Source organism: Engystomops pustulosus, chromosome 4, assembly GCF_040894005.1.
Source record: "Engystomops pustulosus chromosome 4, aEngPut4.maternal, whole genome shotgun sequence".
NCBI classification, from domain to species: Eukaryota; Metazoa; Chordata; class Amphibia; order Anura; family Leptodactylidae; genus Engystomops; species Engystomops pustulosus.
In genome coordinates, this window is record NC_092414.1 from 89470954 (window position 1) to 89543042 (window position 72089).

A 72089-nucleotide genomic window follows, 5' to 3' on the forward strand; every position below is an offset into this window, starting at 1 on the left:
CATATCTTTTTAAATCCCTGTGCCAAGTGGTTTTGCTGATAAATCAGATAACATTATAATGAAGCTCTATGATAATGAAGCTCTATGATAATGAAGCTTCTATGGCTGGTTCAGTGCTTCTCCTAGCATGTGAGTCATGTCTTGACTAACCTCCATTTGTATTTACAAGCTCCGTGTCTGTGTTTATCTAGGCAGCCAGCCTGATCCAGCTTTCCAAAAGTCCTGAATGTTATAATTGTTTTTTCAGTAAAACCCCCCAGCTCAGGTATTACCCAAGATATGATCCTGCATCATTGTAGCTACAACATTCACAAGGTATGTTTGCTTCATAAAGCATCAAATCAAATAGTAGGTTTCCTTTAAGAAACTTGTCTTTGTGGGAATACCCCTTTAACGGGAAGATGATATATATATATATATATATATATATATATATATATATATATATTATTAAGTTCAACTTCCAGCGGAAAAATGACCCTGAACATTCAGCATAAATACAATGCAATTGTTCAATCCAAAGCATATTCATGTGATAAAATTGCACAAGCAAAGTCTAGATCTAAATCCGAATGGGAGTCTGCGGCTTAACTTGACAGTTGCTGTTCACTAATGTTCTCCAACCAGTCTTGACTGAGCTAGAGTCATTCTGCAAACAAAAAGGAGTACAAATTCCAACCTCTATATGTGCAAAGCTGCTAGACTGACGGTCTGTCCAACTGACTGTCATTGGCTGTAATGTTTAAAAATAAAAAATGTTCATGGGTTTGAATACTTTAGCACAGCAATGCTTTTACATCCACAATCATGGATGCCGATTTTCTCCTTAAAAAAATGTAAAAACAATTGTGTTCATTAAAAAAAATCCAGCTCTATATAGATAGACTACAGATCACTCATTTCTGTTCCATAAAGTTATATAGAAGCAGGATGTCCTGCCGAAACAGGAATTCTGTGGTTTTGCTTCTACTGTGAAACAAGCAAATGAACTATTTGTTTCTACAAAACAGGTCAAACATCCTGCAATAGAACAGTGTGCTCTATTACTCAAGAAGAGAAATACAGCCTACACAATGTGTTACTGTGCTCAGCCCACACCCTAACATCTCCATTTCTCACTCATATAAAAATCTATTTACCATAGTACTGTCCGAGCAGTACTGAATCAAACTCACTTATCTGATGCCTCAATTATACGGGAGCACACATAATATACTTGAATTGTACCATATGGAAATTCCTACAACTGCCAAATGCACCGTGTTCTCATTGCTTTCTATTTCAGATGCGGGCTTGATATGACCTCTAGGTAGTGTGGCACAATGCTTTACCATTGGAAGCTTTAAATAGCTACAGAAATTGTGTACGAGCTCTGAGGCCGCATCCACAAGAACATAGCACGTGCCTGTGCGCTATTCCTTAATTCAGTAGGTAGCACACAGACAGACACTTCTATGGGCTCACACATGGTTATGTGGGGTTGGGATTATTTAGGACTTGCCTCTGGCAGACAACCACTGGGGAAAAAAAAAATAATTGGTGAACCACCAGTAATTGTGATTGTTTCCCTCTTTACGCCACCTCAATGGCAAATGGTGGGAAAGCTGCAGCATCATTTCGGGATCGGCAAAAGAAAAAGAGAAAGAAGTACGGTGTTTATTTATTATAGAAGTTGAATTCAAGGAAATCTACCATCAAAATCTATTATGATAAACCATGGACATTTACTCATAGATCCAGACACTAACTGTGGTAATCTTCTTAAATTTGTTATCCAGGGCATCCTTTCTTCTAAGATCAACTTATATAATTATGCCAATGAGCTATAAGGGCTGTGTGGGAGTTACCAGAGCCTCTCCTTGCTGCTGCTTCACAGGCTGTAACAGTGTGCAAGCGGCACAGCCCCTCCCACTGTGTGAGATTACACTAGGCAGAGGGAAGGGGTAAGTCCTAAGGCAAGCAAGTCAAGGGTAATAGCCTATGAAGCTGCAACATGCAGATGCCCAGGTAACGCCTGTTGATTTTAAAATGTTTAACGATGATTGTAGAAAGGAGGCGGCCAAAGATAACAAATATAACATTACCACAGTAACCGTGCCTGAATCTAAGTTCGTGTCCCTGGTTTATCCATCCTTGACTTTGATGATCGATTTCCTTTAACCCCTTCGTAACCGATGGTCATTAATGCCGGAATGGTCCATTTTTGACGTTCCACTATGTGCTTCTTTGAATGACTATATTTCTGGAAAAGCTTTAGATATCATAACAATTTTTACTTTCATTTCCCCATGACATGTGAGACTAACTTTATAGGATAGTTTTATTAATTACATTTCTTAATAAAATTTGCCAATAATTGACTACAAATGTGAAAAAATAAGCGGTCATTTGTCCAAGCTTTTTTTTGATAAGTAGTAACTTTTACCAAAATATGTTTGAGAGGGTGCATATACTTCTGCAAAGTGAAAATCTTTCCTGCAGCTTCTGATGTATTTTGCCGTCAGCTGACAGGCTAGAGGAGGGCACAGTTCAAACACCTATATCTCCTGAACCTTTGAACCAGAAACACAATTCTTGTGTCATATGAATTATGTATTATTTATATGAATTATGGATTGTGCATGGATACTTAACAGAATCAGAGATATCCACTCTTAAAGTTACAATCAGGAATAGAAAGCTGTACATAAAGATAATTTTTAGTACAGCTTTAAGGCTGGATATCTCTGGTTCTATTAAGCATCAATACACAACCCATATAACTTGTGTTTCTAGGTGCCAGGGTTCAGGAGATATGGCCGTTTGAAGTTGGTCACTGTCATGACGTTTATAAACGTCCTTTCTTCATGGGGCATGTACAAATAGGACGTATATAGACGTTTGGTAGTGGAGAAGGGGTTACAGTTGGATAAAATAGTAATCCAGTATATTTTTTTTAACACACTGTCCCTGTCAATGTGAAGAAGTGCCATTTATCATGTACAAACTGGCTCGCAACATGATTCACTTCTATGTAAATTAAATGGGAAATTATCTACATTCATGTTGACATTAGATCACTGTTAATGGCAATGTAAACAATGGTAGGTTACACAAAGCTTAGTGCTAAAATCAGAAAGGTGAAATTGAATGTTAAAAATTTTACTGCGCTTTGAGAGGCTTCTGCAATGTTCCCTATGATCACCATCGCTTATAAAAGAAATGAGGTACAAAATAAAGGCTGATCATTTTAACCAATGCTGGTGAAATAAGAATAAATTGCACATTAAATCCAAATGCATTTTATTTTGGTAAATAAGAGACTCTTTGCTTATAACAGACACTACAGCTTTAGACATGGGTAGTGGCTAGTAAGTTACCGATGTGTACATGCCACAGGCCTTTCCGTTACAGGCTTAGAAGACAAATTTGCATACAAAATGATTACAGTATTTTGTTTCTGTCTGTGTATAAGCAGGAGTTCAGTTGTCAATTTGCAAGAGGAAAAAAAAACAAACAGGATCTGTAAGCAAAGGGAAAAAATGAGTTATAGGACAGGTCGCCACTGTGGCAAAGCAAACAGAAGTCACATAAAACTCTAGGAAGATATAGAGGATCTCATCTGCTGACCAGGTCTTTGCTGCCTGAACAAAATAAGCAGAAAGAAAATGATGAGATAATTAACCTTTAATGCACAATGTGAACAAAAACACCTGCAAGTCAACTCAAGAAATTCATTTAATGGTTTACGCTTTCATGGCTAATTATGATGTTTCCGTGAAGCGCTGCACTTTTCATACCGCTAGGACACAACTTCCAGAACAAAGAACTAAATTGACTTCCACAAATTGTTCAGGTCTGATTTTGTACAGCCAGTTGTGACACTTGAGGGCCCTATACAAGATGTCCTCTTATTGGCACATAATAGGGAGACTGCACAGCGTTTATGCAGTGATGCCGGGGGTTAACAAGTGCGGTTAGTAAGAAGCACTAAAGTGGCAGATGCTCAGGGATGAGAGCCCTTGCATGGCAATGCAAATATACCCAACTGATTCTTCTACGTTATATAAAATCGCACCACTTTATTTAAGGCTTTTAAGTTTACATTTGGCCAGCATAAAGCAGTTGTAGCATTAGGTTGGTCAATTGAATTACTGTGGTTTCCCTGCTGGATATATACACAATTTTTACACCCAAACGTTAATGCATACAAAGCAACAAGGCATTGATAAATAAACCAGCAAAAAAAAGGAAAGTACTTCAACGCAGGCCTTGTGACTGGTAACACAGGATTAAAAATTACGTCCCACATTCACATCCACTGGACTCTTCCACCATTTAACAACGCAACCAAAACAATACATATGGGAAACAACCACTGACAGGAGAAAGGTACTAAATCTGTATTATTTGGTATTGCAAATACACATATGCATAAGCAAGCAGGGGGAAAGACAAGGGCTCACAGTGAGAATCTACAGAAGCCTGGAAATGATTTACAAAATATTGATAAATCATTTAAAAAAAAAAAAAAAAAAACTCTTAAAATATACACTTCTCGTAGTAGACCCCCACTGTATACACATCTATAAACATTTGTCCCTATGTAAACCGAGTGCAGGAATGGAAACAGAAAGGAACTTATCAATATCCCTCCAAGAAGATATTGAAGGCAGAATGTGCAACCAAGACAGACTATGAGAAATAAATTTATTGTAATGACTCCTTTGCCTCCAGAAGGGTGCAATACAAGTCTCCACAGGATTCCCTAAAAATGAATGTAGGAAAGAAGAAGAAAGGCAAAAACCAGAGTTGTGAGAAGCACTTTGTACAATACAATAGATGTTGCTTTTGTATTTCTTTAAAGGAAGGGGAAAAAAAATAGTGACAAGAAGCTACAAATACCAAAGATGCAAGGTCATCGGGAGTAGTCTATAGAGGAGCTCTTTGGACTTTCTCGTTTAGTAAGCTAAAATAGTGGTGCTTTTCATTGTACACTCCGATAGAAAGAAAGGGCTTGTGAAAGAATACAGTACACGTTTTTTGGACGCGTGAAAACATTGCTGTGTGAACAATGTCTCTGTTAGCAGTAATACTGGACGTGGGCTCTGCTGTCCCCACGTGAAAAACTTCTCAAAGCAGGCATCTTTCTTGTGACTTTGGGAGGGGATCTGATGGTGCACAATCTCAGCTTGCAAGTTGCATCCATATTGTAAAGGGTACCACCACAGGAAAGTCCATTGGAGTTGTTGACAGGATAATTTGAGTTGGAATGCTGGCACTGTTGTTAGACAACAGTTCTTCAGACCTGCAGTAAAGGAACAGAAGAGTATTACTCCGTGAGCAGATAGAGATCTTGGTACTCTCTGAGTCTATGCAACTTAAAACATGTCGTCACATTTTCACAAATACAGCTAGTGACAGGTTCCCATAAAGCCCTATTAACGAACGGACATCCTTCTTTAGCTACAAATCCTTTCCCTCACATCCCCATAAATCAACTCTATCTTATATGGTCTGGCATCAGAGGCGGTATGTCCTGCTCGGCCAGTCCCTCCCATCTACACCATCCCTTATTCTGTGCCTCTTCACAGCATGTCATGTGACCATAGTGATGTTATCTAAGGACCTTTACTCAGTTACATTTGCAACGTCTACCCCATGTATATATTTGATCACATGGCAGTATCATGGCATGATGACAGCATGCCTCCTTGGACTTCTACTACTCCCCATCCTCCATGGAGGCTGCTGTGATTTAATATGATCAGATAAATACATAGGGTAGACTGTGGAAATGTAACAGGTAACCGATGACCTCATCCTGGTCACATGACATGAAGTGGCCAATGATTTAACAGAGCTCTCTCTCTCAATGTTCCACATAGCAGCATGCTTAGTAGCAGGGAAACATGTCAATCAGGGAGACGGAGGCAGGAAAATGCAAGTAACCACTGAATTTGCAGGGCTTTATTGGAGAGTGAGATGGACTTCTCACTGCATCAGGTGAGTTGCATATATGTAACATTGCCGTCATGAAAATGAACCATTAAGGGATAAAGACATTGATTTTTAAGCATAATTTTTAATGAAGTATGTATTTTGAGTGTGTTTATTTTCATGGCAGATGAAATAAGTCGATGATATTTCACAGAGAAAATAAAGGAAAGTCAATATGCTGAAATCCAGAACAAAGACCTGAAGTATAAAACTTTTTAAAAGCTTGTCCATCCATTCATCTATCAAGCATCCATTCTAACCTGCATTAGAAAATACTTACATCTGCACTTGTTAGCTATGGATGTTAAGGATGGGCTCTTCAAATTTACAGGGTGATTGCTGCATTATGCATCAGGCACCCAGCGGTAACACCCTTGACAGGTACTGGCACCATTCATGGGTGTTAACCCATTAAATGTGAGCAGTGACGCATGGGAACACCAACAGAACATCATCAAAAACACCATATACAGGTGGTCCCCTACTTAAAGGGAACCTACCACCACAAATCTACCTATAAAGATAGATCGGGTGGTAGGTGGATAAATGGGACGTGAGGATAGCCCTTTTAAGGGCTAATCCTCACGTCCCCGCAATTTTTTGGTAACTTTTATGAAACGTTTATGCTAATTTTATTATGCGGCTACTGGGGCGTGGAGTAGCCGCATCTACTCCACGCCCCGGTAGCCTCTTTTCTCCTCCTACTTACCATCTTCGGCACGCAGCTGCTCGTAGCTGCGCGCCCTCGTCCGACGATCCTGCAGTCTGTGCATGCGCAGAACAGCAGGCCAGCGCCTGTGCAGCCCCGGCTTCGGAGCAGTGACCGCGCAGGTGCGGGCCTGCTGTTCTGCGCATGCGCAGACTGCCGGATCGTTGGACGAGGGCGCGCAGCTACGAGCCGAAGATGGTGAGTAGGAAGGGTAAAGTGGCTACCGGGGCGTGGAGTAGCCGCCTCAAGTAACCTCAGATGCGGCTACTCCACGCCCCAGTAGCCGCATAATAAAATTAGCATAAACGTTTCATAAAAGTTACCAAAAAATTGCGGGGACGTGGGGATTAGCCCTTAAAAGGGCTATCCTCACGTACCATTTATCCACCTACCACCCGATCTACCTTTATAGGTAGATTTGTGGTGGTAGGTGCCCTTTAAGAACACCCGACTTACAGACAACCCCTAGTTACAGACAGACCTCTGGATGTTGGTAATTTACTGTACTTTAGTCCTAGGCTACAATAATCAGTTGTAACAGTTATCAAATGTGTCTGTAATGAAGCTTTAGTGTTAATCCTGGTTCTTTTGACAATCCAACATATTTAAAATTCAACTGTCACAGAGATGAAAAAAATGTGGCTGTGGTTACAATTATAAAAATATACAGTTCTGACTTACATACAAATTCAACTTAAGAACAAACCTACAGAACCCATCTTGTACGTAACCCGGGGACTACCTGTACTGCAATTCGGCTGTGTTGCAGTATATGGTAGGAATGACTCCCTAAGGTTCACTGCAAATAGAGTGTAAAAAAACTCCTAATGTTTAAATCCCCAACCCTTTCACTGATCTAAAAATAAACAAAAAAAAAAAACTGTCCCAAAAGTCTCCATCTATAAAAAATGGCTATTTCCGGCAGTGAACCCCATAAAGCCACTTCTCCTTTTCTTATAATAACAAGTGATCAAAAGGTCTCTCACAGTAGCCAAAAAAGAAGCAATGAAAATATCATTACATCCTGCAAAAAAAAGATGCCTTAAACAGTTCCATAGACCAAAGTATATAGTATTAGATTCAGGTGAAACAAAGGGAAAAAAAATTGTACAAAGGGTTTTCATTTTTTTTTTTTTTAAAGTCTATTAACACCTAATAAAGCGTATTTAAATTTCTTATCTCTGTCATCGAGCTGTTCCACAGAATAGTAAGTAAAGTAGAGGTGTCATTTGGAGCACACAGTGAAAGCCGGAAAAACGAGCTCACAAGAAATTAGTGCAAATATTATGAAAATATTAATCCCTTAAAAAGAACCTGTCAGGAAAATTAACCCCCAAAACTAAAAATATTTTCATAAACTGCTATTAAAAAGCATTGCCCCTATCCCTTCATTGTTCCTCTACATGCCTGTAAACTTAAAGAGGATCCGTCACCAGATTTTGACAGGTGTCCTTTAAGGCCGCAGCCTTTTTCCCGCTCATTTTTCACTCTCCACCTTCAAAAATCTTTAACTTTTTCATTTTTTTCATGTACAGAGCTGTGTGAGGGCTTATTTGCTACGTAACAAATTCTACTTCTTAGTGATGTTATTTATTATTCAATGACGGGCACAGGGAAGCTGTGAAAAAATTCCAAATGTGGTGAAATTGGTGAAAAACCACATTTGCGTCACTTTCTTGTGGGCTCAGTTTTTAAGACTTTCACTGTGCGCTCCAAATGATATGTCTACTTTATTGTTTGGTTCGGTACGATCACGGTGTAATATGTATGAAAAAAAAAAATTGTGAAGCCATCTTCTAACCCCCATTCCATACTTCAGTGTACAGAGCATTTTGTGCTCTGTGCGACCTTCTGATCACTTTTTATAAATTTTACTCTAGGGTACCTTAAACTTGGATGGTCTGATTGTTCCTACCATATGCTGCAATACTACCGTATTTCAGTATATGACATTTTTACATAGGATTCGTTACAATGAGCTAGCCTTCAGAAACCATGCAGCCTCGGTCTCACGGCAACCGATCTCCCGATGACATCAGCAGGAGCGGAGATCTCAACCAAGATGGATTTAAAAGTCTTTTACATGTCGCCAGCTCAAGGGGTTAACACCCACGATCGGCGCAGGCACGGACCGCGGGTGTTAGCTTCAATATGCAGCAAACCCTATGCCTGTATGATCTTCATATATGCGTCAGTGAGCGATAAGGGGTTTAACACTGTCACTAGAAAGATTTTGTAAAGCTTCCATATAGCTCTATACACAAAAAAATTTAAGTTATGGATTTTTTAAAAGAAGGGGAGTAAAAAGGAAAAGCAAACACGAAAAGGGGCAGGTGGAGGTTAAAGTGCTGATACCTTTAGACGAATTTACCCTCCAGAAATTGGCACAGCCTCAGTACAATGTACTGTTAATCCAAAAGAAATCAATGCTGTTCCTAACACACTAATCTTGGCTCTACTTAGCTCTATGGAAATTTCATGGTCAGATAAAATGTGTTTGATTAGTAAAACCCTTTAACTACCGTATATACTCGTGTATAAGCAGAGTTTGTCAGCACAAAAAATGTGCTGAAAAACGTCCCCTCGGCTTATACACGAGTCATTATACTCGTAAAAAATACTTTAAAAATAATAAACTTATATACTCACCCTCCGGTGGCCCCGATGTGCAGCGCTGCTCCCCCGATGTGCGCGAGGCTCGTCTTCAGCCTTCCGTGCCGTCTTCTTTCTTCTGCTGGGCGCCGCCATGTCTCCCCCCGGGCGGCGCCTAGTATGACGTCAGCAGCGGCGCGTCATGTTGTGCGCCTGCCAGCCGGGGGAGAGCGGTGGCGGAAGGCTGAAGACGAGCCGTGCGGACATCGGGGGAGCAGCGCTGCGCATCGGGGCCACCGGAGGGTGTTTATATAAGTTTATTATTTTTTAATGCTGGGCTGGGCTGTATACTACCGGGGGCAGGCTGGAGTGGCTGTATTCTACCGGGGGCAGGCCGTGTACTACCGGGGGCAGGCCGTGTACTACCGGGGGCAGGCCTTGTACTACCGGGGGCAGGCTAGGCTAGGCTGGCTGTGTACTGCTGGGGGCAAGCTGGGCTGGCTGTATACTGCTGGGGGCAAGCTGGGCTGGCTGTATACTGCTGGGGGCAAGCTGGGCTGGCTGTATACTGCTGGGGGCAAGCTGGGCTGGCTGTATACAACAGGGGGCTGGTTGGCTATATACTGGGGGGGGGGGGGTCTGTGAACAATGCATTTCCCACCCTCGGCTTATACTCGAGTCAATAGGTTTTCCCAGTTTTTGGTGGTAAAATTAGGGGTCTTGGCTTATAATCAGGTCGGCTTATACTCGAGTATATACGGTATATTGAAAGGGACATAATGAGGGGAATTTAATGCACTTGTGCCAGATTTTTTGGTGAATTTGCGCATAAACACCCGAAAATTAAAATGCCTTGCACCACATTTTTTAAGGCTTTTAGACCTCTTTTTGGCACTTTTACAACTTGTATAACTAAGAAGGGTGTGGCCTTTGGAATATTGGTGTGGCCTCGCGGGGAAGGCCCGTGTCCAAAAATTCTGAAGCACAATTTAGACCAACTAAAACTAGGTCTAAAGAAGGAACCAACAGTCTTATACTGCACCACAATTTATCATCCACTGAAAAATCTGGCGCAGCAGAAGACTTAGGTTCCACCAGTCTCTAGCTAGAAATCATGAGGTACATTCTTTTATTATTACTGGTTTAACTATTTTTTTTCCATATTTAGGATTTTTCAGGTAATTGATAGATAATAAGCTCATGTAAGCCTTTATTCCTATTTCATATGACTATTTTATTTCACAGGAATGTCTTATATTGAACTGTAAAGCATTGCAGATTATGATGTATAAAGCCACCTTTATACATAGTTTATACTTTATATATTGCTTTGTGCATTACGTAATGGTAGAACAACAAACTTTGGTATGGACACTTTACCAAGATATCTTCCTACTGTCACGTTTATAATGCCAAACAGGCAGAAGAGTGTTTATTTTATAAATTTTCTTTGGTCTGTATACGAACAATATCATTGTGTGCTACCTGGCTCAGAGCTACAGCAAATCTTTTAATTAAAGCAGCCGACATGTTGACTTTTTGCGTGCCTTGCCCGGTACAGGAGTTTTTCTGTTAATTTGTCGCACAAGATCATAAAAAATCTGTTAGAAGAAAAAAAAATACATATGTTAATCCACATGGGAAACAATACTTTTACTCATTTTAGGGTCAAAAGTTTGGTGCTTCATTAAGGTTCCCAGAACAAGATTTTTTAACAGAGGGCATCATTTAAAGGGAACCTGTCATCAGTAATTGGCCCAATAAACCCCCACCACTGTGTTGCCAAACATCATAATACCTTTTAGTTGTCGTTTCTTTCATGGCCCAGCGTTGTGGCCTCATCCAGAAAATCAACTTTGAAGTGAGATGCACATTGGTTGTATAAAGTAAAGGGGGAGGAGAGCTTAACAATGAAGTCAGGGTGGGGAGCTCTGAATGCCATCTACTCTGTGATTGATATCATGCATTGGACTTCAGGAGATCTGGTTAGTGATGTCTCTGGATGCAGGACCATCAATTACAGTGGAGGGATCTTTCTGAGGAAGAGCGAGCTTCATTTCAGTGTTAAAATCTCTGCCTCCTTGACTTTATACAACCAATTTACTCACTTCAAAGTAGATTTTCTCAATGATGCCACCACACTGGGTCATGAAAGAAAGATGATCTGGAAGTTTTTTGGCTGCTTGGAAACATACTGATAGTAGTTTATTAGGTCAATTTCTGCCGACAGGTTCCCTTTAAGAAGTTGAATGTGATATTTTTTTTCAATATATAATGGCTATTAACATGCATTTGTCATCCTTGGTAATTGGATCACAGAGAATACTTAAGTTCATCTTGTGAAAACATAAATGACAAATCTAATATAAATTAAGTAACTTGTGATTTAATACTTACCTCATTGACGTTAATCTTGGACTTGGCAGAGGACTCCAGGAATGCACAATTGTTCCACTGTCTTGCTAGATTCTGCCCCTGTTCTTTGCCAACGACCCTTTCATCTTCCAAGTCACATTTGTTCCCAACCAAAATCATTGGCACCTAGACATTAGAACTCTGCTTAGAATTTCTACTTTATATGTTTTACAGCGTAAAAGCCAATATTTATACATTTATATAGGAATGAGACAAACTCAACATATAGTCATTGGAGACACCTACTCTTACAAACAAAAGTTTGCAGCATAATGTCCTTATTTAAGATAATGTAAGAAAACTATGAGCTTGTTTGGAAGAATTTTATTTTGCTCTACATCAGTGCACATCTTGAACCATGATTTCTTGCCTTACCACCCTATGGTAATCTAAGAAAATTTTAGAATATGAAAGGCATTTCTTTCTAATGGCGAGCAAAATTATTTGCACATGGTCTTAGGTCTATTTTCATAGAGGTGCAGATTCCGTATGTTAAACGAGATGTAAAATGCATGCACACCGACTAACCCCGCTAGTGTGAATGCTAAGGCAGGTGGTTAGTCAATCCTAATGGTTGTTAATGCTCAGGTTTTTTGTACCACAATAGGTTATTTATTTGTATGATAACATTCCTTTTTCACCAACACCAGGAAATGAAACTGAACTTACAAGAAAAGCACTGGGTCTACTGACTGTGCCTATGAAAGGATGTGGTGATACTAGTTAATCTGCACATTTACACAACAGCCTTGATGACTTGTTCCGTTTTCTTTGCGAGGTTACCACTAAATAAATATTGCCTGCATTTACACAGCAACGCAAACCTTCCAGATTGTTACCTGCACATGTAACAGGATCCTTATAGAAAGTGACATCACTGCCAACAGGAGTAAATAGTAGAGCTGGAAGACGTTTGGTGGTTTTTTTGGCATACAATGCATACAGGAGGTAGGCCACACACCAGTTGCTATTACTAACCAATGATGACTGTAAACTGCAGCAAAATCTACAGTGTGTGCATGTATGTGACTACAAGAGTATGATGTGAACAGACCTGCTGCCTGATATTCAACAAACAGAATTATTACCCTTGTGTCTTCTAGTATTGCTGCCCTCGGGTAACCAAGAAGGTTTGCTGAGAAAACTACCAAACATGCTGAAATCATAATTTTTGTATGCAAGATTGATATATGAGCAGCAAAGTGGAAAATAATCGAATGCCTCACTGTACTAAATGAAGAATACAATTGCTAAGAAGTATATCTCGTCACTATGGAGAAATAAAATGAAAAAAAAAGTTGTTCCTCCCACACAGCGCTTTGGTGTATTTGATGTAAGCAATTCACTGCCAACTAGAAATTATTTCATGGTTGAAATAATGAATTCATCAGTGAAGCCAATCTTGGTCATATAGGTCACACCCCGGAAAATTTTCAATATCACTGTTGACAAATATTTGCAAACGTCCAGTCTAGAGAGAGAAAACCAAAAAGGTTCAGACTAGAGGGAAAATGATGCAGATCCCAAGATAAAACCTATATGTGTCAAGCACAAGGGCTGCAGCCTTGTGTTATCTGGCTTTGCTCCCCATGAAGCGGGAAGACATAATGATGTCATCACATCACGTCTGCCGGCCACGGAGCCAGAACATACAGCCACTGCACACAGGACTAAAGAAGCAGACCACTGCTGCTTCAAGGGAGTGGGAAAAGGGGAGTAAAGGTTTTATTTTTTTCCCCCACAGCAGGGGCTGCTGGATATAAAAGGGTGCACTCTGGCTACTGTATGTGCACAAACAACAGTGGGATGCAGATTAGTGTCCATAGATATTCAAAGTCTGTATACCCTACCCCCAAAACTTGGGCATCTCAGCAAATCGGCAGATACCCAATGCAAAAAAAAGTCCATCATATGTAGTTTGTGAATCTTTGAATCTTTACATTTTATTTTGGAGCACAATGCTTTCATGTTTAATGGCAGGCAGTACTTGCAGATGGTTGGTTATGCTATGGGTACCCGCATATTAGTATCTAAATTTGGTGATCAACAATTGGAATTCCTCGATGTTCTTGTTTCAGTTCAGGATTCTAAACTTGCCACCATAGTAAGCAGAGAGCCACAGACTTCCTTCTACATGTGAAGTAGGGAGTGCCCTAAAGTCAATTTCTCCACCTTAGGAGGCTAAATAATGACAATTGTTTTATAGAACAAGCTGAGGAATTGGAGGGTTTAAAAGAAGACAAGCAGTGGAAGCAAGATGAAGAGGACAATAGGTGAGTATGTTATACTATTTTATAAAGGTTGACTTACCCAAAAGGGCAGCTTTTAAACACTGCACTGGAAAAAGTATATACCAAATCATAAATTACTGCTAGTGGTCAATGCTGTCTGCGGACCCGCATATTTAAAGTTGCTTAATAGTAGAAATCTGCTCCAAAATCTATATGTGAACATACCCTAAGGAGGTTGCAATCAATAAGCTGGAGTGGTAATAAGCTGAAAAGAAACTCTCCGTGAGCACTATTGTGGTATATGGACTTCAAAGAGTGGGAATTACATACAGTACCTCAACTTAATGAAACAGAATACAGAGATATTCTGTAAGAGATTGGCAAGTGTGTATTGCTACATAACAGCTTTACAAGACAAACCCTTAAACAGGACATTCATTGTTTCATACAAAACAAATGTAGCTTTGTAGAAAATAAAGCATTTTATGTTAGTTTTATGTTCAGCATCTTAGCGATAAGAACCATAAAGGACAGGATCTAGATGCAACCTTCCAAAATCAAGCCAAATGTTCTCATGGAAAGTTGCATTTTCTTAACTTACAAAAAACTCTAGTCAGCATCCAGTAAGTTTCTAACAAGTTTACATGGCTTTCAGCAACACAAATATGCTGAAAACATATACCGTGGCTTTGAAACTAACACACCATCAGTGTCCACAGTACAACACTTACATCATCAGTGTCTTTGACTCGGAGGATCTGTTCTCTGAGGTCCTGTAAATCATTAAATGTAGACTGTGCAGTTATGGAGTACACTAATGCAAAGCCTTGCCCATTCTTCATATAAAGATCCCGCATTGCTGTAAATTGTTCCTGTAGAAGAAATAAAAATGCAGGTTACACTTGAGTAACATTTTCCAAGAGGTCTTTTGTACTTCTACACCATATATAAAACAAACTTCTCATTTAGTTCAGTCATCAAGACAAATAGCCCTTTCTCACCATCAAACAAGAGATGACCGGAGCAATGACACAAATATGTCAAGGTATTTTCATGGTGGAATTGGTTTGGAAGTAATAGTGGATTGTGAAAATGTTATCCTCCCACATAAAGAGAAAACTAAAACTTACTGTTCCTGCTGTGTCTAAAATTTCGAGCATACATTGTTGTCCGTCAACTTCAACTTGCTGTAAAAACAAAAAAGGGAAAAATATACATATTAGTCACTCACAAACATAAAATCTCTGGTTGGATAAGCTTGTGTAATGCTACAAAAATATAACTCCCGGAAAACCCCTCAACCTCTTAACGACCTGGCCCTTTTTTGTTTTTTCATTTCCATTTTTCACTCTCCACCTTAAAAAAAAATCTATAACTTTATTTATACAGGTAAAGAGAGCTGTGTGGTGGCTTGTTTTCTGCGTAACAAATTGCACTTCAAAGTGATGGTATTTAATATTCCATGCCTTGTACTGGGAAGCAAGAAAAAAATTCCAAATGCAGTGAAATTGGTGAAAAAAAGAATTTGTGCCGTTTTCTTGTGAGCTTGGGTTTTACGGCTTTCATTGTGTGCCCCAATGACATGTCTACTTTATTCTTTGGGTCGTGCAATCACGTGGATAACGAATTTGTATAGGTTTTATAATGGTTTCATACATTTACAAAAATTAAGACCTCCTGTACAAAAATTTTGGGGGGGGAATTTTGCCATCTTCTGGCACTAATGACTTTTTTATATTTTGGTGTACGGAGCTGTGGGTGGTGTAATTTTTTGCGACTTTTGATGCTTTTAAATGCTACCATTTTACAGACTGTGCAACCTTTTCATCACTTTTTATTGAATTTATTATATTTTTCAAAATGGCAAAAAAGTGCCATTCTCAACTTTGGGCGCTATATTCCGTTACGGGGTTAAACACAGTGAAAAAACGTTATTATATTTTGATAGATTGGGCATTTTCGGACGCCGCGATACCTAATGTGTGTATGATTTTTACTATTTATTTATATCAGTTCTGAGGAAAGGGGGGTAATTTGAATTTTTAGGTTTTTATATTACAATTTTTTTAAAATTTTTACTTTTAATATTTTTTAGACCCCCTAGGGAACTTTAACCCTAGGTTGTCTGATCTTACCATATACTGCAATACGATCCTCACCAAGATGACGGCACCAAGATCCTTTTGAAGCCGCCGGCTGCTCCATAGCCGGCAATATGCAGCAAAGACTTATCGGCTATGGAGTCTGTAAGCCCTCTCCATCCACCCGCACCAGACTTGCGCCGTTAAAGGGTTAGGGGCAGTTTCACATTGCAGCTGTTGGTCTGTGAACCATGGACAATGCAGAGTCCTGTGTTACAGAGTAACAACACTGCTGAAGATGGGACTCCTTACATCATATCGTTCTATGATGCCGTTTCTTAACTAAACAGCAGCCAACATTGTAAACACGAATGCTATGAGGCGCCCATGAAGTCTTGTGGCTGTACCTTCAAAGTTTTATGTACATAACATACACATGAAATAAATCTGCTTTGGGTACGTACCATCATAATGAGGACATTAAGAAAGGTGCATTGTATTAACCCTAGAATGCATACCTGGGGCCTCGCAGGCCCGCTCTGTTAGTTGTTTTCTTTTTACTGCAAGATTACTTTAGTTAGAATTCTGAAACTCTAGGTATTCCTCAGTTATATAGTTGTTAGTCATTTCCAGTTGTTCATATATTTTTATGTTACAGGCATTTCGGTATAATAACTCTTTTTTGTGAATACCCCATATTTACATACCTGTGGCCTTTTAGGCCCGTACTAGGTTTACATGTGATCCTAAGTCTTTTTGTCTTTTCTGTTGCTGGGGAAAACTTTGACTTAGGCTGCATTCACACTGCCGTTGCCTGCCGTACCGTACCGTACCGTAGCACACAGGGAAAGGAGGAGGAGGTGAGCGCAGTGCGCCCATTGCCGTCTATGGGGGACGTATATATCGGCCGTATATACATACGTCGGCCGTATATACGTCCCCCATACGGTCGTGTGAATGTAGCCTTAGTCTTTATGACGCTGCTGTTGCTGCGCAGAATGTGGATTGTGCCTACCTACATGGTCATGTGATCTTGGGAAGGAGACTACCTCATGATGTCATGCGTCTCTGACATCATCATTGTTCCTGAACAGGAAGGAGTCAGCTTTCTTGTTTCTTGAAAAAGAAACTCTGAGCTCCAAAAATCCAAAGATTTCCACTTCACCTAAAAGAAAGTGGTGGCCTGCTGAAGGTGAGCGGAGGGGGCTGTACAGACACTAACAAAGAGTCTACAACCCTTATTGTAATCATTTTTTTTCATTATAGTTTATTGACTTCTAAGGTTACAATGGCACAGTCTACAACCAGGGGTTTGACTGACCAAGAAATCAAAGCAATCATTTTTGATAGTGATGAAGATAGTGAACTTTCTTTGTCTGATGAAGAGTACATGCCACCAGCTAATGTCTCTACTTCATCATTGAGTGATTCTTCAGATGATGAAGAAGAAATGGATCCAGCAGAACGTACAACCAGAACATCCAAAACAAATGTTTTTTGGGGACAGTACTCCTAGGGTTCTTGGATGTACCCCATCACATAATATTGTAAGAGTTGCTCAATGAACTGTAGGAATTCCACAATTCTTGTCCAAAAGAGACATTTTCTGTAAGCTATGATCAGATGTGGTATATGTATTCAGGAACATCCAGAGCCGAGAGATAAAAAAGAAAGCAATGTTACATTTGTCCAGCAAAGAAGGCCAGGAAATCAGAGAGTGTCTGTACCACTTGTGGACAAAATACCTGCAAGGATCATTCTCCCGAACAGATAACATGTGAAAGATTTTGCGGTCATTAGTAAATTCGAAAAGGAAACTTTGAAAAGGGATATTCCTGCAGCATGTTTACTGCAACTTTTATATACAAAAAAAAAAAACTTTTAGACAAAAAAACATTCTTATAAAGAGTTATATCGAATGAGTATATTGGGCGTTTTAAGCCCGTTCAGTTACTTTGGGTTTTTTTTTGCACAAAATGTTTTGAATTATTCACATCTTAGGATGCATCCTCACTAGTGTTGGTGTCTGCCAGGAGGTGATCCATAATGGATATGATCTCTTGGTAACTCCAGTTAAGGCTACCGGAATGCCCGAATTCTACCAGCCTTAGCTGGGGACACCAGGAGGTCAGATCCAGTACAGATCCCCTCCTGGCAGATACCAGCGCTAGTAGGAATGCATCCTTGCTTTGCATTTTTCAAATAAACTTTGAAAAGTATTTTTATTTGAGTTATTCCATGTTATTTGCACACGGGCCTAAAAGGCCCCAGGTATGTAAAAGTGTAGATTTTTATGGTCATGCATTCTAGGGTTAAGAAAGCCAGAATGCACCCTTGAACAGACAATTCAGGTGGAAGCAAAATACCTATTGTCTCATTGTCGAAGACTTCCGATTACCTGATTAAGCATACCTGTCTACATCCCAAAATAATAAATTGTACACTTTATAATTCCCAAAGATACAAAAACTATTTGTAAGGACTGCTTGTTCTTATATAATCCAGCTTCTGTCTAGCTGATGTCCAGCTAGACAGCACATGACACTTCTATGGAGGATGAATAAAATGTCACTTGCAGTCAGAATGATGAACAAGCACTGTCCTTCCAAAGCTGCAGGCAATGGAAGGCCATCGCAATACTTTGCAGGAAATGCTGACAGTATCATTTGCAGACTGACTGTATTTTTGCAGTGAAGCTTGAATACAAAAAAAATAATAATGAAGCACTAACATGTGAAATCTATTGCCCAATTTTAACCTACAAGATGCTCTTAATGTTCATGCAGTAAATTATTGTAAAATCTTAAAGGGGTTAAGATAATGAATGACCTGTCCCTTAGCATAGGTCATCAATATCAGATCAGTGTTGATCCCCACATCCGACACTTCTCACTGGTATCAGATGCTCTGAAGCCGGAAATACATAGCAAAAAATTTCAAGATGGATGCCCCCAAGAAAAGAAGAGCTCAGACCACACAGATATCACCCTGGACAATAGAAACACTTAGTATGTTCAATGCAAACTTCTACCCTTTACAGGAGTGGGTTTAATATGCAAAGTACCTGTATATAGTGTGAAGCAAATGAACATTTCCATAAGTAAAACTAATCTTTTTGGTTTATGAAATAATAGGTATAAAACAAGATGCTGGAATCCATACATAACCTACCTTTCTGTAAGAGTCTTCTATTGTGGGGTCATATTTTTCAACAAAAATGCCTTGGACGAACTGGACAGTCTATAAGAAAACAAAAGAGGAAATGTAAAAGATAGCATCACGGTATACATTTCAAACACATGATCATGCCAGTTTTGTAGACTCCTTTATACACAAGACCACGTTTGTTTACATTGTCCGCACTTCTATTAAGTAATACCTGAAAAGAAAACCATTTACATATCACCACTTCCCAGACTTGCACAGAACTAGAAAAACATGGCTGCTTACTAAACCTGTTCATAGGATGTCTAACATACCACAACCAAAATTTGGGTAGTTATAGCACTTTTGTTTTTTAAAGAAAGCAGCCTGATTATGTACATCCCCTTTAAATGATTGTTAATAAGGTTTTATGTTACAACTACGGTATATACTATGTAGTGCACCCTAATGACTCTAGAACGTATTTACCATTATTTGACATTACATGAAGAAGGTGTATAGGCAAAAATATACTGTATAGTACACCATCTTTACCACACACTAGGGCTCAGTTACTAAGGGTCCACAGACGGCACAAACGTCGGATATTCCAACGTATTCCGATTTGCGCTGCATTTAGAAGGGGATTGGGGGGGCGGGCCATTGGACCTAATTCGGACTAAGCGAAGGATTTAACTTTAAAATTGTGTCGCAAGACATGCACTTACATACACCGGGAAGAAGAAGGTGAACTCCGGTGGACCTGAGCGGGGAGCGACACATGCAGGATACCGGGTGAATCACAGCACAATGCATTATCGTCGGACATTCCGGATCGGGATCGCGACATGGACGGGTAAGTAAATGTGCCCCACAGAGGCAGATTACTGTGCTGCGTGAAGCAGATGTCTGAGGCGAGTAATAAATCACTTCTGTACCACTTTTCCCATTATAAGGACTAACAGTCCTGTGTTATACAATGGTTTGACTTTCCTGTTCATTGAACGCACACCAGGAAGCCTTGGAGACTAGTACAAACAGATAAAGTACACAGGAACTCTCACTTCTCCCATTAATGGTGTCACATACTGTTCTAAGCTTATCTAAAAGTCTCTCAGCAAAGTAGTGCAACATCTGCCTATTCCCATTAGCCGTGCAGACTAATAGGCAATATACTGTTACTGATCCATCTAGTCAGTCAGTGCTTATGGCACATAGCACACTATTTTAAAAGGTGTACTAATGCACTTCATTTCATGTAGATATGCGAGATGTCCATGTGCAGTCAGTTTTCTTTTATCCACACCGTCTTTTTTTCACGTCTGTATGTCATCCATTTTCTTTTTTTTAGATACAAGGCCCAGTTGGTTGCCTAGCAAATGGATCAGGTACAGATGTCATCCCTGTGCATGCTGCAATCTTTTTTTCTCATGGTCTGCACATACATGAAAAAATGCACATGTGCACAGACCCATAGAAATGAAGGAGTCCTTATGCTATCCGCTCAAAAAAAAGGCATACAGAAAACAGCAAATAAGGTTGAAAAAAATCAGAGCAAACTGCAGGTTATATTATGCAGGTACAAGAGGGTAATCGCATATGTTCTTGATAGTAAGGAGCTGTCATACTAGTGAATGCACATTTCAGAGGTGATCACACTGAAATAGTGCCTTTAGGAACAGAAGACAATGCATTTTTGAGATATCTCGCTTCCATGGGATGTTGTAATGGTTGCTACATTATGCAAGTTTAGGAGGAGTCTGGGAGCCTCTTTCTAAAGTAAAAATATCACATCATGGGAACTAGATACTTGTTATGGGAATCTCTTACAGGCATTTTTTTCCTTATATGGGCCAATTGGCAACCAACACCAAGTTTCTTTTGCTTTTCTCTGGATCAACACCCTAAGGTTATAGCTTGGAGTGTGTGGTCTTGTTTCTTAATTCTACCATTGCTTAAATACTAATAGTAACATGGTCATATCTATTTCACATCACACAAAAGAATCTAGAATTCTGGGAATTAAACGGTAGTATTTCAATAGATAGAAATAGATAGCATTTAGTAAATTTCACAACACACATTGTCTGCCACAGAATCCTGCAGCAGCATCATACAATTTAATCTTGGAAAACAAGATTAAATTGAAATTTAAGCCAAATATTACATTGTAATAATCACATTAATTGGTCTAGAAGACACTTCTTTAGAGTGAAAAAAATATTTCTGTAAAAGTCCACTTACAAACCCACAGACCACTTCCTTAAAGGGGTATTCCCATGAAGACAAGTTTCGTATATGTACTCAGGATAACAAAATATCACATTCTCGAATTCACTGTTATTAACAAAAATGCAACATTTAACAGATATAAGTCCAATCTGTCTCTATCAGTCCTGGTGTACACAATTTCATTTGCCCCTAGGTCTGACCCTGTAACTGTAGACTTGGGGTCCGGCGCCATCTTGGATGAGATTGTGTAGTGAGACTTCTATGTCTCGCGCCTGTAGCCCCGTCCCCTGCAGTCCTAGCACAGAGCTTAGGCTAAATTCACACATGACCTATCTTTCCCCGGGCTACGGAGCGGTACGGTGCCGCACCGTACCGCTCCCGTACAGGGCCGTGAGCCCATAGAAGTGTATGGGGGACGTATATCGGCCGTATATACGTCGGCCGTATATACGTCCCCCATACTGTAGTGTGAATGTAGCCTTACAGACACTGATTCACTTCTAGTGCGGAGATTGTGAGGAGAGACAAGCTGCAAACTACAAGCTACAAGGAGATGAGTGATTCGGGGAAGGGGAATGCAGGCACATATCTGTGAGATGTAGCAGAGCCCACAGTGTAACGGTGTAATGGTCTATCAGCTTCTGTGTAATCATCTTGTGAATCTCTGATCTGTCTCATCTCTCTCTCTCTATGTATTAGTACAATGTCAGAAGCCAGATGAAAGTGCATATAAGCCCGTCTGTACCCTGATAATGTAACCACATTGTCACCCCACAAAACTAGATGGGTCATAATGTGTTTGCTAGAGAGACCCCGCCCACACCCTGGAATTTTACACTGAGCATCATAGAGAGTGATAGGCGCTAAAACAGTAAAATCGTAAATTAAGAGGTTTTTTTGTGTTTACATCACTAGAGGATTGAAATGTGAGAATTTTCTTATGTGGAAAAACCTCCCCTTTAATGACCGAGCACAAAATTCATAAAGTTCGCTGCCTGATCATTAAGAAAAATGTGAAGCTGGTATCTCGATATACAGTGTGCAAAAGATGACGGGTGTTGGCAGGGAAGCAAACCTTTTGCTAGTGTGGCTTATTTATATCATGAATGTTTGGACTATCTTTGTGTCCAGACCAACTTCTCTTAAAGCACAACTCCGAAGTTATAAAGTATTTACCAAATGATTTAACATGTGTGATTCCCCCTTTAAAAACCAAACAGAGCAATGTGCTCGTCCTTTTCTTTCCAAAGAATTTTCATTTTCAGTACTGGAAGTGTTTGACTAAAAACTTTCTCCCCGGTGGTGAAGTGGAAGGAAACCAAGCTCTTCCTGTTCTTGCCCTAAAGCCAAGTCCAATTCACTCTGCCCACAGATCCCATGATAACTTGTGTGCTATTAAATAATTTAGAAGCAAATACAGAGAGATGCCTACAAGTGAATCCACTGCACAGTGTACATACAGGATGAATATAGTGACTAGCCTCATCACATGGAGGAGCATGGAACATTAAATAATAGCTACATGAAGTGTATAGTCTGTGTTGTGTGAACACTAAGGGTTAATTGCTTCTCTGCACAGTGCACAAAGTGCCTATGGGGAGGGAAGTAGCATAAGCTGAAGAGAGACACAGTTCTGTAGAATCACATACTAAGATGGAGGGACTTATAGGGAACAGGGGAGATCTTGTGCCTCACTATTCTGTATCCGCAGCACTGAACACACTGAGCTCTGCTATACGCAGAGAGGCCTCTGTCACATGACCTCCCCCTCATTCCTCCTCTGTGAGCACCTAGTGCAGGATAAAGATTCATGTTTAACTGAAGAAGACAGCAAATAAACTGCTGGATATAGGTAATAAGAATAATAGGCCAAGTTGTTCTACATCCCAAGGTCTATTGATTTGTGAATTTGAACCATAGATTAGTGTTAAAAAACATAGGAAAAAAAAAACATTTCACATTCCAAGCAGCAGTAAGCACCACCCCCATCAGCATTGAACACACTATACACGTCTTAGAAAAAAAAAATCCAGAACAAACGGACATGAGGAATCTGACACAGGACAGGGGAACAAGCAGAAATAAACAAATGACACCATCAGCTCTCCAGGTTTATGGTATTAGTCTATGGAGTTCTCAAAAGGGTTCAGTAGTTTTTTTTTTTCCTTTCAAATTCTGCCCTAGTTCAGCTACTCGATCTGAGCCGTTTCACTAAGCGGATAAAAGGAAATCAGTACAGACTCAAAGTGGAAATCTAGTCAAGAAAAGTTCAATCCTAAGCTAACCCATTTTAGAATTTGTTTTCTGATCACATATTATTTTTAAAGACTTAGGGAAAGTCTACACGTAGCCGGAAGAAAGGTTGTGCCGTTAATTTACACAATGATATTTCTTAGCAACGTGTGAACATACCTGTACAGTGCTACATGAAAATCTTAACCCTTTTGGGACCAGGACACTTTGGTTCTTAACGTGTGAAAAAGTTAAAGCTCTCTGTATTTTTCATCAGTATCACTTTATGAGAGTTTCGATTGTGTGTGCATCTCATGGTTCTCATCATCTCTGACCTGTCTCATCTCTCTTTCCATGTGTCAGATTCTAGTACAATGTTCAGAAGCCAGATGAAAGTATATATAAACCTGTACCCTGATAATCTAACCACATTGTCAGCACACATATCTAAGGGGATCATAGTGTGTCTGCTTAGAGAGTCCCGGTCCATAATCCATTGTCCTGTAATACATTACTTTAACAGGGCAAGTATGAGGCCCTAGTAGGATCACTCTTACCCTGTTAAAGTTGGAGGTTTGCTGCCAGGAGCCACAGGTCACATGACCCGCTGGCAGTAGGAATCAGGACTTCCTGTGACATCCCGTGTCCTGTTGGATTCCAAAGGATGAAGAGGGTTAAGCAGTCATTATTGAACTCCCACCCCCCCCAAAAAAAAAAAAAAACACCCAACTACTTACCAGAGCAGACTTCCCGACACCACCTGACCCAAGAACAACCAGCTTGTATTCACGCATGGTGCAGGCTTTAAGTCAACAACTCCACACCTTCAAAAAGAAAAAAGGGTGGGGAGAGGCACAATTAACTTATGTTTTCCATTGTAAGTGCAAAATAAAAATAAGAATATTCACTTTTAGTCATGCAAAGAAGAAGCAGGACCTTGTAATTCTGTACATCCCAGCGAGTTGCTCCTGCATGTAAAAGGAGTTATTCTGATATTATTAGATTATAGAAAATGACAATAACAGAGCAATAAAGGTACCAACCCTATTATTTGGATATTTGATTAAGAACTAAAAGAACTAATATAAATGATATAATAAATATTCTTCAAATAAAGGCTGCATTCACATGTGGCTTTTGTGTTGTGTTTTGAAACGTAATATGTTATGAACTTGTGATCGAGGTTTGAACCTTTGCATTGTGTTTCAAAAACGCAACAGTAAGCCCCAACTTTATGACGTCACTGGCTCTCTCCAAGCTCTTCGGGTGATAGCAGGTGGAACTATAGCAGTGTGGGTGTGAATAAATTAAAACAATGCTGAGAGGAGCTCAGGTGACGACAGCCTGAGCGGCTCCGGCTAACCTGGATATTTTTTAAAACTCTTTTTCTGACAAATCATGCAATTCCTGCTCTTATTAAGAACAGTTCCAGGATACAGTTCCTACATAACAGAACGCGCATGCAAGTTGTACACATCTACCATCAGTAAAACTGATGGTAGATGTCCTTTAAAGGGGTTTTTCCACTAAACAAGTAAGGACCTTTCCACAGGAGAGGGCCTAAGTTGCTGATCCATTCCGATGGGGTCCCAGGTACCTTTGTCTGACCCCTCATTGCTCTCCGAGATGCATGGAGCTGAACGGTCACGCATTACAGTCTGATCCATTCATCTCAGGAGCGACAAAGGGTGTGACGCAGGTACCAGGGACTCCATCGGACCACCTTGTCTTGTGATCTGTGGGGATCATCACTGAGACCACCACCTATCAGCAAGTTAGGCCCTATCCTGTGGATAGGACCTAACTTGTTTGGTAAGAAAACCCCTTTTAAGCTTCAATCAGATTTTATGTTATTATATTTAAATGTTCACAGATCCATTGCAAATGAAGCCAAGAAGCAACATACAAAACAACACATGTATAGCCTGAAACTAGAAAGTGAAGCAATCTTTTGAGCATAGCAACACTAAGCATCCTAGCCACATCCATTATAAACCGGCATCCATGCCAAATTAGTGTGACACAAGTCACTACACCCGAGGTTGAAGTGGTCCTTCTTTTTATAATAGCATATTGAGAACTTGACATATTGAGTATAAGGCGACCAGAGTATATGCCGAGGTACCCAATTTGAACACAAAAATACTGGGAAAACCTATTGAATGGAGTATAAGCCTAGGGTGAGAAATGCATTAGCCACAGCATCCAGCCAGTATATAGCCAGCCAGCCCCTGCCCCCTCCCCCCATGTATATAGGCAGCCAGCCCCTGCCCACCCCCCGGGGTTTATAGGCAGCCAGCCCCTGTTCGCCACCCCCTGGGTATATAGGCAGCCAGCCCATGCCCCCCCCCCCCGGGTATATAGGCAGCCAGCCCCTGCCCGTCCCCTCCACCCGGTATAGAGGCAGCCACTGCCAACCCCCCCCCCCCCACACACACACACACACACACAACAATATATATGCAGCCAGCCCCTGCTCAGTGTACGGCACACTATAACAAAATCAATAAACACGGTAGTCACCTTTCCAATGCCCCCTGTAGGTCATCTTCCAGTGCTCTGGCTTCGGGTCTGTGTGTGGCCAGCACACACTATGACATCAGCCACTTGCTGAAGTCATTGTTTGTGCGCTGCCGGCGCCACAGCTTGTGTCAGCTAGTTGCTAACTTTATAATGTGGGTGGCGCCATCACTCAGGGACCCAAAGACAGAACAGCAGATGCAAGAAGAGGACCTGCTGGTGGTGGTGGAGAGACACAATGTTAATTTTTTTTGTAGACTCCAGTATAAGGCATTTATAGAAAGCTTGTAAATACTTGGGGTGCATTTACACATGGCGTTTCAATAGTTTTTTGTTTTTTTTTAGTTTTAAAGTTTATTGGAAAAGCAATAAACAGACGTATAGCAATATGGTTAACATCACATAGAATAAATGCAATATAAAAATCCAAAAATTCTAAAAGTTGTTGAGAGAAACCACTATAGAAGAGTGAAGGTCTTATGCCATTACAAAACAAATGTGTGTTCAGCAATATAACAGCAAGGTGAAGCAAAGTGGAATTTTACAGACTGCAAATAAAAAACCATCTCTCTAAGCAACTTAAAAGGGGTTTTCCCATGAAGCATGTTAGGCCCCATTGAAGGATAAAGCCTAAGTTGCTAATCGTGGGGGTCTCAGTGATGGAACCCCACAGATGACTAGAACGGGGGTCCAATGTATTCTTGTTGCAACCCCTCATAGCACCACCAAGATGACCAGAGCAGCTGGTCGCACATGCGTGGGCTGCCCCGTTCATCTCTATGGAGATAATGGAGAGTACAGCACTCAGCAATGTATATCAGCTCCAAAAGATGCGCGACTGGCTGCTCTGGCCATCTCAGTGGTGCTACGATAGGGCCCAACTTGCTCTGTTGGACCCTTTAATCTTACAATATGGCTCATGGCCCTTTGAAAACAAATAGGATATTTCATAAAAGGTAAAGTGCAGACATAGCGTACAATTCTAGCAAACTGGGTTTTCACAAAACAAGGATGTGCTACATGCCTGACTGGGCAGCCTAAAGAGGAGACACAGGAAACTTCACTGCAGCCAATTAAGTTCCAAGAAAATTAATAGAAGAAACAGTCAAAAAACAGCACCTCATATGGCTGGATCCTTTTCCTGACAGACATAAATGGCATCCAAGAACCTCCTGCCTACTATGGGGATCAACAGGTTCCCAAAAGGGATCCCGGTAATTTACTAGAATCAATAGGCAAGTCTGTTTCTCTAGTTTGTCCTAATTGTTGACAGGTCTGCTGAGAAGGCCACAACACACTTATGAACCTAACCTAAGTAGTAAAATGGAAATGGTAGCTGTGTTTTTATTTTTTGAAGTACTATCCTATTCATAACAATAAATACCCAACTTTTTTCCCCAATATAAACCTTTTCAGACCCACCCTGTAAGGCGAAGACATTTATTGAACTCTACCAGGCAAAATCTTCTATTGCCCATGGATGAAATTACACAGAAAAGCTTTTATTTGTATGGATACTACAGTTCTTTATAATCTTGATAGAATCTTAATAGAAAATTACAGGGCTACAAGCTACTACAGGGTTAATGGGTTAATGTATGATAAAAATATACAGGATAATTTTTTTGGCTTACAAGCACTTTTTCCTAAACATTGTGTATAAAACATTGTTGTTGTTTTTTACACTAAAACTCAAGATGAATGTTGTTTCAAATGGGAGGTATTATCGCTGACGTAGCAAAAAAAAAAAAATCAATTTTATAATATGGAAGGCTTTTAAGGAAGTAATTACATATGGTTGAATATGTAATGAATAAAAAAGGACTTTGCTGGTGTTAATTCATATTCAATAGTCCATAAGTTAATTTCCAAAAAAAAAAAAAATGTTTGCTGTGTGGAAAAGAGCAAAGAGCTATATAATCTAAAATGTAGGATTACGAAATATGAAGAAGGCTCTAAAAGACGAGCTGCAGTTCCTATAAATTGGTCACTAGTAATCCAGCTAGTCATAAAATAAATTCATAATCAAAACTACTAAAACAGAACTGGAGAAACCTTGGTTACCATGGTGATTACTTAATCTTCGGTCTCATGTATACTTCAAAGAAGTGTGCAACACTGTGTGCCCAATACATACATCTATTTCTATATCTTTTCAGCGGAAACTTTTTATAACTGTAGTATATAAGTAGCCAAAAAAAACTTATGAGGCTAAGGGACTGTGCTACCTCCTCTGCTGTGTGAATTCTGGTAACATGCAGGCACCACAGAGAGCAAAGATGCAAAAATAGTGTGCCATGTGTTGCTCTATGTTATTATTAAACTTTAAGGCATTTAACAGATCCACCCAAAGTACCCAAAAACACAATACTACTGAATTTCTTTGACCTCTGACAAGACTTGTGATTCTGTGACAAGATGACATTTCAGCTGCCTTCTGTGTGCGGCCAACACCCAATGTTTCAGGAAATAGCCCTGCAGATTAAGAAATGAATTGCTAAATTTAAATGTGTTTTCTTTTTTCCGGTTTAAGACCTTTAAACTGTTTGTAAGGATAAAGTGCTTATTATAGAAGAGAGCTTTTCCACAGACAATTCTTGTAAATGGAGATCATTGTGTCACTCTGTGTTACAAGTGTGTCTATTAGCAATATACAATAGAAAATGCATACATCTCCTATACCTGGAATACACTTATGTCCTTCTCCATTCTACCTCATTACGCAGCACATAAATTACTCCTGTTTGGCATCATTATATTAATATGTATGATATCCATTTGCTTCTCGCCCATATTTCCAGGGAAAGCCAGTTGCTTATTTCCAAATTAAGACAATGGGGGAATTTATTAATACATTGCGCCAGAATTCTGGTGATATTGCGCCTGTCACACACTATCCCTCAGTTCATTACTTGGAATACCCCTTTAACAGCTTGGCTCCAATGCACTGCATATTCAATTCTAACATATTTAAAGGTGAATAGGCAATGATTGCTGTCCTAATGAAGGTCCCCAAGTCTGTCCTCAACCCTGCCAACAGAAGGATCTAATAGGTTGTGCATGGCCACTACAAGAATAGTGCAGTTTATAAAACTATGAAATGAAAATTTTGACAAATTTGGTGTCTTACTTTGATTTTTTGGATGATGCCACTACACTGGGTCATAAATGAAACAAGATCTGAAAGGAAATTACTGATAGCAAACCTAGCCTTCCAAGCATAGTCTAATGTATTAAAAAAATCATATTTACATTTTAAAAAGTGAGCTGAAAGCAAGAAAACACTAATCCCAAAATCAGATAAAACATACTTATTTACATCAGGATTTAAAAATTCATCATCTTACTTTTGACCTTTCCATTCCTGGCATTTAAGAGTAACTAGAAAAATTATCAACTATTATTGGGTCTGACCCACATATCAGGAAAATAGTTTTTCAGTGTAAGATGCCATTATATATTTCATATATGTTATGGGGCTACATAAAGATCTATTATTTGTATTATTATTATTTATATATAAAGCCATCACTTTGAATTTTATACATGGATTCCTAAAATAAATGATCTCTGCACATTAACATTGTTTTCGGTCGTGTATTATGCAGAAGACACAATGACACATGAGCTATTAAGTTTTTCACTGATCAGTGTGGATGCTGCAAAAACTCAGGAGTAGGTCTTATTCCTTTAGTTGGAATGTGAAAAATACTGATGCCAAGCAAACGACACATAGATTTGTGGATCAGCTGCTTCAAGGGGTTGGGACAAGATAGTGACTTCATTTGCCAACCTTCCTATTTTTTGCGGATACACGACTTAACCGATTACACACTGATGACATATGGACCGCAAAAAAGGGACAAGTTGTTTGTTTGCGGCCTGTGAAAAGTACAGGTTTGTCTGTTAGTAGCCTCAAAGGAAAGGTGGAAAATGTAGTGCAATTGTATTCTGACTTGAAATAAATGGACACTAATTCTAATACTAATCAGTAAGACAAAGAAACACTGCAACGGAGTAGTGCGCTTGTCTCTTCCTCCAGAAGCTGCTTTCTCCTATCCCTTCTCCATAGATTTCTATGACTCTGGACATCTGTTCCTTTAGTGATAATATAATGCAAGAAGAAAAAAAATTACATTAAGTTAAAAATATATAAAAGAAATGCAAAGTAGGAACACATTTTCAGGATATCTAGTAAAACCAAAACATTAGATGTGCTATCGGTCCTTTACATCAACACAATTCGTATGTGTGACACGCGTTCAGGTTTTGTTGATGTGGTTTATAACATGAGAACTTGGGTCTTTAGTCTTAAAGGAAACCTACCAACTTGGATCTACCTGTGAAGGTAGATCCGGTGGTAGGTTCAGCTAATAAATTCCATTGTAGCCCTTTTTAGGGCTTATCCTTTAGTGGCCACTGCGTTTGGAAGTCTAAGTCTAGTGGCGCTCTACTCTTGTTCATACATTCGTCAACAGCATTGACAACAGCTGGAGCAGAGATAATGTAGCTAAACAACACTATAGTCACATATAAAAGTCTTTGTCAGCTCTCCCATTCCTATAGGCCAGCTGCCCACAAGTTTGGTCCAAGAACTATTTGCTGATGGGATTTCCCAGACCGAACCTTTAATTAATGGGCCTCAAACACACAGAGAAAGTTTTCTGCCTCGCTCTGTTGTTATTGATCTCTTTTCAATGTTTTCCCACGAAGAAAAGTTAGGCCCTATCCCCAAGACATATTTTTGCCCTTATACAAATCAGACCACACATGGAATATTGTGTACAGTTTGGGGCACCTGTGTATAAAAAGGACCTAGTAGAACTGGAAGGGGTGCAAAAGAGAGAAACCTAGATTATTAGCAGAATATGGGGGGGGGGCTGGAATACAATGACAGATTACAAAATTTGGGAATATTCAGTTTAAAAAAAAAGACAACTGAGGGGAGGCCTCATTACAATGTACAAATACCTGAACGGACAGCACAAGGATTTCTCCAAAGATCTTTTTATACCTAGGCCTGTGACCAGGACAAGGGGGCATCCTCTACGCCTAGAGGAGAGGCGATTCTACCATCACCATAGACAAAGGTTCTTTACTGTAAGAGCAGTGAGACTGTGGAACTCTCTGCCGCAGGAGGTTGTTATGGCGGACTCTATGTACATGTTCAAGAGGGGCCTGGATGCCTTCTGGAGAGCAAAAATATCACGGGTCATGGGGAAAAACATTTATTTAATTCTTAAAGGTTGGACTTGATGGACTTTTTTCCAGCTTTATATACTATGATACAGTGAATCTGACAGAGCGACAAGGGGTCCTCGTTTTCATGATCTGTGGATATCCATGGATAGGGCCTAACTTTTGTTCGTGGGAAAACCCTCTTAAGTTTTAAAAAACAACATAACAAAAAAAAAACTTGCTTCTTTTCGACAAATATAATTAAAAAAAACAAGAAATGAAATACAAGAAATTCACTTTAAGGAGAGGATTCAATCAGACTATAGTTTTCAACTATAGAAAACTGCAATGACAGCCAAAAAGAAGCTGACAAGGGAAATGCTAAGCTCCACTGCACATATATCTTGTGCCTCTCCAGCCAGGTAGAATCTGCAATAATGACAGTCAACGATCAGAGTTGGTTTGCTTCCTACTCACTTCCTAGACCCTCAAGCCTAAAGCATATTACCTCATTAACCTTCTATATATAGAACCACTTACTCAGGGACTGAGAATAAATTAACCCCTAGACTGCTCAGAGGGCATGTTAACAATGCCTTTGGATGCAGATGTGTCGCAGCATTTCAAGCTCTATAAATCTACCCATTAGAAAATCTACTCACAGCAGAATTAAAGGAAACGCAATCCCTTAGATTCTCTGGACAGTACCATGGCATACACATGACATACCATGGAACTATTCATTATCAAGCCAGCAGATGTGCACAACTTATGACAATGCTTGGAGTTGCTTCAGGGAGAAAACCCCCATTTGACCTTCATACTCTACACTTCATTTCCTAAGGACATACTATCCCTTTGCACTGTTATCCCCCAATCAGAGAACAGCGCATAGAATAACAGAGGCAAGGCCAGATATGGGATGCAAGTACTCTAGGCTCTCTTTGTGTGATACCATCAAAAGGTAGTGGTAGTAGGGTAGTCTAGGGAAGTATACCATCTGATCAGCATCTGGATTGTGATGATGTTGTGGAAAGTGTAACTACATTTTTGGAAGAGTTTTTGCACTCAAAATTTGATCGACTCCTCTGGTGGAGATTCAGTGATCCTGCCCACATACACAATGAACCTTCCTTATTAGCACACTATAAAAATCAAAACTCTTAAAACAAACATGGAATGCTAAAAAAAACAACTGACGTATACGGTGATTACAAAAAAAAAAAATGGAATCTCGCAGCCAAGTCTTTTGATATCACGTATGCTACCCCACGACCCTTTGGGGCTCAGTCTCATCAGGAATGTGGGCTGGCCTATGTTTGCATAAAGAGAAGGGTTCTGAGGGACCAGCCAGCACGAGGGGACAGGACTGAAGAAATGGAAAAAAAAACAAAGAAGGTAATAGGTTTACATATGTGATGTCAGCTAAAGTAGACCTGAGGATCATGAGTTCATCTCTATGGAGCTGATGGAGATTGCAGCGTAGGGCACTTGGTAATCTCCACCTGCTCCAAAGAGATGAACAGAGCAATCTGGCCATGCGCGAATAGGGCCTAATTTGGTTTGTGGGAAAACCCCTTTAAGGAATTGTTATACAGGTTTGGCTTTTATCCCACATCATGTTATTAAGATTTCTGTTATTAAGAAGTCATGCTTGATGTTAAGTGGCTTCTTTACAAGGTATTTGCATATTTCCCGGGACTACATCAAGGAACCCTGAACTGATTATCAGTATATGTACCGGTAACCTTGTTACAGCTGCTGGTTGTGAAGTGAAGAAATGATGGGAAACTAGCATACAGAGTAGAGATAGTAGGTAAATAAAAGTCCTCTTCTGACATGGTCTAGCACTAAGCAGGGTTCAGATAGTTGTTCTGCCAGCATAGTAAACAAAGAGACTGGAAGTTTCATCTCCTGATTATATCTGCACAAATACAGGGGATTTTGTTTCCTCATAACATATGGTGTAAAATATTACAAATGGTCATATACAAACAAGTAACCATCTTCTATGAACTAGTATTTAGCGGAGAACAGGGGAATCAGGGAAATCTGAGAAGAGACTAGACTAAAATCCTATTCTTATATTGCACAGGCTGCCTCTGCGATTACTATGTTAGGAGTAGACGGACCCCACCATATATGGTCATGTACAGCCAAATCCTGAATTCCTCATCTGTAGAGGCCTCTCTAATCGTTCACCCCAAGCGCGTGCACATTTCTTCAATGTCATGCTCGCTTGCCAGAAATTCTAAGCATTTCCCAACTTAAGATGTCCACAAGACCATATGTTCATCATTGGCCATTTAAGTAGAAGCTATGCAAAGAAAACTAAAAAGCATATGAGAAGCAGCAAAACTGTCCTAGCATATAGTATCACCATGGTTGTCCAATCCCCCCGGGCTGATTGTGTCACCTCATAGTACTTCTAGCAGGAAGGAAGACAGAGGGAGGCAAGGGCATATTACTGAATACTGGAAATGATTAACAATTGTGTTCTATCATAGCTAAAATGTTTCATTAACTGTTGCATGTTGCCCATAGACTGATATTAGTCCTCACAGCACCACGGTATGTTTAACTCAGGGAAATTTTGGAAATATGACAGAAACATGAAAAGTCACATAAAAAGAAGTCTTAAAGGACTTGAGGAACATAACAGGTATAACAACCAAAACATGTTGGAAAGCACAAGAATACTAGTGCCAACGTGACAGTGGGCATAAGGCAAACAAACTGTGCACCCCATGATGTTAGGCTAACTATTAGGTGGAAGACAGTGATATCTTGATGGGGGAGTTCAAAATGAAATGGCTAATATGGTGATCCACCAGGGATATAATTCAACTATTTTATGAGGCTTTCCTTTTTTGTACATGTCACAGGCATGTACACTAATCGTGTATCACTATACCAATATACTCAGACTCAAAAAAGGTATCGCCCGATTTCTTCACTCTTCTGCAGCTTCCTTTGATTATTTTTTGGACAACAAGGGGCACTCCTACAGGCTAGATAACCAAATTGATGAAAGAAATAACATTTGTAATGTAGATTAGAAATAAGAGGTCTACTGCCTTTTATGTTTGCATATGGCCATTTTAATAATGAGATAACTCCTTTAGTTCTAAGAGGGCGCAAAAGACAAGTAAATGAAAAAAACCCCCAGAGCTAATAAATATTAAAGTATATTCAATTCCAATCAGACATTTCGATTCCATTAACTTAATGCAGATCCTTTTTCCTAATTTTCAACTAAGCAATTCCCACATTGTTAGTGAGGCCTAGTGATGCATTGATAAATAGCATCATATTAAGTGCCAGTGAACCTGATTGTAGACTGGAAGTGTTGTATATCTTATCGCTGACAAGGATCCATATACTCCAGGTTTGATTACAAGAACTTGCATAGCACACTGACAAATAATTTATTATGTATGCCAAGAGAATCATCTCCTTTCCATTACCCATACTTTAAGTAACATTACAAGTAAAAAAAAAACAAGATTAAATGATTTGTATGAGAAAAGTTCCAATGTAATAGAGTGGAGTCTTGATTGTGCTCTAGTATAAGGGAAGCCAGTGCACACAGGAGCCACATAATGACAGCCAGGCACATGTACTATATGTTGAGATCAAATGAACACCAAATGCATCCTATCCAATAAACCCCTTGTGATTGCAGCATTGAAGAGACTACGGCACAATTCTTTAGTCCATCTATTGGTACTTATGGCCTCCAGACTATTACGTTGGCCATAGGCAGGGTCTAACAGGCTACTGCCAGGCACGTGTTGTCATTTGGATAACTCATTTAAAAGCCATAAAAACAAAGTCCATAAGAAAATGACATGGTTGAATTTGTAATTATTTTCCAGTTTAGCAGAATGCAAAAAAAAATAGTGTCACTGGGAAGAACAATTTGTACAACAAAAGCCAAACCCTCATATGGTTCAGTAAATGGGAAAAAATCCCTGGTGGAAACTTTTACAGGATGAGTATAAAATGAGTGACCCCATTAGGGTCTTATACTTACCCTGTTTCGTATAAATTGACTACCACATGCAGAAGTTAATGATAAGGTTATATTTACATTGGATTATACTGAAAATATTCTCAATGTAAATTCTTCACATGACAGATCAGATGTCCAACTCTGAGTCACAGAAGACGATGCTTCTATGCTGTCTGGTGACTTACAAGCTGAGGTTTATTGATCGTGATACACAACCATATGTTTGCAGCTCAAAAAATGTAGGTCTATAGTTCATTTATTTGGTACGTAGGTACAGAGCATACAAGTATGAAGAAACTAACAAATTACTTGCTGGGAGACTGAAATGTGCACAAAGCTACATTCCCAAGGCAACATTCCCACATATTATTGCTTGTATTAGAAATTTTGCGATGGTTAAATTCATTTAAGGCCAAATGCAGAAATCCAGGTCTCTGCTGCTTGAACTGTCCTATTTTGGCTTGGGGCTGTCTGGCTTTATGCCAAACATAAAAGCATTATTACCATACTTACAGGCATGTAATAGCAGCATGTAATCACAAGTTGTAGTCCAACTATATGATCCTTCCTAAAACTACCACATTATATATTTTCAGTCGTGTCATTCGGAATATAATATATAAGTAATGTAGTAAAAACTTGTACCCAGTAAATGGACTAAACCTCAAGAAAGTCATGAAATTTGAACCCTTGCCACCACTTTGGATCTCTTCCACTTGTTGTTCAAGTGGAAAGAGTGTGTTTTTTAAGTAAAATATGTAAGAGGAGTGCACTGGTTAATGGATTAGGTGTAATTTCACCCTTTATAAGGGAGATCAAGACTTGTGTAGAAAGTACCAGCCTTAGTTTAATAAAAATCTCCCCACAGTGCAAGTGTGTATATGTTTAGTTTATCATCTGTTATTCTCTGTAAACTATTCTGCCAATCCATACTTGATTAATATTTCCAGAAAAGAATGAATATTTGTTATTCTTGCAGCACCTAAATCCATAGTTATCACCAGAATAGAGTTCACTATTTTTGGGTAGGGTATGTCCAGTATGGGTAGGCAATGTTTCAGATGGCATAAAAAAGGCTTTGACAGCTGAAATCTTTGATCCAATTTAATATTGCTTTGATAATAAGGTAGAAAACTTCATTAACTGCAGTGCAGTCAATTCTTTGAAGCATTGGCAAGCCAGACAGAAACGTCCAATTGCATCAGCACCCACAGCAAAGTTAGAGGGTTATGATGTTATTCTGATGCCCTATCTTCAGGCTAGGGTCCAGTGTTGGCGAACCTATGGCACAGCCTTCACACCAACACATAGTTTGTCAGATATGACTCAAGGCGGTCCAAGACAGCCAAAGACGTACCTTGCTCATTTTAAAGCAACATCCTTGGCTGCCAGGACTACATGAGGAGCGAGAAGGTGTGGATAGAGATGGATTGTCATTCTCTGGGTCTCCCGATTCTTCCTCTTCAGGGTACCCTGGAGGGAAGCTACAATCCAAATTTCTTCATCTTTTTATTGTATTGGTGAACTCAGGACACCAATCCGATTAAAACCTGTGATACAGCAGGGATCAATAAGTTACTGCTTAAATTGTTATGATGGCACTTTGTGACATACAAGTGGGTTTTGGTCTTAGTTTGGGCACTCCAAAAGGTTCACCATCACTGGGCTAGGCCATCCACATCTGAAAGGTGGGAGGCTGACAACCACCATACACTGATCAGTTTTTATGCCTGGCAAGGTACCAAATGATAACTGGTGGTCTAACTGTGGGAATTTTCAGTAGCAGCATGATGGATTAAATTTAGACAAATCCAAAAAGACTTGTGCTGCAAGTCCTTTGGTTTTCTTTGTTTTTACCTCTCTGCTGCAGACCTGACCCATAAGTCTCCAGGCTTTGGGGTATTATGGGCTAAGATGGAACTCACATTAGTAAAAAAAACTTTAGAGCCCAGGATCTGAGTTGACATTTGGAATTACAGCTGTGTATCTTCTGTGAATTCACAGCTGACTTTTGCAAGCGACGATATGGGCACACCCTCTTTGTCAGTGCCATTACAGTGTTGTAAAAGTATAGGAGCAGGATGTATTATATTGCAGAACAGAAAAGTGGGTTACAATAAGTTGAAGATCTAAGAAATAGAACACGTTCTATTGCCAGTTTAGGAACTATACTGATTCCTTATTGTATATTTAGTATAAATGAGGCCTACAAAGTGCAATAAAGCATTTAAGCCAAACTGCATAAATCAATAGTGCAGATGATGATAATAAATATTCTGATGTGGTTTATCAAAGAGAACTGTTTCTTGGCACTGTTTTCCCTTCCATTCTCCGTGCTTTTAGCTGTGTATATACATTAACTTCCACTCTTGTACTGCTTTTGGCTCTGCTGTTTTTTAAAGGTAATACACCTCTTGACAAATAAAAATCAATTGGACCAAAGACCTTTAAAATAAGTAGATTTGACATAAATAGAATTAACATCAGCAAGTTAGTCTCTGCTCAGAACTACTTCCCCATTTCCATTATAGGAACAGAAAAATAACTATGGACTGGCCACATGACTAACGTCACCCCACTGTTCTGCCAGGTTCCTTTCTTCCTAATTTTAGTAGTGTGTATAAATTAAATTTCACTCTTGTACTCACACAACTCATGGTAAATGTTTAAAGTTATTCTAATAATTGGCTACATCGTTATACGTGAAATATTTCTAAAGCTGGCTGCAGCTAAAGGGTTGCCCATCTTCCCAAGAAAATCTTTTAATTAGGCGTTTTCCCCTAAAACTAAAAGCTTATGTCCTTCAGTAACGGATGTGATTCCTAAAAGCCTCTCACCCAGTAATTCCATCAGTTCTCTGGTCCTGGTTCTCCTCAGCGATCCAGAGTGGGTGGGACTAAGTGCCATCTTGGGTGTGTCCCCATGCATCCTGCACACATCTCACAGTAACAGCCGCTTAGAATCGCCCTGACCAATTTCTGCACATGCACAGTGTGTCAGGGCTGTCCCTCTGCTAACTTGTACAATAATATGATCCAAAGTCTCCATGTCTGCTTGCTGTACTACAGCAGCAGCACTGTAACAATTCTTACAGTACCGATCCTGAAGTTGGGCCAATATACAGGGAGTCCTTGCATCAAATGTCTTTATAACACTCAGACTCCTGTCCTGTGAAATGTGTGCAGCTCGTGGGATCAGTCCAACATACGGGTCCATTTCCACAGACTGAACACTTCCGTGTGCAGCTGCCCTAACACTTAGGCAACTTGCACACAAATATGTGCAATATCGGCAATGAGTTGCAAATATACAGTATTTTTCGGACTACAAGGCGCACCTGAGTATAAGGCGCTCCATCAATAAATGCCTGCTTAAACGTCTAGGTTCATATATAAGGCGCACTGGACTATAAGGCGCACCTGATTATAAGGATGAAAGACCAGCAGGTGGCAGACCTGTGCACAGTTCAAGGCAGCTGTTGTCTGTAAGTACGGTTCATATATAAGGTGCACTGGACTATAAGGCGCACCTTTGATTTCTGAGAAAATCAAAGGATTTTTTGCGCACAAACAAACAGACAAACAAAAATCAACTGGACCAAAGACTTTTTAAAAGAAACACATTAGATTTTGATGCAAATAGATACACCATGAGCAAGATAGTCTCGGTTCACATCAACTTCCCCATTTCCATTATAGGAACAGTAAAATAATGATTACAGCAATGCTGGAGTGGTCACGTGATATATGTCACCCCACTGTTCTGCCAGGTTCCCATTATGGTGCCAGTAATGACAAAAAAAGAAAATAGTTCAACACTTATTATATTTTGTAAAAATATGACAACGTATCCAATGCATCTTAGTCATCACTCAGATACAATATTATACATGAAGTATGCTTCTATATTGTTTTAGCCATTTAAAATTACAACAAACACAAATAGAAAATCATGTAAGGAATTACATAAGCTCCATCCGAGGAGAAACATCAATGAGACATGGCAAGTGAGACACATCATGTATTCTAATACAATCTGGCATTAATCAGCTTCCCTCCCTTGTTTTCTGGGAGCTAGCACTATCGAGCCATCCCCTGCCAGTGTCACTATTTCTACACTAACAATAGTAGGTTAGCTGCATTGATAATACGCTGATCCCGGCAATATGTGGCGTTATTAACTGTTTCAGCACTCTCTAATAATCAGCAGGAACCTAAATTCTTTCCAAGACATCGATCTTCCTTCCTTTCGCAGGCCACAAAGGGGAGGAGATCCTCTGCTCAGAAGCCTCTTTCCATTCATGGTTTAGGTGGGGCTCAATTCTCTCACTCAATTTCTTATGTCCACACAAGAGAACTGATACAGCATTAACTCTTGAGCTGCTGTGTACCTGCTTGCTTGATATCATTTTGTTGTGTGGTCTCTCCTTGCTGACCTCAGCTGCCCTGCAGTCATTTGTGGTGGCAGCGTGGCTCCTCCTGGGCACATGGGTGCTAGATAATAGTGATGCCAGGCAACCACTGCACAGGGTCCATCATCAGTTCCTGCAGCAGGAGACATTTTATAATCCAGGAACTTTCAGTGGAAAAGGGAGACAGTGACAGCAGCTTCCCCTAGGCCCTAAGGTGCCCACCTCCATCCAAAGAGCCCTGATGCCACAAGGGACAGCCCTGGCTCTAGGTAGGCACACAGACAGCAGTGCCATGACAAATATTACAAGTATGCAGAAAATGGCAAGCACTGCTAGCAATTCCAGGAGTGGCCAGCCCCTGCATAGCCACAGCTCTTGTCACGTCTAGCTATTGTCTGCCCACACTGATGCGCTGCCCGCATCCCCAGTCACAAAGAGTTGCCCTCACTGTCTCCAATTCCTGCATCCCAGCAGCGTACTGCAGCCGGCCTCTGTGGTCCAGTACCTGGGCCCAGCCCTCACTCCACTGCCCCATCCCGGAGCCCCAAAAAGGCGGCGCTTTTCTCAGTGGCACTTGAGACTGCGGCAGCCCATGCACTTACCCTGCTGTCCTCCCTCTCCTGGATGGGCCCCGGCGCTGCCTGGGATCCCCGCCGCCTCCCGCTTGTCCTCCTCCGCTCGGGACACAGCGCCACCAGCCCAGCCTGGGTGAGGCTCCCAGCTCTCCCCCCCTCTCCCGTGACGTCACCGCGCCAGTCTCTCTCAGCCCGTGCGCGCTCCCGGGGATCCGCCTGTGAGAGGCGACCGGTCGCTCGCGGTGCGCGTTCACGAGCACGTCACTGCTGCTGCGAGAGGGAGAGTTTTGCGCGCGCTCGATTGCCACAAGTGTTAACCCTTTCACTACAAGAGGTGGAGCACTTTACATCCCAGTATCCTGCTGGTGTACAAATAGCAGTAAACAAATAGCGGAGTGTATCCGGGAAATGAAATCGGAATTGTGAAGATCTCTCCCATCCATAGGGAATACAAGAACACATTTACTCTCAGGAATCCATAATGTCCCATAATGACAATGGATGGCTCCTGCTCCATTCACACAACCCCGCCAAACAGTTCAGTGCAAAAAATTCAGTGACTGGAAAATGCTAACTTGTGAAGCCCTCCATAGCCCTGCCAGTCCCTGCCCTTATAAGTCACATTTTACATCCACACAATGGGGGAGTATGCTTATGTCTCCTCTGAGCAGGAGAAGCACATAACTCTACCACTACCTGCCAGTTTTCTCATTTCTCATGCCCACACACCAATTTGGGCCTGTTGGATACCAGGCTGGTGAAATGGAACACCTTGACCCAACACCTTGATCATAAAAACCAGCTGACTATAGCAAAAGACTCTGCCAATTCAGCCCTGGTCTACAGGTCCGCACTGCCCGAATTAGCACGCGTATGCGCTGAGGCTCCAGACGAACTCTGGCATTGCGGACATGTAGACCAGGTCTGAATTGGCGGAGGGGTATTTTAAGACTGGCGTTCAAAACACCAGTCTTAATGAATTCCCCCCAAAATCACACCGTTTTTATGTCCTCATGCCTTTTATCATCTATATATTAATCACTTTTTCTCATTGGTGTGGAGTGAACTTCCTGTTTTTTAAGCGTCGCTTGGCAACAGATCTGTGAAAAATGGAGAGCATCTGGATATCTATAAGCTGTCCTTGTATTTTACACACACATAGATTTAAAAGAAATCTACCATCAAAATCAAACATAGATAAACCAGGGACACTTACTCATAGATCCAGACACTGCAAATGGGGTAATCTTATATTTGTTATTCATGGCCTCCTTCCTTTTAAACTCAACTTTTAAAATTTTGCTACTGAGCATAAAGTGCTGTGGAGGTGTTACCAGCGCCCCTGGCTGTTACACTGTGCAGTAGCATGTCACACCTTACTACCTGCCTCCTTGGCACTTCCCCCCTGTAATTTCACACAGTGGAAAAGGGGAAGTGTTCATGCATAGTGTAAAAGCCTGTGAAGCTACAGCACAGAGAGGCGGTTACCACAGTCACAGTGCCTAGTTCATGCTTGATTTTGGTCGTAGATTTCCTTTGAAGGGGTTTTCCCACAAAAGAAAATTCTCAAATCTCATTGACGTCACTGATTATTTTGCCCTTCCTTTCACCCCTCAGTTTCCTCTTTCAATCGGTCAATAATCCATCAGTATTGCTAAAGCCAAATAGGAGTGGATCCGAAGCAGAGATGACCAGTAAATGCGATATTTGCACGTCCTCTGTGTTCTGTATCCACCCCTGCTTTTGGCTATTAATCCTGAAGCTTTTCATTCCTTCTGACAGAAGAAATGAAGGGTAATACCAAAGATAGTGGCAACGTCATAGAGTGGTGGAGGGTGAAAAAAGCATTATGGAAATCACATGGTGTTCCAGGGAGACAGCGGTCAGTTGGCAGCAGCACGAGTAGGCCCCATAGTGGCACAATGACAAATTATGGAGGTGTCAGCAACATCGTAGGCCGTAGAGTGGAAGAATTACAGTGGCTGAGGCAGGTAGTTAGAATCCAGGCTCATTTCTCAACGTTTGGGGGAGGCGTCATGGCTTATCTAATCTGATGCATAAGACATTGGTGTGTTGAAATCCTGGCCGAGCCACCCCTGATTCATATTGACAAAGGTCAGTCTCTCCACATTATGGGTGGACAAGCGGGTTCTCCTTGGGGTAACGATGGCCCTTGCCGCACTGAACACCCGCTCTGATGCCACACTACTGGCCGGACAGGACAGCTTCTCTACTGCGAACTCTGCAAGTTTCAGCCACACATCAAGTTTGACGGCATAGTAATCCAGGGGATCCTCTACCTGGGGTGGTAGAGTGCTGTCCAAGTAGGCCACCACCTGCTGGTGCAGGGTCTTCTCCATGTCCTGCTTCTGCTGCTGGTGGTGGCTACCCTCCTCACTAGGCGGGTGAAGGAACCTGCTCATTAAGGACTCCAGACTTAAGCTGCTGCTGATGGAGCTGCTGCTGCTCCTATCCACCCATCTCCCCACAGCAGCCGTGGCAGTAGTACGTAAGCGATGACTGCCAGGAATCCTCTGGTCTGACCTGACAGAGGATGGACAATGGGGCGCATAGGCAGCGGCCAACTGTTTGCACAGTATTTCTCTATAGTGTGCCAGTTGTTCCTCCCTCTTGGCAGCTGGAAAAAAGTCACCCATTTTGGACCGGTAGCGAGAGTCCAAGAGGATGGAGAGCCAAAACTCATCCCTATGCCGGATGTTGACTAATCGGCTGTCACTAGTTAGGCAAAGCAGCAGATCTGTTCCAGGACATGGAGCAGTGGAATGGCGTTATTCATCCTGTAGTCCTGGCAACTGACAAATAACGTGGCCTCTTCAAAGAGCCTGAGCAAACAGCAGGGGTCACTAATGAGCTGCCAGTGGCTGACTTCAAAGTTACACAGGGGAGTACTCCTGTCCACTTGCATCATCAAAAAATCATTAACGGTTTTTCTCTGTTCATACAGGCGGTCTAACATATGGAGACTGGAATTCCAACAGGTGGAAACAATGCATATCAGCCTATGTTGGGGGAAGCCATTCTGACGCTGTAATTCGAGGAGGGTGTGCTTGGCTTTGTAAGAATGGATGAAGTGCATGCACAGTTTCCTGGCCTTTTTTAGAATGTCTTGCAGATTGGTGGAAGACTTCAGGAACCTTTTTGACAACCAGATTGAACACGTGGAGGCGCATGGACCATCCCTCCTTGGTGCAGCGCGGACACCATGTTCCTCCCATTGTCTGTCACCATTGTTCCGAACTAGGTGTAGAACTGCGTGACACTGCTGTGCCCTGCACATGTGGTATGATGGAGCAGCACTTAGACTTGTGGAGGCTGAGGTGGTGGAGGAGGCGAACATTGGCGCAGGAGCAGCAGTTTGACAACATGGAGGAGAATGCGGCGCCTCCTGTTCAAGTTGTTGGTGTGGCTGGGCGGGAAGCACATTCACCCAGTGGGCCGTAAAGGACATGTACTGACCCTGACCATAGTTACAGCTCCACATGTCCGCGCTGCTGTGCACCTTGGAAGAAACCGATAAGCTCAAGGACTGGCCCACCTTCTGTTCTACATATTTGTGAAGGGCTGGTACTGCCTTTTTGGAAAATAAATTTTGGCTTGGAACTCTCCACCTTGGTTCGGCACAAGCCATTAGTTCTCTGAAGGGTGCAGAGTCCACGACTTGGAAAGGAGCACGGTCAGCTTCTGTACCTTAGGATGGCTGGACACATACAATTGTCTCTTTGTAATCGCCTCGTTCAACGACTGCTGGCACCATGCGTAGCGAGGAGCACGAGCATCTGGACCTGGAGATGATGTCAAAGACAAAAAGCTCCCTTTGGCAGAGGTGCTGGAGCCTTGACTAGCTGAAATGGCCACTAGCTGCCGGTGCTGTTGCTGCAGCGGCAGGATGGACCACCACATCTGAGACACGTTTCTCCCAGGCCAATGGATGGTGGTGCTGCATGTGTTGACGCAGGGCAGTGGTGCCAACGTCAGCTCCCTGGCCACGCTTCACTTTCTGCCCACAGATTCTACATACAGACATGCTCGGCTCCCCTTGTGCCTTAACAAAAAACTGCCACACCACCGAGTGGGTGATTTTACCGCCAACACTCTGCACTGAGTGACTGCCGTTGCCTCGCTGAGCTCCTGTGCCACTGCTTACTTGGACCTGCGAAGCGGGTTTTGTATCCCGCAGCCGTTTTGCTCCCGTTCTAACACTGCACTGACTCAAGGCCACAGTAGCGACTTGCTGCCTGCCTGACGACCTCTTCTCCCGACGATGATGATGAAGAAGGCCTTGCTTCACCTGGCTCCCAAGTGCGATCAGCTACATCATCATTGATATGTGCTTCCCTGACACTGCTATTCTCCTGCAAGTGCAACATAACCTCCCGTGCCATTCTCCACATCTCTACTTTACCGCCTACTGCACAAAGCAGCGGATGTCTGCCCGACCTCTTCACTGCAGCTGCTGACTGTCCTCAAAGACTTCCTCCTCGCTGTAAAGTGGCGCTGAGCCCAGATCAACTAGTAAATCTCTGGCTGAGGGAAATGAACAGGACAGAGGCTGGTTGAGGACAGGTGAGGGCCACTGACCTGCTCCTGGTTCATGCCAACTAAGGGTTGTATCTGACGAACCCACGGACTCTTGGCTGGGGTTGTCAGATGTTATATTTGAGGAATTGGATGACCTAGTCAACCAATCGAGAACCTTTGTGTCATTCATCAACACACTGCCGCTAGATGACACTGGCAGTTCTGGCCTCACAGAGTTCCCCCAGCTGCGACATCCCCTTACTGTGCTGCAACCTGTGCCTGCTCCACCTGCCACCTCTCTAACATATCCTTAATAAATGTGGGCCAATGTAAACTCTCCATGTGACTGCTTCCTGGTTGGCCCTAGGTACCCCAGTCCGACCCTGTTCAGCTTCTATGTTATTGTTTAACCCCTTAACGCTCTGCGCCGTAGCTCTACGGCGCAGAGGTATAAGGGATGTATGAAGAGGGCTCACGGGCTGAGACCTCTTCATACAAAGGTGGGGGTTTTAGCATTTTGCAGAAAACCCCCACCGCTAATAACCGCAGTCGGTGCTATTAAACCTCTCAATGCCGCCGGCAAAGTCGCCGCCGGCATCTTTATTACGATTGCCGCGCCACCGAACCTCATCGGGGGGCAGCGATCGGTTACCATGGTAGCCTCGGGTCTTCTTTTGACACGAGGCTACATGGCTTATGCAGGTTCGTTACAATGAGCCAGTGGCTCATTGTAATGTATGACCTGCAAAAATGCCATATATTGCAATACAGAAGTATTGCAGTATATGGTAGGAGCGATCTGACCATCTAGGGTTAATGTACCCTAGATGGTCTAAAAAATAGTGGAAAAAAGAAAAAAAAAAGTTTAAAAAATAAAAAAAAATAATAAAATATTAAAAGTTCAAATCACCCCCCTTTCCCTAGAACGGATATAAAACATAATAAACAGTAAAAATCACAAACATATTAGGTATCGCCGCGTCCCAAAATGCCCGATCTATCAATATATAAAAACGGTTATGGGCGGCGGTGGCCTCCGAGGCGGGAAATGGCGCCCAAATGTCCGAAATGCGACTTTTACACCTTTTTACATAACATAAAAAATGATCAAAATGTCGCACAGACCTCAAAATGGTAGCAATGAAAACGTCGCCTCATTTCGCAAAAAATGACCCCTCACACATCTCCGTGCGCCAAAGTATGAAAAAGTTATTAGCGTCAGAAGATGGCAAAAAATTTTTTTTCTTTTTTGTACACATTCGTTTAATTTTTGAAAATGTATTAAAACACAATAAAACCTATATAAATTTGGTATCACCGCGATCGCACCGAACCAAAGAATAAAGTAGGCGTGTTATTTGGAGCGAAGAGTGAAAGTCGTAAAAACTGAGCCCACAAGAACGTGACGGGTTTAATTTTCAATTTTTCCACATTTGGAATTTTTTTGCAGCTTCGCAGTACACGGCATGTTAAAATAAATAACATTACGGGAAAGTAAAATTTGTTACGCACAAAATAAGCCCTCACACAGGTCTGTACACGTAAAAATGAAAAAGTTATGGATTTTTGAATTTGGAGAGCGAGAAATGAGCCGAAAAACCCTCGTCCTTAAGGGGTTAATAAGCAATGTCACTTGGGAACACTATAATTTAAGCTCATGAAAACCCTTGTTATTGACTAATATAATCTGAACATCTTAACATCTGTCCCCATCCATCTTACCTTCTTCACTCTTGGATGGTGTTGCTATAGGAATAACATGTTTCAATATAAATCTCCTAATTGTAATGATAAAGCAACCGATGGGTTTTTCTTTATATATGGTTTTATTTTGTAATAACAATCCATTCACCATGCTAGAGTACAGGAAGATATCTGAAATCAATACATTGATGTGCAGAGAACGCAGTGACTGGGGGGAGGGAGGATGCAGGGTGTTTTATTTTCAAAGTGAAGGATGAGGAGTGTTTTACAGAGAATGGGCATGGGTACGGGCTTTATGATGAACATGCCCTGGGGACACAGGGGACACATCAGAACAGAGTTTGGGTACTTGAAAATATTTTCTCCCAGAGGTACATGATGGGGCAGTTTTATCTTGTGTTTGAAAGTCAGAATATTTCTAGTTGCCCATGGCAACCAATCACAGCTCCCCTTTAAAATATTCATGAGCACTGGTAAAATGAAAGCTGAGCTGTGATATTCTGACTTTCAGACACTTGATAAATCTGCCCCGATATGTCTATAGAAAGTACTCCAGCTGCCCTTAGGGTGCTTTCACACATTCTTTTTTTCAGATGCAATTTTGATGTCCAAACCTGGAGAGTTAAAAAAGAGCAGGAATACCAGCTCTCGATTATGTGTTCTTACCCATTATGATCCACATCTGCTTTTGGGTTCAAAAACTGCATCTGAAAAACTGAAAGTGTGTACAGGTACCCTTAGTTATGTGTTTTGTAAGTATTGTACATAATGTAGTATGAACTTCACCTTGGGCTATGCTTATGTCATTTATTTGAATAAGGAGCAGTTGGTTTGGGAACATTAATTAACCCTGGTCTAGCAAACTGTGTGAAACAAAAGCAATCATATTTTCCCTTGAATGTCTGTTTCTACTTTCAGGTCTTCTCTGAGTTTTGCTTATAATATGGACAGTCTTTAGGCATTCATTATCCCCTTTTTGGAGTAAAGATTGGGTAGGATAAGGCCTAACTTGCTGATCATGGGGGTCTCAGTGGGGGTCATGGGGGTCTCAGTGCGGCTGCACTGGCTTTCATGCGACAGAAATCACGGGGGGGGGGGGGGTGACTGATTCGGACTGAAAGCAGGATTTAACTTTAAAATTGCGTAGGAAGATCAAGCACTTAGATGCACAGGGAAGAAGACGGTGAACTACGGCGGACCTGAGCAGGGAAGCGACACATGCAGGATATCGGGCGCACAATCCTAATTATTCGCGGCAGAGTGCATTCCGGTCGGACTGTGCACTTTCGGGGAACACATCAGGACAGGTGAGTAAATGTGCCCCAATGTTCCATGTGTGGTCCTACCAGGGATTTCAATAAGGGCAAAACTATGTCCTTATCATGAGAATCTCCTCTCTTCATACATAGAATTATACATCCCATAATTTTATTTTTCTTATTAGCTGCTGCCGGGCTATTTCTATTTGTAAGCCAGGAAAAATTTATATAGGAATTGCCTTAGTATAGTGCCAAAGCACAAACTGTATAGTCACATGTAGACTATTTATAATAGAAGAAACTGTATGAAAATGTATTTATAAATGAACATATAAAGTGTATGCTGTCAAATTGGTTCTGAAAAGTGGATTATGATATTTTCAAGCAAATTCATAATTAAAGAACAGCAGCAATTAAAATGCTACACCTACACAACTATCTAAAAATAGCTTTCCCCTGCAAACATACTAAAAGGCTTTGGTTAAAACTACATGCATTTTCAACAAAATGGCAATATTGCCATTTGGGTCAATATTATAGCTCATGGTTGAATCCTAATATTTCAACAATGTTGTTAATGAGCAATGGCATGTCACAAAATGCCTTCAACCTCCATAGGTTCACATATAAACAAAACATAGGACCTTGCTGGTGCTATGCATCCATATGGTGTCCTGGATCATAGGCATGCCTTACTTAAGAATACAGATAAAGATAAATTTTTATTTTTATTTACAGTAAATAGAAATGAGTATTTTAGTGTGACATACAAGGCCATATGTTTACTTTGTTCCACAACAACGGAGTCCCTTTAACATATACATTTGGTAGTACAGGGCAATAATCCTGCTCCTTCTTTTCATCTCCCATGAAATGTTTACTTACAATTGTATTCCAGCTTGCAGAAGTACACATAGTATTTAACACAAAAAGCTGTAGGTCAGACATAATACTCTCCAATTTACCTAGGCTTTGAAAGCATAATATTCCTCCACACATAGAAATACCTGTACATATTTAACTAAACAATTCTAGTTCTTAGCACTAAATATTGGCATTCTGCTGTTTTCAGCTATGACCCAGTAACTTCATTATTCTCACACATAATGCATTCTTCCCTGCCAACTATGGCCTTAAAGTGTAACTAAACTTTCAACTACATTGCATTAATCAATTCATAGTGAAGATGATAATATTAATAATATTTAACTTTGTTAAATATTTTATTTAAAAAATATTTTCTTGTTTTCTTTATTCCTTGCCTTTTTTCTTTATTTAAAGGAGTTAGGCCCTATCTACAGGACACATCTCTCATTGTGTAAAAAAGCTTTCTGTCCAGTAACAACAAACATCCAAGTGATAAAAGAACCTGATAATTTTCCTAATGAGTTAAATACAGTGCCTAGATAGTCTAATCATCCCAGAGAAATGAATCATCAGGTGAAATTATTTACCATTAGGCATTGAAAGAGTTAGGCCTTATGCATACGACTGTGTGCTCGCCCTGTTACTCTTAAATACTCAACATGGTGGCAGTTATGCCACATTGCATAGCAACTTCTAGTTACAAGACTGGACCTTTTGCAGCCAGTTCACTGACTTTTTTACACAGAGATAGAAGGTGCACATTGAAAAAAATTATAAAAATAGGCCTTTATGGGTAAAAGTGGTTAAATGTGACTATTTTTACACTATATCATCATCCCCAGCATTCCACATTAATTTTATTCCACAGTTATTTCTATTAACCTCCTGGCATTTATCCAAACCTTTAAATATATCTTTGCTTATTATCTCCCTGAATGGCTAAACTAATAGTCTATCTAACTTGTTCTTTATACAAACAGCAAACAATGGAAAAATGTGCCATTGTTTGCAGCCTGTGTGTCATCAGCGGTGAGGTCTGCTCACACACTTGAAAAATACTGCCCTATAAAATCAGTGGCCATGTTTTGAGGCCATAGAAATACATTGGGACATGTGCTATCCGTTGAACAATGGTTAACACACATCCAAAATATGTTTGTGTGCAGGCGGTCTTAGCCTACCCACACGCCCTCTGAGACCGGGGACTAACTGCAGCAATAACATACATGGCTAGGCAGGAATGTCATTGCAGCCGTCAAGTTAACCAAAGACTGCAGCGCTTGAGTGACAGTTAAGCTGGAACACTACATGCTTGTGTATTAGACTAAGGACACACATATACTGTACAGGCAGTCCCCGGGTTATGTACTAGATAGGTTCTGTAGGTTTGTTCTTTAGTTGAATTTGTATGTAAGTCAGAACTGTATATTTTATCATTTTGACCCCAGCCAAAATTTTTTTGGTCTCTGTGACAACTGGATTTAAAAAAAAGCTGATCATTGTAGCCTGGGACTAAAGTACAGAAAATTACCAACATCCAGAGGTCCATTTGTAACTAAGGGTTGTTTGTAAGTAGCGTGTTCTGGGACCTCCTCTACACACTTTATTGTATTATATTTATGCATGTTGAAATGTCTTCTAATATGCAATCCTTCAAAATATGATAATTCCAGTAAACCATTAGTAGTGTTGAAAGGTGATAGGTAGTTTTAACCTTTAGCTAAATGTGTTTATAAAATAGTGAACATTGTTCTGTTTTAATGATGTGAACACCGGTGTATTTTCCCAAGCAACACCTTCTGTAGGAGTGCATATAACCGAAATAGAAACACGATTGGTCAAAAGCAGAAGAACCAGTTATACTAGTCTTATTGATACACACAAAAAGTATTAATAGTTAATTACAGTATAATGAATGTCAAAGCATGTACAAAGCATGCTACAGACATACCGTATATACCGGCGTATAAGACGACTTTTGAAGACAGAAAAATCTTCTGTCTTCTCTGGGGTCGTCTTATACGCCGGTAATCGTCTTATACGGCGGGTCCCGGTGCATGGAGAGGGCTCACGGGCTGAGCCCTCTCCATACCCGGTAAGTCTTTGCTGCATATTGCAGCAAAGGCTTACCGGTAACACCCGCGATCGGTGCTAGCACTGATCGCGGGTGTTTGCAGAGCGATGGCTGCCGGCAGCCTCAAAAAGCTGCCGGCAGCCTCAAAAAGACATCGGGTGCATACTCACCCTCCGTTGGCCCCGATGTCCGCGCGGATCGTCTTCCGCGCAGTCTTCTCTCTTCTGCTGGGCGCCGCCATGCTTTTCCCCGGGGCGGCGCCTAGTATGACGTCAGCAGCGGCGCGTCATACTAGGCGCCGTCCAGGGGAGAACAATGGCGGCGCCCGGCACGAAGTTAGTGAAGACGGGCGCCGAAGGCAGAAGAGGACCCACACGGACATCGGGGGAGCAGCGCTGCAGGTCGGGGCCACCGGAGGGTGAGTATATAAGTTTATTATTTTCTATTAATGCTGGGCTGGCTGGATATTACTGGGGGCAGTGCTGTATACTACTGGGGGAAGTGCTGTATACTACTGGGGGCTGTGCTGTATACTACTGGGGGCAGTGCTGTATACTACTGGGGGCAGTGCTGTATACTACTGGGGGCTGTGCTGTATACTACTGGGGGCTGTGCTGTATACTACTGGGGGCTGTGCTGTATACTACTGGGGGCAGTGCTGTATACTACTGGGGGCAGTGCTGTATACTACTGGGGGCAGTGCTGTATACTACTGGGGGCTGTGCTGTATACTACTGGGGGCTGTGCTGTATACTACTGGGGGCAGTGCTGTATACTACTGGGGGCTGTGCTGTATACTACTGGGGGCAGTGCTGTATACTACTGGGGGCTGTGCTGTATACTACTGGGGGCTGTGCTGTTATGGTAATGTTGTTGTTGTATGCCTTATGTTTATGAGCGACAGTTTTCCTGCTATATACCTGCATGTCATAAGAATTTACATTAAAAAAAGGACCCTGTTAAATTCAAATCTGCTTTTTTTTTAATTTTTACCGGTGTTTTGTATGCGTTGGAAAAGGGGTAGTCTTATACGGCGAATATATCTTAAACTCTATATTTTAAACAGGAAAGTAGGGGGGTCGTCTTATACACCAGGTCGTCTTATACGCCGGAATATACGGTACTTCTCTATGTAAAGGCTGAAGACAAATCAGACATTTTTGATGCGCAATCTATATTATAATAAGTTATATTGGTGCATTTTGTACAGTATATAAAGCATATATTGTAGAAAGCTTGTGCAACAACGGACAAAAAGGGGAAATTTACAAAGGCTGGGTTATGTTTTTATTCATCCGTTTCATTATAGGAACATAACAGCAGAGACTAAATGCTGATACAAATAGTTATCAGTCTTATTTCTAGTATCAGTGGCTTTTATCTTTAGTATGGTGCTGGGCTATTTTTTTTCTTTGTGAATAAATAAAGATACATGGAAACATATCTAAAGGGGTTTACCATAAAAGACAGTTCTTAGATTTGAATCCCCTAGTGAGGTTTACACAATAAAAGTTATTTTTAGAACCTTACTTTACAATTTTACTCAGTTTTATAGCTGTTTTTGCTCCTATCACTCAGTGGTGGTCAGTGTAAAATTAGTGTGGACAGGGACTCCCTAAGCAGACACCTTATGATCCCCCTAGTGCTGTGAGATGCTGTGTAATTTGCTTAGAATATCAGGGTCCAGGTTTATCTACACTGTTAGTTAGCCATATAATTTGCCACAATGAAACACTTCAGCTCCTCTACATCTGAGCTATAACAGGGATCCCTCCCCCAGGATAAAGACCTTATCTTATCTTTAGTTAGTAGAGTAAGTCTCTGCACCATACTGCTCAACTAATATGTTCAATGTGGTAGTATATGCTGTAGTATAAATAATAAAAGTTTGAGTGGCTAACCCAAACATTGCAGACACTTCAAACTGCTTATTGGTCACACATAAATCACCCTAAGCAGGGAGGACACTAGGACAGCTTGGGCCCCATAGTGAATTTCTGCAAGGGGCCCAATGTCTGCATGGGTAAAAATATATATGGAAGAAGAAGAAAGTATACGGTCCAGCCAGTCTCCAAATCACCAATAGTTTCTTTATTCAAAGTTGCATCATGAGATAAAAAATCCACTCAGACCTACGCATTTCGGACAGACAACCTATCCTGAGCCATGACTAAGGATAGGTTGTCTGTCCGAAACGCGTAGGCATTTTGGTGATTTGGAGACTGGCTGGACCGTATACTTTCTTCTTCTTCCATGTCTGTTTGCCCCGGCAGAGGGGTGGCCCGTGCCGGACTCAATACTACTAGGAGGGGTGAGCTGGCAACTGTGTTTTTTTCATTAAAAATATATATATACACACTTACATCTATACACTTTGTTTACATATATATGTACACATTTATGTACTCAAATTTACATGTATACACTAATACATATAGTATAAACTCATAAAGAATATACACACATACAGTATGTAAACATCAAAACATTTATACACACATTACACATACTGTATAGTACATACACATTATATACATACAAATAGTATATATATATAGATATATATCATATAGTTATACATACAGTATACACTCACCATATATACACATACATGTAGTAAAAACACCCTATGTACACACATACTGCGTATACATACAGCATATACACAAACATACGGTATATACAGCTATACACAGCTATTCTACTGGTGGGAAGGTGGTGGATTGGAGCAAATAATCACAAGTGCTACCAATAAGCTAGCATTTGCGATTATTTCAGAGCCTCTATGCCACTGATGTGGAGCAGAGGCCCTGATAAATATGTCCCATACTGTGTATGCATATACACATAAATACAGCATATACAAACATATACAGCATATTCATACACATACCATATACATTCATAAATCAGGGCAGTAATGGCGGGCCAGGGGAAGTTTTGGCGGCTGTGCAGTTGGAAGAGTGGGCAGTCGGCACAGGTGTGCAGCTTTACAGGCAGACTGGTGCTGTAAGCAGGCAGAGAAGGGTCCGGGAGAGCGTCAATGATAAATTTTGGTTCCGCTGTCCATTCATTTGTTACACCTCTTACCCTATGGACACCTAAGCATAAGCATTCTGTTTCAAAAAACCTGTTTGGTCATTGTACATAAAGAAGAAATACATAGCATATATGTTATGGTCACTTTTCTCATATATTCTCTTTATTTAATTACAGTATTTTTCGGACTACAAGGCGCAGCTGAGTATAAGGCGCGCCATCAATAAATGCCTGCTAGAACATCTAGATTCATATATAAGGCTGACTGGAGTATAAGGCGCACCTGACTATAAGGGTGAATGACCAGCAGGTGGCAGACCTGTGCACAATTCAAGGCAGCTGTTGTCTGTAAGCACGGTTCATATATAACGCGCACTGGACTATAAGGCAGACCTTTGATTTCTGAGAAAATCAAAGGATTTTTAGTGCGCCTTATAGTCCGAAAAATATGGTAGAAAATTAACATAATCTTTTGTACAATACTATAGAAAAGTTAAAATAAAGAGTCTTGTCCCTTAATTTCTTGTCCCAGAAAATGTGAGCAAAAAATTAACCTGTGGTAAATTGCTTATTCAGATATTTCTAATTCACCTAGTCATGATGAAAATCATTACATAGTCATGCAATTGGGAGGTTCTTCCTTTGTGTGGATAATCAAAGCTACATGAACTGTGTGGTCATTCACAATGTGCTGAGGCTATTATGATGAATTGTATTATGGAAAGATACATTTTCATTTATGCATATTTAGGTAGACATAGTATTTTTTTTTACTTAAACAGAGACACTGATGGTAATTTCTACTAAGGATGAGTATACTTTTCTTTAGAAATACCAGATGGATTACTGTGTATACTCGAGTATAAGCTGACCCGAGTACAAGCCGAAGTACCTAATTTGAACACAAAACCTATTGACTCTAGTATAAGCCGGGGCTGTGAAATACATTGGTCACATCCTACACCCAGTATATAACCAGCCCCCCCAGTATATAGCCAGCAGCCCCCCAGTATTTAGACAGTCCCTGCCCCCTAGTATATAGCCAGCAGCCCCCTGCACACTAGTATATAGGCAGCAGCCCCCTGCCCCCTACTATATAACCAGCCTCCTGCCCTTGTATATAGCCAGCAGCCCCTAGTATATAGCCAGTGCCAGCCCCCTTAGTATATAACCAGTGCCTGCCCTCCTTAATATATAGCCAGCAGAACCCTATACCTAGCCTACTAAAAAAAACCTCACCTTTCCGATGACCCCTTACAGGTCTTCTGTCTTCTGAAGCTCCGGGTCCCCACGCGTTGCCGTTGCATATAATGATGACGTTAGCCACTTGCTGACATTATAGTGTGTGCTGATGACGGCGTACACTCACTATGACGACGGCAAGTAACCGCAGCAGTGACCTAAAGACAGAGGCGGAGTTTCAGAAGACAGAAGAGGACCTCTGGGGGGTGGGAGGGGGGTTGTTGGGAAAGGTGAGTACATCTTTTAAAGTAATTCTTTCAAATTATTTTTCAGGCTCCCCCACCTACAATCTATTCTGTCATTGGTACCAACATGGATCATGACAGCTGGGTCATCCCCAGCCCCTCCCAGTAATTTATCCACCCTTTTCACCACATGCCAAACCCTGGGACCTAAGAGGCCTTTATTGGTTAGTATATCCAGATGCAATCACACCAGTTCGGCCCTGTTTAGACCAGGGGAAGATTTCAGCTATAGTCTATGCCGCTTTTCCAGCAGAGACAATAGTAAATGTGGCATGTGGGAAAAGACCCAGAACTGGCAGGGATGCCAGATTTACATAGCTTATTCACCAAAAGACTGGAAAAGAATGAATAGTAAATCTCCACCAATATATCTATGTAGCATGTAGACTTGGTGGGGGCCCAGACTCATCATACAACCCAGGGCCCATAGAAGTCTGCCATTGCCTGTACAGATCCTTAAGTATTTTATGGCAGAGTGGCCAACAGAAATGCCTCCCGGTGTAATAGAAGCCTGTCCTTAAAACTGCAGAGGATCCAGGCGAAGGAGTCCACTTTGCAGGGTGTTTATTTAAAATCCAGACATGATGCCAAAATAGTTAGAATTTTTGGGCTGGAACGAACCAGGTCTGTTTTCTCTTGTGACTAGAGCTACATAAATTCCAGTGGATACTAATGCTTTTTATATGTGCAACACCCTCGCCGATGCAATGGCGAGGTAGGGTTTGCGAATAAGTCCCACCTGCATGTAATCACCTTACACTACATGGTCCTGATAGGACATAGCGGTATTGCAGTGGTGAATCCTGCCTGGCAAGGCCGGAGTTAAGTATTTTGTATAATGCCAGATGCTGTTATCCAATGATATGTGTTACATCCTGGGCTCTGTAAGCTGAGATGTGATTGGAGGAGCAGCCACCACCTGACCAAAGGAAGGTAATAAAACCTCTGGCCAGGAATGTTCTAGAGGTCTTTCTAGGGAGATTCCAGTGTAGGAGAATCCTAGAGATCAGTGAGTGAGTGAGCAATCTCTGTCTGGCCCATACCAGAGCAGGAAGAGCCTAGCCCCTGCCTCTGAAGAGTGGAGCATCAGACTAGAGTTAGTGTAGTGAGGAAAAGGGGTATCATCTTACCTTTAAAGGTGATACCTGAAGCCCTACAGGACAAGCTGAAGCTTCCTACCAGGACACAGCTGCCTCCCAGCCTGCCCTCTACATCCAGGCTGGCGAACTATCTCCTGAGGCTCCCTCCAATTCACATCTCAGCACTCCATCTACCTGTTAAAGGCACGTTTGCTGCGGTTCCTGCGGTTCAAATAAAGAACTGTAAGTTGTTTTCTTCAACTTCTGTCTCCGTCTGGTCCCTGCTAATACGGCTGCCTTCATCACCGGCACCCTGTCCATCACCCAGAGACTCACCCTCGGGACATTAAGGGGTTGCCCCAGGGAGATCCGCTATAGCAGCCTCTCCCTCATCTTTTCTTGCCAACACCACCCTGCTGGAGACCTGCCAGGCTGTAGGACAGCCCTCCGGTTCCCCCGTACCAAGCACCGTGACAATAGCGTGCTTAGGCCGCAACCGCCAGCCACTCCGGTACCGCGGGCCCCGGCTGTCTCCAGGCCTCACCTCAAGGGCTAGGCCCCGGTGGGGGATGTTGCAAGTGGCGTCACGAATCACAGGATATATACTTCTGTGCCTTATCCTGGCACTAAAGACTGTACTTTATTAAGAAAAAGACTGTGCTGCCTAACCCTGCTGCCATCCGGGTTTAGGCCCAAGTATTTGTGTGTTTCTACATTGAACTTTATACTGCTGCCACGTGCTGTCGAGCGCCGCTCCAGCACTCAAGAGGTTAATTCCTGCAAGAACTGTTTCAGCTCTGCTACATCCGGCGCTGCTGCGCCTGAAGCATTTACCTCAGAGGCGTGTGGCGCAGCAAGTATTTCCAGCCCGCCAAATCCTCACTGGCGGGAACTCCAGAGGCGTCACTAGGCTCCGCCCCCTGCGCGAGTGGCGCGAACTACCGTGGAGGAGGAGCTGGAGCGTGTGCGGCCGGCAACGAAGAGGGTTAATCGGCCATCTTGGATTTCGGCGCAGGCCGCGCCTGAAGCCTGCCAGCAGTGTGCGCCTCATCCGGAGTTCCGGCGCACGTGTCCTGCGACTGGAGGAGAACACCGCTGAGCATCACCGAGCCCCTGCTGCCTGCCGGACATCGGGAACGGAGTCCTTCATGCACCGGAGCTGTCCTGTCACCGCGGCTGATCCTGAGTGAGTACCGCTGGGGAAGTTAAAGGGGGGTAGAGATTGTTTCCGACGCTAGGTTATTGGCTCACCTCCCAGGGAATAGTGACTGTGTCTTAAAGTGCCCACGTCCCATTCTAGCCATCGCCCATAGCAACGGACATTGTGTAACCCTACAGACTTCCCTCAGCTAGGCCAGTCATGTCCGCCCAGGACGAAGATACGGGACTGGCGCAAGTCCCGTCCCCTGGTCCCTCCTCAGGGTACCGGAGCATGTTAAGTCCTCCAGAGAGTCCTTTCAGCCCTGCTACAACTAGTGTCCCTGGGACTCCCACCATGATGCCTCTGACTATGCCCTACTATCCGGGGGCCCCCTGGTTACCCCACTACGAGGGAGAATCACACACTCTCTCTGAATTCAGAGACAAATTGTTAGCCACCTTCGCCCTGTGTCCGTTTACAGAGGAACAGAAAGTGGGCATCCTCATCGGGCAGTTGAAAGGACCCGCTCTCCGGGAAGTCAAGTCTTGGCCCCGAGAACAGTGTCAGAATGTGGTCCAGATTGTTGATAGGCTACGCAATACCTTTGACAAGTGTACTGTCTCCGAGTTGAAGCAGAAATTCTTCGGGAAAAGACAGAAGCCCCAAGAGTCCCTCCGAGACTTTGCCCTCTCCCTACAGGAGACATGGAAGGCCATCACCTGCCTTGAGCCCAAAGACGCTGAAACCTCTGATCAAACCTTAAGGGAACAATTTATTAATGGACTTGTTGATAGAAATCAAAGGTGTCAACTAAAGATCATCTCTTCTCAACATGCCCAGGCCTCCTTCCTTGAGTTTAAGGAAATTGCCATTGACATATTAGGGGACCGACCGCCTACTGGACCGCAGAAAGAGCCTGAATCCGTGGAAATGGAGGAATCTGCTCTAGCTTGCTATCCAATGCAGTCGACATCACCTACTCCTGCGGCTACGGAAGTTGCTGACTTAGCAGGACAGGTCTCTAATCTGGCGGACACCCTGCATCAAATCCTCGATCGGTTGACCCAGTTGGAAGTAACTGTCTCCGCTAGGAGGAGGAAACCTCCAGAGAACCCGGTACGGTCAGCTACTCCTCGTGAATCTCCGACTAAACAGCGCCCAAAAGAAGCGAAGTCGTTAAGCACCTGGAGTCAGAAGAAACCCCGTCAGCGGTGCAGCTACTGCCATAAATATGGGCATGAAGAGAATGATTGTCGTCAGTTAAACGACAAACCCTTGGAGCTAAGGGACGACCTCCAAGGGAAGAACTTGTAAGTCCCCGAGATGCCAACTGGATGCCCAGGTTCGTGGGGACTCGCCCCATGGTTCATGTAACCATCAATGGAGTTACCCTACCGGCCTTGATTGATACCGGATCTCAAGTGACCACCCTCCGGAGTGCTGCCTTCGAGAAGTGCCGAGGAAAAGCATCCTTAATCCAGCCTCCCAAGGCTTACTTGAACATTATTGCTACGAACGGAAAACCCGTACCCATCCGCGGCTACTGGGAGCCCACACTAACCATTGGAGACACTGAGTTAACCAGACAGGGCGTAGTGGTGACACGTGTGCCCGAAAACGGTAACTTCTCCCTGGTACTGGGTACCAATGTCCTCCGCAACTGCTACCCTGAAGTGCTGCAGGCTCTCCACGACTCCCTGCCAACAGTGCCCAACGGTTCCCGGAAGGTAATTCAGGAGACTATGCAGGTTCTAGCGGCGCAACAGAAGTTCGCTGGCCCTAATGGGGAAATCTGCAGAGCCCGGATCAAGGATCCCCAACCTGTCCACCTTCAACCTGGGACTGAGACGTTAGTATGGTGTCGAGCCTGCATGGGCGTCCAAGGTCAAGACTACCAGGCGATAGTAGAACCTCTACCAGCGGATGAAGACCTGCCCATTCTAGCCGCCAGGAGCCTAGTCACTGTGTCCCGAGGGCAAGTACCCATTCGACTACTAAATGTGGGAGACTCCCCAGTGGATCTGAGAAAGTACCAAGCCGTAGCCACTCTCTTCAGCGTGCATCCTGAAGACTTGGTGGAAACCGCTCTGTCTGCCTCCCAACAGTTGGAAGTGAAGCAAAGTGCTGAAGGTGAGCCTGCCGAGCAATCCTGGTGGCTTGAGCTCAATATTGGAGATGACGATTTTACTCCTGCAGACCAAGTACAAGGTGTCCTGGATGTCGTTATGAAGCATCAACAGGCCTTCAGCAAACACCCACTGGATTTTGGGCAGACTACTCTGATCCAACACACCATCCCTACTGGCTCTCATCCTCCTATCAAGGAACGATACCGGCCCATACCTCCAGCCCATTACCAAGAGGTGAAGAAGCTGGTACAAGAGATGAAGACAGCCAACGTTATCCGGGAGAGTCACAGCCCATGGGCTGCCCCGCTGGTCCTTGTGAAGAAGAAGGATGGAACCCTTCGATTCTGTGTTGACTATAGGAAGATCAACAATATCACCCACAAGGACGCCTATCCTCTGCCTCGAATCGAGGAATCCCTCGCAGCCCTAGGGTCAGCTGCCTATTTCTCTACCCTGGATCTGACCAGTGGCTACTGGCAAGTGGCCATGGCGCCGGAAGACAGAGAGAAGACGGCTTTCACCACCCCAATGGGCCTGTTCGAGTTCAACAACATGCCGTTCGGGCTATGCAACGCCCCAGGCACATTTCAACGGCTGATGGAAAGATGTTTGGGTCATCGCAACTTCGAGACCGTCCTGCTATATTTGGACGACATTATCATCTACTCCAAGACTTATGAAGACCACCTCCACCATCTGGCTGAAGTCTTCCAAATCCTGACCCAACATGGGTTGAAGGTCAAGCCATCCAAGTGCCACCTGCTACAACCTAGCGTCAAGTACTTGGGACATGTGGTGAGCGCTCATGGAATTGAGCCAGATCCAGAGAAGATTGCAGCTGTCCACGACTGGCCTACCCCATCAACCGTACGGGACATCAAAAGCTTCCTGGGATTTGCCAGTTATTACAGGCGTTTCATCCCGAAGTTTGCCCAGCTGGCGGCTCCCCTGCAAGAGCTTCTACGGGGCCTGCCAAAGGAGAGCCAACGTTCCTGAGTATCCATTGAGTGGACGGCCGAACGAGAAGCTGCCTTCCAGATGCTCAAGCAACGGCTGACTGAACCTCCGGTGTTGGGATATCCAGACTATAGTCTGCCTTTCACCCTATACACTGATGCCAGCAAGCAAGGTCTAGGGGCGGTATTATCCCAGCTCCAAAACGGAACTGAAAGGGTCATAGCCTACGCCAGCCGTTCCCTCCGAGAACCGGAGCAAAACGACCAGAACTATAGTTCCTTCAAGTTGGAGTTTCTGGCGTTAGTCTGGGCTGTGACCGAAAAGTTCAAGGACTACCTAGCTGCATCATCTTTCACTGTCTTCACAGACAATAATCCTTTGGCGCATCTGAACACCGCACGTCTTGGAGCACTGGAACAACGGTGGGCCTCCAGACTTGCCAATTTCAGCTTTACCATCAAGTACCGGGCTGGTAAGACCAATGACAACGCCGACGCTCTGTCCCGTCTCCCTGACCAGTGGGAGGGACCCTCCACGGATGCTCAGTGGGAAGATGTGGAGATGCCAGCGTTCTATGCCCGGTTTGTGCGTCAAGATGCCCAGAGAGTTTACTCCCTACCGACAGAGGCAGCGCCAGCTACTCCTCAAGAAGAGTCAGAGCCCCCTGCGGAAAAGGACCTCTGGATGAGTCTTCAGGCTGATAGCCGTGCCATAGGAGAAGTAATGGACTATCTCTCTAGTGGGCGAGTGCCTGAAAGAATCCGGCGCAGAAGAGCTGATGGAGAACTGTCTCAATTGTGGCGCCAGAGAAAGACTCTGAGCATGCACCAGGGTCTGCTAAAGAGAAGAACTCTGGACCCTATCACTTATGACCGGCTATACCAGATTGTGATTCCCAGGAGGGACGCCAAGATAGTACTGGAAATGTACCATGACCAGTCCGGACACTTTGGCGCTCAGAAGACTGAAGCCACCCTCCGAAGGCGATTCTTCTGGGTCAACATGAAGTCCGACATTGAAGCCTGGTGTCGAGAATGCCCAGCCTGCGCCATCGCTCGAGGAGAGCGACACAATCAAAGGGCCCCTCTACGTCCCATTGTGAGCCAACGGCCCTTGGAGATCCTGGCATTGGACCACGTGAAGTTGGAGCCCAGCAGATCCGGTCACAGTTATGCTCTTACGATCATCGACCACTATACCAAATTTGTGGTTGCAGTACCTGTCAGAGATCTGTCTGCAAGGACTACCGCAGCGGCCCTGTGGAAGAGCTTCATCCTCCCCTATGGCTGTCCGGACCAGATCCTTACAGACCAAGGAACAGCATTTGAGTCCCAAGTCTTCCAGGAGCTGTGTACTCTATATGGCTGCAAGAAGCTGAGGACCACAGCTTATCATCCCCAAGGCAACGGGCTTTGTGAAAAGATGAATCAGACTCTAATCAATATGCTGAGGACTCTGACCCCTGCAAAAAGGGCTGACTGGCCAAAACTATTGCCCGAATTAGTGTACCTGTACAACAATACCACTCATTGCTCCACAGGCTACACCCCGTATTATCTGATGTTCGGGAGACACGGCCATCTCCCTGCTGATATGACCTGGGACATGGAGTCCCCTGATTCCCAGTCTTTACTCCCTCAGACTGACTGGGTTCACGAACACCAGAGGCGCCTGGCGGATGCCAGAGAAGTTGTGGATCTGCGGTTGGAAGAGGCCCGAGAGAAACAAAAAAGGGACTTTGATCGTAATGCCTGTGCTGAGCCTTTTGCCCCAGGAGATCGAGTGTGGCTGCGCAACAACCATCCTACCAGTAAGCTAGATGGGCGTTGGGAGCGTGAGCCATACCTAGTTAGGGACAGTCTCTCCCCTGAAGTCTACGAGATTTCAAGAGGAGACCGTCCACCACTCCGGGTACATAGGAACCGGCTGAAGAGATGTCTTCGTCCTTTTGCCCCTATGTCTACACCTCTCACCTCGACCCCCAACTTACAGACCTCCTTGTGTTCGCCTACCCCCAGTTTCTTGGAACTTGTGACTGTGCCTCAATTCTGTTTTGTTTCCACTCCAGTAAGAGGTACCTCGCAGAGACCATCATCCCCACCGCAGTCTCCAATACTGCTGCCTGTGGAGGATGATCCGGCTCCACTGTCTGCAACCCCTGAAACATCAGAGCCAGCTGAGACTCCGACTCCAGCGCCTGAATCAGAGGACGACGATGAGGAGATTGTTATCTTCTCCAGGCCGGAACTTCGAAGGTCTCAAAGGGAGACAAAAGGTAAAGCTCCTGCGTACCTGCAGGAGTACCAGCTGGTGACCCGCAGGAGCAGGAGGCAGGTACGTTTTTCTGACACCGAAGTACTTACCACCGAGGAAGATGCAGAGTAACCCCTGAAGGGCTGTAGCCCGCTTCAGGTACTGTACTATGTACATATTGTATATTTCTGTCCTTACCCCAAAGAGCCAGAGACTTTCCTGAGACTCTCACCCCTATTTATCTCAGTCAAGAGACATACCTTGAACTGATTATTGTCATGTACTATGATAGCACCTCTTCCTCTGCCACAGCAGAGATTTCTTCAAAGGACTCTGTCCCTCTCAAAAAAAAAGAGGAGACCCTTTGCTTCTTCATTGCACTTTTCCCCCACATCAAGGGCTGTACCCAGAAGATGGACTTTGTCAGTAGAGACCTTCTGAGAGACTTTCGCCAGATACTCCAGGGAAAAGTTGCTATTGCTATTGACTATCATTTTGCACTTAATGCCTTCCTTTTTAGGTATGGACATTCTGCTTGCACTCTTTATGCCTTTTCTTTGCAGGAAAGAGACATTTTCTACCTTGCTACCTTGAGTAGCCTATCTACCTCTGTAACGTTTGTAACGTTCAAGATGTGTACCCATTGGGCTCCTAAGCCAATGTGAATTAACCTGTTTGCACACTGTCATATATGCCAGTAGTCTGCATTAACCCTTTCATAGGCTTTTCAGGTTGTAGTGTGGCTGTGTCGGACCGTCTTTTATGTAAAACACTGACCGCTATCTGATCCCTCAAACTGAGGTTTGCACATGGGGGTAGTCCGTAAACTGCGGGTCTTTAGGGGACCGGGGGTGTTACACAGTTAGCACCTGGATGCCACCCATACATGGGTAAGGATGCCAGTCAGGAGGTACTCGTGTCGCATATGCTAATGCAATGCAGATAGACACATTGGGGGTCATTTACTAAAGGCCCGATTCGCGTTTTCCCGACGTGTTACCCGAATATTTCCGATTTGCGCCGCTTGTACATGAATTGCCCCGGGTTTTTGGCGCACGCGATCGGATTGTGGCGCATCGGCGCCGGCATGCGCGCGACGGAAATCGGGGGGCGTGGCCGAACGAAAACCCGACGTATTCGGAAAAACCGCCGCATTTAAAAACCGAAAAAGTGTCGCTTGGGGACCGCTTACCTTCACTTGGTCCGAGGTGGTGAATTCCGGCGCGATGAGATGACTTTCAGCGCAGCAGCGCCACCTGGTGGACGGCGGAAGAACTACATTCATAAATCCCGGCCGGACCCGAATGCAGAGCAGAGAACGCGCCGCTGGATCGCGACTGGACCGGGTAAGTAAATGTGCCCCATTATATAATTGCCGCCAGGGAAGAAGCGTTGATACAACAAATATACAGGCCTTGGTGCAAGGAGTGGATTACAGGACATGACACCACACCTTTCCTACTGTACAGTTCGGTTTAATGGCGTCAGCGACCAACTGTCATACAGCTACATATTTTTGTCTTAGTCCGACACCAACCCAGGTGCCTGTCTCCAGGACCATGGGCGGTTTGTCCCTACACCTCACATAGCCTGCACTTCCTCGAAGTGCCCTTAGCCCCCTCTGTGCCCAAACCATCGGTAGTCGAGCCGAGGGCGGCTCTTTCAATTGCCCCCGGGGTATGCAACACCCTCGCCGATGCAATGGCGAGGTAGGGTTTGCGAATACGTCCCACCTGCATGTAATCACCTTACACTACATGGTCCTGATAGGACATAGCGGTATTGCAGTGGTGAATACTGCCTGGCAAGGCAGGAGTTAAGTATTTTGTATAATGCCAGATGCTGTTATCCAATGATATGTGTTACATCCTGGGCTCTGTAAGCTGAGATGTGATTGGAGGAGCAGCCACCACCTGACCAAAGGAAGGTAATAAAACCTCTGGCCAGGAATGTTCTAGAGGTCTTTCTAGGGAGATTCCAGTGTAGGAGAATCCTAGAGATCAGTGAGTGAGTGAGCAATCTCTGTCTGGCCCATACCAGAGCAGGAAGAGCCTAGCCCCTGCCTCTGAAGAGTGGAGCATCAGACTAGAGTTAGTGTAGTGAGGAAAAGGGGTATCATCTTACCTTTAAAGGTGATACCTGAAGCCCTACAGGACAAGCTGAAGCTTCCTACCAGGACACAGCTGCCTCCCAGCCTGCCCTCTACATCCAGGCTGGCGAACTATCTCCTGAGGCTCCCTCCAATTCACATCTCAGCACTCCATCTACCTGTTAAAGGCACGTTTGCTGCGGTTCCTGCGGTTCAAATAAAGAACTGTAAGTTGTTTTCTTCAACTTCTGTCTCCGTCTGGTCCCTGCTAATACGGCTGCCTTCATCACCGGCACCCTGTCCATCACCCAGAGACTCACCCTCGGGACATTAAGGGGTTGCCCCAGGGAGATCCGCTATAGCAGCCTCTCCCTCATCTTTTCTTGCCAACACCACCCTGCTGGAGACCTGCCAGGCTGTAGGACAGCCCTCCGGTTCCCCCGTACCAAGCACCGTGACAATAGCGTGCTTAGGCCGCAACCGCCAGCCACTCCGGTACCGCGGGCCCCGGCTGTCTCCAGGCCTCACCTCAAGGGCTAGGCCCCGGTGGGGGATGTTGCATATGTCAAGAGGTAGTAAAGGACATTTACTTGCTGATGATGGATGCATCCTAACCTCATGTAGCACTGTAAAGCCTCTCAAAATATTGGTAACAAACGACCTCCCGCCCGGGAAGGACGGAACAAAAATTAGGAAAAAGAGATTGACGACAGGCCATTAACTTTGCTACCAATTTTAGATCCTGATTGATCAAGGAAATATGGCGATATGATACTGGTTGGAGAGGGTCCCTACCATCCTAGGGAAGCAGTCTAATGAAAGCTGTCTTCGTGGATGTAGAGACTGAGGATATGGGCAATAGATTCACATTGGCATTTGTGGAATGCCAGAAGGAAACTCATCTAGGCCTGGCGACTTTTGATAGGGCAGGATTTTAATGGCAGCTGGGAATTACCCCGAATAGTTAAAGGGGTTGTCCACTTTCAGCAAATAATTTATATGGTTTGTGTAAGGAAGAGTTATACAATTTTCCAATAAACTTTCTGTATCAATTCCTCACAGTTCTCTCCATCTCTGATTGCTGTCTTGCTATAGAAAGCTTCTCTGTTTACCTCCTCTGTATAGAAATCTGTCTATGGTCATGTGATGTCACACAGGTACACGTCTTGTTAGTATCACAGAGAGTAATCAGTGATGTGTGTTATAACGAGCCGTGCACCTGTGTGATCATTAACAGATTTTTATCCACTGGAAGTAAACATAAAAGCTTCCTATAGAAGGACAGCAAGCAGAGATCTAGAAAACTGTGGAGGAATTGTTACAGAGAATATATTAGAAAATTGTACAACTTTTCCTTACACAAACCATATCAATTATTTGCTGAAAGTGATGGAGGGGAACCACACCTCCTTCTTTCAAATCTTGGCCTGAGCAGACTGTCCTTACCAAAATGCTGTCTGTCTCATTTGCATGGTAAAACTGCAGATCTTCTCACCATTTCACAAACCTGGCAATTTAACCTGGGACACTTGAGCTCAGGGCCATACAACCAGCCAAATCGCCCTCAACTGGTGGTGGTCCCTTTAAGGGCAAAGTGGTGGGGGCCCTGGGGCGCACACCCTAGGAACCCATCCTATAAACCGGCCCTGCCCTTTCTGGACTTTTTAGCAATTGCGCAGTGGGGTAGGGTGAGAATGGTTTATCGTGCCTGTTCTCGCTGACAGGTACCCTTTGAGTAAAAAAGTATAGAATTAATTCTCCTTGTTCCACTGCAGCATTCCCATTTTCTATGCTGTGGCTGTGTGAGGCTCTGAACTCGGCTTTGGTAGTTCCACCAGTGTGGACAAGGAGTGAATAGTAGACCCCTATTCTTATTATCAGTGGGTGTCATGGAGATCAGAGTACCATCCATCTAGCAGTTTTTAGAAATTAGATGGATAGAAGATCATTTGTAATACCTGGAACATAATTAATGTAAACCTAATGAATATAGGCCCACATTTACTATGAAAAGTTCAAACTGCACTATGTGCATTTTACCTGTGTATAGTGCAGATGGCGCCATAAATCTGTCCCCCTCTGCACTCCCCCAACAGTGTGCACCACTTTTTTTGGTGCAACACATTTCTGTTGGACTTTGCATGATAAATGTGGCATACGGTCAAACTGAGCGTATGCAGAAATGTGTGTCACATGAAGAATGGTGCAGCCGCGACACAAAATGGTTGCACAAATGTGCCCCAGGAACTTCTCAAATACCTGTGCAAGCAGTTTGCACATAAGAACGTGCAAAGTCCAACAGAAAAAAAGGGCCTCTTGATATATCTGTTGGGCGACACTGCCTCTGGGCAAAACTCCGCTAGGTAGTTCCATCTGCGATGGAACTTGAATGAAAGGGTGCCATGACACCACTTCGTTACAGAGCCAGGAATCGCTTGATTATTAATAAGTGTAAGGCTCTTTTCACACAAGCATTTTCCTGCTTATGTTCTACATATGGTTCTAACATGACTTGCATTAAAAACTGACATTTTATTTAATAGGATTAGTCAGACATGCATTTGTTGTCATACACACGAAAACTCGCAGCAAGCTCTTCTTTTGCAAGTCACACATGTTAAAAGTATCCTATACAAGTCTATTGGGACATAGCAATTCATCGCACTGCACTCTGAGACATATGCAAGTGCAGTGTGTTTTTGTCATGCATTGTCTTTGCGTGAAAAACACACTGAACTACATTGTTATCCCTTCTTTTTAGAATAAAACAAGGTGCAGGCAAGGCGTATGTCTGCCTTACATGTGTGAGAATATCTGTATGTTTGTAGCCATCCTGACTTGCTTGTGAAGTATTCTTGTACAGCACCTGCTAAACAATTTTGTAAAAGATGTTAAAATGTAAAATTAAAGACTGTCCTTGACAACCAAAGTATATACTGCATGTGATTGCTTCCAAGAAAATTATAGGACATAATGTCCTTGTTTGGTTCTTCTTCTATTCAAATATTTAATTTAGTTGCAGCCCATGCCAGTGTCTCCTTTTTAATTACGCCGTGTTAATTATCTTGTATGTGTTTCAGTGGTGAGACCATAAAAAGTGATTGCCATAAGAGAAATAAAAGAACGTTCAAACACTCATTTGTTTCTTGTACTTTAGGAAGCGGAGGGTTCTTATTTATGTAATTCACTTAGATTAGAGTCATTCCATTACTGAAAATGGATTACAAAATATAAATGTAATTCGTACATACAAAGCAAACTTTTACAATTTTGTAATAGATTAAACTAATTTATTTGTAATAATAAAAGAAACCTACTATAGCAACTAAAATATAAAAGCAAGAAAATGGGGGTCATTTACTAAGGGCCCGAAACCCGCTTTTACAGCGGGTTACCCAAATGTTTTCGTTTTGCGGCGATTTTCCCTGAATTGAACCCAACGTATTCGGAAAAACCATTTTTTAAAAAAAAGTGAGGCTTGACACACGCTTACCTGCACCGGCCTGGCTTGGTGAACTTCAGTGCACTCTGATGGAATTCAGCGCAGCAGCGACACCTAGTGGACATCGGGGGAACTACCTTAATGAATCGCCGGAAGACCCGAATCCTCCACACAGAACGCGCCGCTGGATTGCGAATGGACCGGGTAAGTAAATCTGCCCCAATATGTTTAAACTTCTCTTCTCTAGTGTCTCAATTAAAAGTTTAATTTATTTACATATTTGCAAGCACGACACCAAACATACCTACAGCCAGATATCCTAAAATCACATTGTCCACCTACAAGAAAACCCAGAAAAGTATGCATTCTACTTAACCAGTATTAACAAAAGCTTGAGGAAAAATAGGAATGTTTCAAAACTGCTTCACATAATAAGTTTTTATCCCTTTTATTTTATCAAACTGTTATTTTTGCATTGTATGTATTTTTCTGTTTAGTTTGTCACCCTTTTTGTATGATTACCCATTTTGTTTGTAAGCACTGTGCTTTTTTATAATAAAATGTAATTTTAATCAGAGCCTTCTTGCGAATCCATAGACTCATATGATACATTGTTTGAATTGATTGATTTAACTAGTGAGTATTATATTGCATTTGGGCATAATCTACGGTATGAAAGGAGTCTCATCAACCTTATAATTAATGAGTTTTGGCAGCTTAATTCACACAGGTTCTGGAGGGCGGAGAGAGTATTTTCCAGCATGACTGAGACACGATCTTTCTACACCCACAGAGACCACTCTAACCCTAAAGTCTTATTATTGGACTATCACTCTAAAAAGTGTCTGCTGCAATCAAAACTTCATCCTAATAACCTAGCCCTTAAGAGGCTCTGCCTTATTTTAATCCTGACATAATTCTGTCAAAACGGGTTTATGGCGTTAGATCTAATGCAACCAAGCGTTGATTCTTTTTCTGCACTCAGCAACTAATATGGATATGTATATTATAATATAATGTATTGAAGTGATCCAATAAAATGAAGATTTTATTTCCAACCTAAAAGTGGTGCTTGAGCTGAATTCCTTTGAACATGTGAACACTCATCTTGAATCAGGACTCTTTTTTTGCATGTTAGGTATCCACAACAATTGAATAAACCTTAGTGTGAATCAAGCACAAAGAAAGGTAAATAATATTATATACTAGTTGTAACCCCCATTGTTGCCCAGGTTGGTAATTAACTTGCTTCAGCTATGACAAAATAGAATGGGTTGCCAAAAAATATTTTGCACATAACGATCAATATCAAAGACAGACATTTTATTATGAAAAATCTAAAAACCGTGGATAGATGATTGTAGCTCTGAATGTGACTGGAGTATTTAATGGCAAGGCTAACATTACAGCTCTGGATATGACTGGAGTATCACAGATGATATAAGCGTTGTAATTGAGAACATATTACCTCACACATAAGCTGGCTTACACTAAGAATGATAACGGCAGATTGATACTCCAGTCACAGCCAGAGCTTCAGTTAAGTATATAATGGCAAGGATAAGAATGCACCTCTTGATGTGATTGGAGTATCAATCTGCTGATAACTGATATAAACATAGGTATTAAGAATACCTCACATATTACCTCACATACAGGGGCGTAATGATCGTGGTCGCAGCAGGTGCAACTGCTACTGGGCCCACTGGCAGAGATAGGCCCGCAGCTGCAGCGGCATTTTACCAGCATAACCAGGCAATTGCTGGGCCCACGACTTCTGCAGCAGTCAGCGGCTTCTGTTCCCATCAGAGGCCCCTGCTAGTAATACTATAGAATAGTACTCGATGCGGCCAGGGTGGTTGCTGAAGTACTATTCCTGAAGGTGTAATAATTGATAGCACCTGGGTGCTAAAATGTAACTCTTTATTAAATATAATCTATTAAAAATATATGCAAACAAATGTGTTGCATGCAACCGTTTTGTGGCGCAGCTGTACTGGGTGTATAAATGCATTCCGTAGGTGGTTATGTGCGTGCCTGAAGAAGGAGCAATGCCTCCGAAATGTAGCAGACTGTGCATCGTTCAATTGAACACTGAGACACATGAGACTGCGGGAACCTTTTAATATATTTCTATAAATATATGTTTATGAACATAGACAATGTGCAATAAAAAAAAATGGAAATGATGAATTTGTGCATTTGGAGACGTCAATGTGATTTAAATGAAATATAAAGAGTTATATGTTTATGAAACAAGTAGTGTGTGTAAGTCAAATGAAGTGATTGAAGAGTCCCCTGAGCGCACACAAACAGTTCCCATAGTACAACAGGATACTATTGGCAGTAAAGTGAACCTCCGATGCCTCACAATAGAGACATGAAAGAGAGAAAAGGCAACAAAGTGACATAAAAGCCCAAGTAAGGGTTGGACTCCTATTATCTACATGGCCTAAGTGTCCTGGTACAGTGCCAGTCAAAGACAGTAAAGGACCCTTGTGCAGCAACAGTATAATGTTATCCTACTATTTATCATAGAGCAAAACCTTCTGTCTCTGGTCCATTAGAAATTGTAAGCCAAGAAACAAAATAATGTTTGTTTGATGATAGAAATCTCCCCACTCACACATGTTTCCCTGCTTTTCCGCCCCGCACACCACTTTGGGGCACGGGGTAGAAGGCTTGCCCCATTTACTATAGACTTGAAAAATATAAAGAAAAAATGTCGGCTCGCTCACCCAATCACCTAATAAGCCTCCTGCATCTTCGTCCTGTGGTGGTGCACGCCGTTAGATCCTTGACAATGGAAATCCTCAAGTGAAGCGAAAATGGTTGCAGGCGGCACTCAGGAAAACCACACCGGGATGAGTGCAAAACGTGTTCTTTTATTGGGATACGTGCAATATTACATGGACAAAATAAGAACGCGTGCGATCGACGCGTTTCGGCGTTTAGAACGCCTTAGTCATGATCTGCATACATAATTGTACAAAGTGACAGTTTAAATAAAAACACTTACCCAATTACCGGCCGGAGAGAAGGGGGGCAGAGCCGGAAATGGCGGTATCACCGGAGAAACACCTGAGCGGCTGCACTCCGTCCGCTACTGGCGCGCCCCCAATGACAGCGTCACTTCCGGTAATCGGGTAATGAACACGTGGCCAAACAAGTGACCGCGTGTACTCCGATCACATGACCACGAGATCTGGCGAACCGATCACGTGGTCAGGTGGCTCCCCGGCCCGGGAATCTAAGGCAAGAAATAGTATAAAACCACTCGGTATATAAAAACACTCTGGTATAGGAACCTACACAGACATTTACCATTGTTATTATTCTATTGTTCCCATTATGGGGGATTTTTAAAACAACACATATGGAATAATACTCTATTACCGTACAAGCTCAATATATAGTAACACATATCCGATATCCAATGGTATATATAAATACTAATACTTGTTATATTATCCACTCCACTACTTAACTGTACAGAAAAGTGAAAAAGAGAAATGTAAATATATAAAAACACCTGACCCATAAGTACAGCCAGTTGTTACATTAAGAGGGCAAGTGCATAGAATGAAAAAACTGAACCAATAATAATATCCCTGTAAGGTTAACCATATTTATCAAGTCGCGTCTCGAAGGAATGAGGTGTAGCTCAAAATCAATACGTAAGGATGAGGTCTAATCTCCTGTTGAGACCCTCTGGA

General features: G+C 42.5%; 1 protein-coding gene across 1 annotated transcript; it reads right to left on the minus strand.

Moving 5' to 3' along the window:
• Positions 1-3265: 3265 nt before the first annotated feature.
• RAP1B (RAP1B, member of RAS oncogene family) lies at positions 3266-40511 on the minus strand. Its single transcript, XM_072146669.1, has 8 exons — positions 40342-40511; positions 24353-24439; positions 19179-19247; positions 15057-15113; positions 14658-14798; positions 11678-11821; positions 10766-10881; positions 3266-5287 (listed from the first exon to the last, which is right to left on the minus strand). Exons 2-7 carry the CDS (start codon positions 24407-24409, stop codon positions 10795-10797), a joined length of 555 nt encoding a protein of 184 aa, XP_072002770.1. The 5' UTR covers positions 24410-24439; positions 40342-40511; the 3' UTR covers positions 3266-5287; positions 10766-10794.
• Between the last annotated feature and the right edge of the window lie 31578 nt (positions 40512-72089).

Bases quoted from the DNA above. Each gene is read 5' to 3' on its own strand.
- RAP1B (XM_072146669.1), bottom strand. From the start codon at position 24,409: ATGCGTGAATACAAGCTGGTTGTTCTTGGGTCAGGTGGTGTCGGGAAG. The intron at 19,248-24,352 runs GTAAGTAGTTGG...GTTTTCTTATAG, and splicing joins GTGTCGGGAAGTCTGCTCTG to ACTGTCCAGTTCGTCCAAGG. The intron at 15,114-19,178 runs GTAGGTTATGTA...TTGTTTTTACAG, and splicing joins TAGAAGACTCTTACAGAAAG to CAAGTTGAAGTTGACGGACA.